This window comes from Crocuta crocuta, unplaced genomic scaffold, assembly GCF_008692635.1.
Source record: "Crocuta crocuta isolate KB4526 unplaced genomic scaffold, BGI_CrCroc_1.0 scaffold31, whole genome shotgun sequence".
In the NCBI taxonomy this organism is placed as follows: domain Eukaryota; kingdom Metazoa; phylum Chordata; class Mammalia; order Carnivora; family Hyaenidae; genus Crocuta; species Crocuta crocuta.
The window spans coordinates 8,615,796-8,687,884 of record NW_027528362.1 but is presented as its reverse complement, the minus strand read 5'-3'; positions in this window follow the sequence as shown (position 1 = coordinate 8,687,884).

Here is a 72,089-nt window from a genome sequence, read left to right as displayed (position 1 = left end):
ATCTCGTACAGGGTGCAGAACTCAGATGCTCTTATAAAAACAATAGAACAAATCATATCATCCCCCCGTCCTCACTGAAATATTTTTACACAAATTACATCAGGTTAAAAGACACACAGACAGACAAACAAGCAAGATAAGCTTAATAAGAACAACGACAACAGAAGTCCCAAGGAGAGAAGAAGTGTGATGTGAGCATAGATACAAAGATACTGAGATCACGGAAGCCGGGAGTGCAGTCATACAGATGGTAGGGCCTCCAAAGGAGATTTTGCACTACATCTTATTCATTGTACAAATTAAATTAGTAAGCACATTGGGAATGGAAGGCAATTAAATACACAGTTTTGTTACCTGTTGCCTCAGAGAGATTTCTCTGAGGAAGGGGCATCTCTGTAAAGCCGTCAAGAACATGTCCAAGTTCACCAGGGAAAAAGAGTGTTGCAAACAGAAGGGATGACATTTGTGACAGCTCAGAAGCGAGAAGAGCATGACTTGAAAAGGAAAAGAAAAGGCTCAAAGTAGAGAAGAGAGCATTTCCAGAAATAAGGCTGGAAAGGTGACTTTGAGGTACATTTACACCATATTGTAAATCCCCAACTGTAGTGGCTCAGTCAGTTAAGCAACCCAGTTTGACTCAGTCCATGATCTCGCAGCTCATGAGTTCAAGCCCCATGTCATGCTCTAGGCTGACAGCTCAAAACTTGGAGCCTTCTTTGGATTCTGTGTCTCCCTCTCTCTCGGCCCTCCCTTGCTCACACTCTGTCTCTCTGTCTCTCAAAAATAAATGAATGTTAAAAAAAAGTTAAAAAAAAAAATCTCCAACTGTGTTCTTAAAGTAATAAGAAGACACTGCAAGTTTTTCTTTAAATGTTTATTTAATTTGAGAGAGAGAGAGAGAGAATGAGGCAGAGAGAAAGGGAGAGAGAGAATCCCAAGCAGGCTCCAACATGTCCCAAGCACGCCACAGGGCTCGATCTTCCGACTGCGAGATCAGAACCTGAGAGGATATCAAGAGTTGGATGCTCAACTGACTGAGGTACCCAGGTGCCCCGAAGCTTCTGTAAGAATTAAGAAGAACAATGATGTGATCACATTTGCCTTTTTAAAAGCCCATTCTGGCTTCTGTGTGGAGACTAGCATTTATTAAGGTTAAGAATGATTATGGGTGACACATAAGGAGACTTAAGTGGCCTTTGTTGAAATGATGTGCTGGAGAGTTTATTAGTTTCCTTGGGATGCCATTACAAGGTGCTGCAAACTGGGTGGCTTAAACAACATGATGTTGTTCAGGAGTCTAGAAATCTGAAATCAAGATGTCAGCAGGGTGGTGCTCTCTCAGGAGTTTCTAGAGGTGAACCTATTCTGTGACTTCCTCTTCACTTGGAGGGTTGCTGGCCATCCTTGGCATTCTGTGGCTTAGAGGTGTATCACTCCTACCTGTCTCCATCATCACATAGTGTTTTACTCATGTGTCTTCACATTATCTTCCTCATGCATGGCTGCCTCTGCATCTCTTCTCTTCCTATAAGGACACCAGTCATATTGGTTTGGGGCCCGTCCAAATGACCTCATCTTAACTAGTTACATCTGCAGAATTCCTCTTCCAAATAAGGCCGCATTCACAGGTATCAGGGTTTAGGATTTGAACATATCTTGGGGGGGGATCATTTACCCATAATAGAGGGCTTTGCAAGGAAATGAGATGATAGGTAGTTGAAAGGAACCATGAACAGATTTTCAAATATATGTTTGGAGGTAGACTCAACAGGACTTGGTGATTGAGTGGGATTTGAAAGATTGGGTAGAGTTACGGTTGACTTCCAAGTTTCTGACATGCGTAATAGATGATGATGCCGTTTGTTGAGACAGGAAATTCAATGGATCAAATGAGTATTGGGGTGAGCACGGGTTCATTTTTGACATGCCACGTTTGACCCATCTGTGAAATTTTCTTATGAAACTGTATGTAGACTTGGTGACTAAAAAAATGCCTTTTGTTATTTAAAATGAGAGATCTGGGCCGGAGATATAAACATGAGAGTCATGTGTATATAAATGCTAATTAAAGCTTTGAAAGTAGATAACATTCTCCATCAAGACAATAATTTAGTCAGAAGGAAAGAAATCCTAATATCAACATTAAACATTTAAAAGGCCAAAACAAACTAGTATTTCTGGTCAAGACGGACAAATGAGAACCAGTTAACCCTGACATATGAAATAATGAACAAACAGAAAATAGAATATTTGAAACGATGGTTTGTAAGACATGGAACACCAGGTAGTCAAGGACAATAAGGTCCAGACGGAGCAGTAAGGCAAGAAAAATAATGAAAAGCCTTACAGGTTAGACAGAAAGATGTAAATTGAGACGAGCTTCAGACAATATAATGATCTCCGTGAACAGCTTAATGGCATGGAGTCCTAAAGAGCTACTAGAGCTAATAGGTGATTTTAGCAAGGTTGCACGATAAAAACTTAGTATACAAAAATCCATTATATTTTTAAACAAATGTTATGAATCACCTGAGATTCTGAAAAAGGATACTATATATAATAGCATAAAATATGAAATACTTAGGAATAAATCTGACAAAATATGTGATAGATGTGTACAGTTTAAATTATAAAACACAACAGAAAAACTAAAAGTAGTAAAAAACTTGCAGAGAGATACAACCTTTTGGGTCAGAAGACTCTCTCTCTCAAAATGAATTAATAAACTTAAAAACATACATATATGTTTATCTATATCTATCTATATATATAGAGAGAGAGAGAGAGAAGAGAAGGAGGAGGGGCAGAGAGGGAGGGAATGAGAGAGAATTCCAAGCAGGCTCTGGGCCCTGGGCTCTCAGCACAAAGCCTGACCCAGAGCTCAGACTTACTCACTGAGCCATAAAACCATGACCTGAGCCAAAACCAAGAGTCAGCCCTCAATCAACTGAGCCCTCAGGCACCCCAGAAGACTCAATATTTTTAAGATAAAAACTACTGCCAGAGCGCCTGTGTGGCTCCGTCAGTTAACTATCTATCTGACTTTGGCTCAGGTCATGATCTCACAGTTTGTGAATACGGGACCCACACAGGGCTCTGTGCTGACAGCTCAGAGCCTGGAGCCTGCTTCAGATTCTATGTCTCCCTCTCTCTCTCTCTCCCTCCCCAGCTTGTACTCTGTCTCTCTGTGTCTCTCAAAAATGAGTAAATGTTAAAAAATATTTTTAAAAAGATAGAAAAATAGATCCATGGACCAAAATAAAGAGTTGAAAAACAGACCCATGCATATACGCACAACTGATTTTAGATAAAGAGGTCAAGAGAATTTGGTTGGAAAGTGTCATCCTTTCAACGAATGGTGCTGGAACAATTTGAGTATTTGTCACAAAATAATTGAGTATGGAGCCATATCTACGCCTATCCATACCGATAACTATCAATGAACTCAAGGTAGATCATAAACCTAAATGAAAGATCACAAACTAAAATATTTAGAAGAAATAAGAAACCATATTAAAAATCTCCGACTTTATCCATAAAATAATAAGGAGCCACTAAATGTTTTAAGAAGAGCAATAATGGGCCATCCGGGTGGCTCAGTCAGTTAAGCATTTGACTTCGGCTCAGGTCATGATCTCACATTTCATGGGTTTGAGGCCTTCATCAGGCTCTGTGCTGACAGCACAGAGTCTGGAGCCAGCTTCAGATTCTGTGTCTCTCTCTCTCTGCCCCTCCTCTGCTCACAGTCTCTCTGTCTCTCTCAAAAATAAATAAAAACATTAACAGTATTTAAAAAAAAAAAAGAAAGAAGAGTAATAATGTGATCAGTTTTGCCTACTCTGCTGGAAAGATACTTAACTCCAGTACCTCAGTTTCCTTATCAGAAAAATAAATTTTAATAATTGATTTTAATTTTTTCAAAACACTCAGCATTCACCTGAGGCTTAAATCAGGTCTGCCTGTCTTTTTTTTTTTTTGCTGGGTGATTTTTCAATAATTGTTTTGGGAGAGAATCTTTAATATCTGTAATTCCTTTAAAAATGCTTCTTCAGTTGTGGTAACATAGGATATAGCACTCAGTGCCAATTTATTATTGAACATTTACAAAAGGAATGTAGCAGGGTTCTTGCACAGAGGGTCATGACACCGAGGATTTTCTTTCCAGGAAGCAACTTTATTCCAGCTGGCATCGCTTAGTAGGGTTCGTACTCAAAGAACTGAGCCCCAAACACCATGTGGCATGGTTTTTTTATATAATTTTTTACTTCTTTGTCTCCCGTATATGGTAACACACAAACATGTAGTCTGATTAATATGGTCTCATGTTATAGGGTTGTGAGGGATGTCATCACATACAAGAACAGCAAGGTTGCCTTGAGACGTTCTTTTTTTCTTTCTTTCATAGGGAGGGGACCCTACCACAGTAAAGCCTCCATAGAGAGGATGAAGCTACAAAACAATGAAACCCTGTAGAAATTCTGTAATGGAGGCTGCCCACTGTGATCTACTGAATCTGAAGGAAAGATCTATTTGAAAAATGCATTTGTATAAGATACATTTGTGTCAAAAATAAGTCCTAAGTCCTTACAAATAGAAGTGTGACTGTATGGTTAGATGTTATTCTGAGATAGTTCAACTTAGAGCTGAACTTTTTTTATAAAGCTTATTGATTTTTGAAAGACAGAGAAAGAGCGAGTGTGAGTTGGGGAGGGGCAGAGAGAGAGAGGGAGACACAGAATCCGAAGCAGGCTCTGGATTCTGAGCTGTCAGCACAGAGCCCAATGTAGGGCTTAAACCCATGAACTGTGAGATCATGACCTGAGCTGAAGTTGGATGTTTATCCGACTGAGCCACCCAGGCGCCCTGAGAGCTGAACTTTCAATCAGCTGCATTTGGCTTAATTGGTCAGAAGTGGCCACAAAACCAAATATGTAATGTGGTATGAACTAACATTACAGACTATTAAGTAATACCGAACAGTAGGGTTCTTGTGAAAATTATTGTGAATTATAGATTTTATTTCAGTTTGGGGCAAAGGCTGAAATAGAAGCAGTTGCATCGATTTTTAGTGAAATTTGACAGATAAAGGAACTAATATCCAAGGCACAGAATGATTAATTCTGGAAATGATTTTCATAGTTCTCTATTGCTTTAAGATCCACCTGCCTATTTTAGAAATTAAAACTTTTCTGGTATTGCCATGTATTTATTCAAAAACTGGTACTCTGTCAAATTTCATTTGTTACTAAAATATTTATGGCACTTCTTTTAAAAACAGTTTCTTTCCTTTAAAAAATTGTTATTTATTTTTGAGAGAGAGAGAGAGACAGAGTGTGAGTAGGGGAGGGTCAGAGAGAGAGGGAGACACAGAATCCGAAGCAGGATCCAGGCTCTGAGCTGTCAGCACAGAGCCCGAAGAGGGGCTTGAACTCACAAACCATGAGATCATGCATGACCTGAGCCAAAGTCGGACACTTAACTGACTGAGCCACTCAGTGCCCCAGTCTATTTTCTTTCAAATGCTCAATGAGTCGATTTTATAATTTTTATAGTTACATTAGTTCATTTTTATGTGAACCTTTTAAACATTTTTATTTTTATCTTCATTTGAGTAGAATTATTTGTATAACCAAAATATTTTAAGTATGCAACCCTGAAGTAAATTGTTTATCTGGACTGGAGGAATTATAGTTGAGGAAAATAGTAGAAATCATACTTGATGGAGTATCTCAGTTTTGATGGGACACCATGACCTTGGAGGAATAACAGACACAAGAGGAACACTTGCTAGATCCCAGGTCTGGGAGGAAGGTGGTTTTAAAGTCCCACCAGTTGGAAGTCTGAGCTTCTAATGTAAATGGCTGCTTTGTACAAAATACGCCTGACCGGGTGGAGCGAAGGGCTGAGGTGCGAAAGGAGAATCAGGTCAGGTAGAAAACAGTAAGGAAGGTCAGTGGAGCTGTGGGGCTATCTTGAAAGCACGAATGAATTTCAACAGAAAGTTGCTGATGGCTTCTCAGGGGAATTTGTAGATAAAATCATAAGCCATGGAGAGATAGGAAAACATTCAGAGTGCTTACCTGGCAGTTTGGAATTTTGGAAGAGTGCCATGAGATCAGAGCATTGGGTACCTAGAGGTACGGAGGCCGTGATGGCTAAAAATGTGCTAAGGCTCTGATGTCTTTGGGCCCACCAGATGGTATAGATGAATAAAAAGAGTGAGCAAATTGGGAATAACTGAGATTCAAGCCGGCAGGTAAAATTCATGCTCTCTCTACAGCCATTCACCAGATTCAGAAGGAAGAAAAAAAAAAGGAAAAAAAAATCTGTGATTTTGGGACAAGTGAATTTTTGATGTGAGGGGAAGGCATCATTTTTACTTTTGTTAAAATACTGTGATGAAAATTATTATGAGTTTGAAAAGATAGGTAGCATTGGAATCATTAAGCAAACTAATTATGATACTCTCCCATAGTGTTAAATCTGGTCTGCAAGTTCAGAACACAGACATTTGGAAATGGCTTTATCCTTTCAGCATTTAACACTGGGAATGGGGAAGAAAGTGAGAAATTCCAGTGCCTGGGTATTCCCAGGCTAATTTCTAGACAAGTGAGTTTTGATAAGTTCAAGTTTCAGATAAGAACATTTTTCCTTGTCTAGTTGGTTTCTTTAAATGGGCCTGAAATGGAAGGGCCTGAACAAATTAATACTAGCTTGCTTCCATGTGGAGAATTACAGAGATAAGATTTTAGCAAATTGGCATTAAGATTGAGGATGTCCAAGGATTGTTACTTAGAGTTGACTTAAAATATGTGTGTATATGTGTGTGTATTTCTAAAAGATTAGTTCAGAGTTCTTAGTTTTTCTTTATGGCAAATACACAAAATAAATACGAGTAATTGAAGGCATTATATCGACACTTTTCCACTCAAATTTTGTTAAGTAGATATTCCAATAGAAACAAGCTGACATCCTCCCTTCTGCCTTAAACTTAATAGATAGTATCTACATATTTAACGTTTTAAAAGGGAAAACATTTGGATTTCATGTCTTAAAGGTACATGAAGTAATATTTCTCAGCCTAAATCACCCAGATAATTTCTAAACCAATCCCTCCCTTTACTTTGCTTCCACAAGTGCAGCTTTTGATTAATATAATTTAGTTGCCAGTCTCTGAGAACTTTAACCTTCCCGCATTAGAGCGTGCCATGGAATGAAAATTTACTTTTTCATTCTCAAATGTTCTAAACATGGTTTCTGTGGTCAATTTCCTCTCTTCTTCTAAATTTGTTTGGAAGACCTCCTAGGACATAAGTCCTTTGACAAGGGGACCATTTTACCACCAACATTACAAAAGCCCTACTGTTCATAAGGGAAATATCTCCCCCTGAATTCAATCTAACCTCCTTAGTACTCCCATTTAGCCACCTGATAAACCCACTTGAGATATCTTTTGGGGAGAGAGAGGTGCATGGGAACAATAACACTTCCTTTTTGAACAGTTTAATAAAGCTTTGTGAGATTTCAAGATGAAAGATAATGTGTAATGCTGATAGCGCCCTTCCAAAGCTCTGTATTCATGGATCCAATTACTTTTTTGTCATGGTAAAAGCCACAGTGGATATATTAAATGGGAGTGTGGCTTAAGAAGTAAGGCCCAAGAGTCTGGGTATCTGGTTTCTGAGGTTGACTCAACCTCTGCTTTCTTATCTAGCGATGGGTATGCAGCTTAACTTCTTTGCCTCAGTGTCTCCTTCCATAAAATGCCTCACTAATATCCCAGAAACCCTTTTAAAATGACACTGCAAATTGCCACTTAGAATCACATTGTAATTGTCCAGGAAAAAAAAAAAAAATGAGGTGAGTGTTAGCGAAGGGAAATACTATCTTCTGCTTAATTTTAGACTTATCCGGAGTTTTACCTTTTAAAAGTCATGAGATTTCCAGAAGAAGGATGACATTTTCAAAGCCTTGAAGACACTTGTAAAAGGACGCTCTTTCAACTGCTCTGTGTTTCTCAGAAAAGTTTTGACTCTGGCATTCCTCCAGCTTCACTGCCTCCCCCTCCCTCCCCCCTACACTTCCGATTCCAAGTTGAAAAGAATAATTGCAATGTTGGCTTTTCAGATTTTGGAATACTGTCTTGGAGCTGATTTGTTGCATATCATCATTATCAATTGATGCAGATCAGATTTCATTACATCGTATTTGCTTATGTGGTTACTGACTGGAGGTATTCGATCCCCAAACACTCAAAATGAGTCATGCAACTGTGAAATAATTGATTAGGAATCTGTGGAAGTATTCCATTTTATTTGACAGAATTCTAAGGGATAGAACACTGTCATTTATTTATTGATTCCCAGTGTCCTGAGAAAATGTCGATGCCTGAAAGGTGACCTGTGATTGATACCATACTTATAAACTGTTAAAAGAGGAACTGAGTCATATTTAAACATTTTACGAGTCTATTTGAGCAAAGATTAATTCAAATCAAGCAGAACTAACCCGGAAGTGGTTGGGAACACTCCACGGAAAAGAGCTAGGAGAGACGTTTAGAAAGAAGGGGCAGAAGTAAAGCAAGGAAATTATTCGATTGGTTATAGCTTAGGTGGCTGCCTATTTGGGAAAGCCCAGTTGGCTTTCAGGATTGACTGTCCTTAGGTTTCAATTTCATAATCCAGAGGCATTTTAGGCTAAGATTTGAGTTGGCTGACATAGCTACTCAAGCATTTGAGTCACCCCAGTCTAATAACTCTTTGTTTAATTAATTTAAGAGCAATGAATGGTCATAGTCCTAAGATATGCATCCCCGTATTTGTATTTTTCTAGTAATGAGCAGTGTTCTGAGGATACATGTCTTGAAAGATTCTAGCAAACCAAAACACGTTCTTCCTTCCACAGGAGGCTTTGACTGTATTTTGGGAGGCGCTGTTATGAAACATCATAACCTCACTGATATCTTTGTGACCAAATCAAAGATACAGACGTCAAGTGTTTGGCTATGACACATGCATTCAGTCTGATAAATAATTTTTATTACTTATAATAAATTAAAGAAGTTTGAGAACTACTCAGTAAAGGTAAATTAAATATAGATATTTTAAAGTTAGACTATCTGTTCCCAAACTGAGAATCCTAAATTGAATTCTCTCAACAAATACATTTCTAGCATATCAATGATTTTCACAGGATTGTACCTGCAGTGTGCCCTTACCTAACTTCATATTCCAAGGGAAACTTTGGTAAGAAAATTAAAGACTTTAGCTTCCTTTTGGAGATATGAGAATTTATTTAAGTAGCTTTCCTGTAGTCCGAAGATTAGGTAGCTCTGATTAGAACTCTAGATTGAAAATTAGTGGCAATAACCTCTTAACAGAACTCGTCTAAATTTAACTTGGCTTCAAACCAGTAAACTATAGCCTCTACAACTTTGTAGACAGATTATAGCTCATCAGTATGACGGAAAAATCACTGTGGAATTGCTCTGTAATAGTTCTGTTGCTATGCCTATAAATATCATTTTACTGAGAGACTTCCATTTTCTAGCTGCTCAGTTATACTTTCCTGTGTCAAACGAAAGGGCCTCAGGAATATTTGAAATGACAAATTAAAAGAGTCCCAGAAAAACACAGTAAGTCAACACTAAATTATCAGTGGTTCACAAAAGAAAAAAGATATCATTGGATTTCAGGAATATTTTTAAAAATCATGTCTTGCAATTGATTTTAGCTTAATCTCTTTTTATACAAGTCTAAACAGATGAAATGAAATACTTTGAATTCCACTATGCCTAACCTATAGGAAATTAAATATGGATATAATTTATATATTTACATTTACTTATATTATATTACTTATATAAAATATACATATATGTACAATATACTTATATATATTATTTATTTATACATATAATAAAAATAAAAACATTATTTAGGCAAAATAGATACTGTTACCTAAGTAAAAAATTAAAAGGTTGCTAAAAGGGCAGGAAAAGAATGGAATCAGATGTTGTAGCTGGGCAGAGTTTGAGTTTTAGGGGAAAAAGAACAGAAAAGAAAGGAATCTGGAAAACTGTCTTAATTATTTCATATCAAAATGAAGCAAACAGGACTAGATCAGGCAGTGTGACCTCTGCACGTTTCCTTCTGCTTAGTGTCTGTGTAAATACAGCTCATTTCCTATTTACTTTCCTCTTTCTCTGTGGCTTTGTTGTTCTTCAGGTGTGGCCCCGCGTCAGAATATTCAGGTGCTTGATGAAGACAGATATTTTACAGATGATCTGGGTGTACTGCAGGTGTAGGGCCTGGCAGTCTACACATTTAATAAAGTTTCCAAGTGATTCGTGGAAAAAATGCAATGTAAGAACAACTACTAGGAAGCATGTGAGGAGAAACTGTAAGGAACCCAATGACCACCTTCATCCTGTGTCTATTAAGACTTTACTCTTTTTGTTATTTTTAAATGTTTATTCATTTTTGAGAGAGAGAGAAAGAGAGAGAGCATGAGCGGGGGAGGAGCAGAGAAAGAAGGAGACTCAGAACCAAAGCAGGCTCCAAGCTCTGAGCTGAGAGCACAGAGCTGATGCAGGGCTTGAACCCATGACTGCAAGTTCGACACCTAGCTGACTGAGCCACCAAGGTGCCCCACCTGAAAAATTATCTGTCAATCTGTGCCTTATCTCTCATTTTCTTGACATTGTCTTTCACTGAGCAGACTTTTTTTTTTTAATTTTAATAGAATCTAGATGATCAATTATTTATTTCATGGATCCTGCTTTTGGTGTTGTGTCTAAAAAAATCCATCAACATACTCAAGGTGATCTGGGTTTATATCTGTGTTGTCTTCTAGGAGTTTTATAATTTTGTATTTTATGTTCAGGTGTGTGATATTTTAGAGTTAATTTTTCTGGAGGGTGTAAGGTGTATGTCTAGATGATGATGAGTGTTATTTGGCATATGGATGTCCAGTGGTTCGAACACCTTTGCTGAGAGACTGACTTTTCTTCATTATATGGCCTTTACTCCTTTAGCAACGATCAGCTGACTATATCTATGTGGCTCTATTTCTGGGCTTTGTATTCTGTTCCATTGATTTATTTGTCTTATTTCATCAATATCACACTGTCTTGATTACTGTAGTTTTATATCAGCCCTCCAACTTTATCCTTTATCTTCAGTATTATATTGTTTATTCTGAGTCTTTTGCCTCCTCATATAAAATTTAGGATCAAATTTTTTCAATATTCACAAAATAAGTTACTGAGATTTTGATTGGGATTGAATCTATAGATTCAATGTCAAGTTAGGAGAACTGATATCTTAATAAGATGCAATCTTCGTATCCATGGTTATGAGACACCTCTCCACATACTTTGTTCTTTTATTTTATTCATAATAGTTTTCTAAATACTTAATTTAAAAGCATTTTCAGATGTTTTTTATTTATTTCTGAAAGAGAGAGAGAGAGAGACAGCGCGAGCAGGGGAGGGTCAGAGAGAGAGGGAGACACAGAATCTTAAGCAGGCTCCAGGCTCTGGGCTGTCAGCACAGAGCCTGACACGGGGCTCAAACCCGAACCGTGAGATCGTGACCTGAGCCGAACTCGGACACTTAACCAACTAAGCCACCTAGGCACCCCTTTTTAAAGCATTTTAAAAATAGATGGTGTATTATAGGGTAATAAAGTTTCTTTTTATCTAGAATAAAATTAAAAGTAGGATTTTGTCTGATATAAAAATCCTGAAAGGTTGTTTCCTTAAGTTCAGCATAAGCACTTAGGTTTCTTATGCTTCAAAGTTTAAAATGAAATAGATTTATTTCCTGGTTAAATAAATGGGCTGGTGTGAGGAGTAAGTGATTCAAATACCTAATCATCTCTATAAATGTCTCTGTGGCAGTAGACAATAAACATCTCAATATGTTTCCTTCCTTCCTTCATCCCTTCCTCCCCTCCTTCCTCCCTCCCCTCCTTCCTTCCTCCCTCCCTCCCCCCTCCCCTCCTTCCTTTCTTCTTTCATTTTCCTTTCTCTTTCCTCCCTGTCTCCTTTCCAGAAGCCGCACTTAACTTGACATCTATGAAGATTGACTATATCACATCTTGTAATGTACATGCTATTTTAATGGTTGTGCAAAGATTATAAGGATTCTCCAGTTTACCTAATTTTATGTAAGTTGTTGGTTGGGACCAAATTTCTGTTTTAAAAGACTATAATAACTACAGTGTGTTGCTTGAAATTCATACAGAACGCTTTGAGATCTACACCAAATTAAGAGTGACTCCTTTGTCTGGATAAGACTACACTTGGAATCATTTAATTACAGCAATACAAAATATTAAGATGCCAAGAAACAAAAATTAATGTGTCACCTCACCCTTTGTTTTACAGGAAGTGCATAGCACCCCCCAAATACTTAAGTAACACATGCATAGCCTTTTTAAAATTCAATATCTTAGGCTTGAATGGTCCATCGTCCCTTCCCTGTGTGAGTCCTATAAGGTTATTCTTCCCTATGACATGACTGTAAGGCCGTTTTTGGAAAAGATCTTAGGTTATCTGGGCATAAACTGTTCCTTTAATTTTGATGTATAAAGGAAATGGACTGTGAAGGTGGGTGTCAGGGAAATATGAAAGAATTGAAATAGATTAAATGATTAGTAAGTGAACTGTCCAGCATAACCACCCAGGATGGCTCTGCCTTTCATTGTTTTTGAGCTATTTTACAACTTAAAGAATTGTAAGACAATGATATTAATGCAAATGAGTTTCTTTAAAAATTATGCAATTGTGTGCAGTGAAATGCAAGTTACCCTGTTAAAAGACATATTTTGCCTGTATGTGGCTTTAAATCTTCCTTTGAAATGGTTGTAACATCTTTCTGTTTCTCTCATGAATTAATGATTTAGGTATAATGTTTGAAATGCATTCATTTTATATCTATATGAACATAATGAAACAGTTTTAATACATTATTATTTATCATTACTATTTAACACCATTTAATTTACCTTCTAGTTCATAAGTATTCCCTTCTTTACTTTCTCATAAGTCATAAAAACTTTGAAATTCTTAGCGCATTGACTTAGATTAAGTACTAAAGCATGGACTCTTCCTAAAAGTCCCCTTGAAAATATCATATTCTAGGTAATTTTTGTCACCTCAAATCTATACTAGTAGTTTTTGTTCTGGAACTGGCATCTACTTCAGATTCTGTACCATTTTCTAGTCTCCTATTCTTCATCTTGGTAGATATGAAATACATTTGCTGCATATTTGATATGACCACTATTATTTTGCTATAATTGCTCTAATTCCCATATCACACAGTATTTTTGTAGCACAAGGGTTTCTGGCTGAACTTACAGGTATGTGCTGCTATATATATCCATATCAGTAGGATTTCTTATAACAAATCTAGCCTCTGTAACCCATAAATATCGAGTATATAATAGACAGTCCATATTAATGAAGGTGTCAGCTGTTATTTTGCTGTGGTTGAGTTAAAAATGAGGAAAGGGTGCCTGGGTGGCTCAGTTAGTTAAACATTCAGCTTCAGCTCAGGTCATGATCTCACAGTTCATGGGTTCGAGCCCCACGTCGGGCTCTCTGCTGACAGCTCAGAGCCTGGAGCTGCTTCTGATTCTGTGTCTCCTTGTCTCTCTGACCCTCCCCCATTTGTGCTCTATCTCTCTCTCAAAAATAAATATAAACATTTAAAAAATGAGGGAAAAAACCAGGCATAAAATCAAAAACATAATTTACTTATTAATCATGGTGATAAATAAAAAAAGGAAGGGAGTTAAAAATGATTCCAGAAATGTTACATGTAGAAATGTTAAATCCCTAAAAACTGGGAAGTAAAAGCATTATACTCTTTTTATTAGATAACAAAGATACCTTCTTTGTATGAAAAATCATTTTTGGTAATCCTTAAGAGATTATTTTTCCTGTCGATAGTTTGTTGCAATTATAGACAAACCCAGCCTCTCTCCCCCCACAGAAAATTATAAATGAGCAAGAGGATTAATTCAGTAAAGAAAGATGTCAAGCCTACAGACATGAAGAAAGATCGAATTATGGTCAGGCAGATGAACCAAGTAAAAATCTAGCAGTTGGAATTTATTATAAAAGCAAATAATAAGAGATCATTCAAGAAACAGAAAACTTAAAAATGTTTTGCAGTACGGGATAAAAAGGTTATGGAGAGATACTCTTTGCATCAATAGGAATTGGGAAAACAACTGTCAGAAGATTAAATGTTACTTGTGAGTGTTTAGAAATATGATGGAAATAAATTAGGTAATTCCAGAAAATGTCCCTCACGTGCTTCCCCTGTAAACCACAAAAATCAGTTTGATCCCCCCCCCCTTTTTTTTTTTTCCAAATTTTACAAATTCAGGGCCTTCTTTTATCAGAGCTATGGTGGCCAAAGAAGGGATGCTACCCAAAAGTCAACGTGAATCTACTTTAATTACTTTGGGGTAGTGAAAGCTTAATTGGAAAGCGATGTATAACCTTGAGTTTGTAAATCTGTTACTTTTTACTCATTGTCATCATCAGAACATAAGGCCCTCACAAACCTAAAAGAATTCATTTTAAAGCAGGAAGTTTTGTAAGATGAAGCAGAGAGAGGTAGCCAGGGCCCAACACAATGCATCTAGGAGGTTAAGACTGGAGGAATCATAAGGTAATTTCAGAGAAAATTCTGCCCTTCAGCTATTTTGCCTTTACAATTCTGTCCAGCACGAACATTATTGAGCCATTTGGTATCGTCCTTATGCACCTGAACAGAATGATAAATATCCGTTCCGTATAGGAAAATTTAGATACCTTACCAACTTCTTTCTATATATGCTGAAGCCTGTTGCCTTTTGGTGCCTTTACTCATTTTACACTTGTTTTTAGATTGAGGCTTGATCTGACGGAAATATACACTTGGAAAAACTTTCTCTGCTGTCTCAACATTCCTCATTCATGTATTTGTACAGCTATCAGGATTAGCATGAAAGAGATATTTATTCCAAGATCCCTCTCCTTTTGATGTTGTTTCACTCTGTTTATCCACAATTATTTTCATAACACTTTATTGTGTAGCCACAAACTAGGAACAAGTCTCTGGAAGAAATACTATTCCAAGGCATGGCCATCATTAGGAGACAATAAACTTGTTTTCATTCCAGCATTCTTAGCTTTGTTAAAGGCTAAGTGGAAGAAATTAACATACTGCACGCCTTACAAAGAAAATTGTTTCTAATTATTTTGCTTCTCGAATTATTCTGTGAGGCACTGATTGGACTTTAAATCTGTTTCATATCAGTAACCCTCAGCTAACATAATTTTTCAGTGTTTTGAAAGATAGTCTATTAATTGATATAAGATTATTCTACTAAACAAAAGTAAATAAAATTACTCAAGTAGCCAGAATATTCAAGTAACCATTAATTTTGGTCAGAAATTAAAAGTAGGATGAGCCAAATATCCAAACATCTACCACTTAGCATTCGAATTCTGATTGTCTGCGCCTTTTGGGCAACATACAATTCAGTTTAGAAAAATGTTAAGAAAAGTGAGTGTTTATTATGCTATCATGGGCTGTGGAGGGCACAGTGATAACATCCCAAAGATGTCTAAGTCTTAATACCTGTGCATATTTCACCTTATGTGGCAAAAGGGAATTGGCACATGTGTTGAATGTTAAGGATCCTGAAATGGGAAGAGTAAGCTGGATTATTATTCTGGTGGGGCCCATCTAATCACATGAGTCCTTAAAAGCAGAGGATTTTCCCAGCTGTTGTCAGAGGAGGCATAAAGATGGAATGCTGGTTAGAGAGAGAAAACGTTACCGGCTTTCAAGACAAGACAGAGGAAGGAACTCAAAATTCCAAGGAGCGTGAGCGGCTTCTAGAAGCTGTGCTCTCTCCTGGAGCCTCCACCAGGAATACCTCCCTGTTGACACCTTCATTTTAATTAGGTGAGACCTGTGTTGAACTTGTGATGTACAGAATTATAAGATAATGAATAAGTGTGCTTTTTAACCACTAATTTGCTGTGGCAGCGATAGTAAATTAACACAAGGCCGTATCTTGGCGTGTGATATTTTAAGTTAATTATGATAGTTTAGGAAAGCTCTATGAAATAGCTATAATTAACTTATTCCTTTTTTTAAAAAAAAAAAACCACAACTCTCTAGAGATTTAACAAAATCAACATTGACAGACAATTAAGTCAGGAGCGATAGACCCAGATTGGGTTGTGCATGTAGGTATTGACAAGGTGCCATTTTCCAGATTTTCATGTGAAAGCACAAACACGACCTCAAATTCTTGCTTCACACAAATAGAGCATGAAATTGAAGGAAGGGATTTAATTTTTGGCTTCTCATGGAAAGATATCTCTGTTTATAAACTTTAAAAAATCTATATGTTTCACATGGTTGCATTTTCTGAACTATAAGTGTGACTGTTTATTGGCACTCCAGCAACCAAAAGTTATATTTTAATTGGAAAACTCGGCGTCCTATATCTTGCAAATTAATTGAAGTCTCTCTACTCTTGAAAACGTGTCCAAAGCATTATGTGGTTCTACCACAGTTTAATCTAGCTTCCGGAAGAATCTAAAGTAGTAGAAAAATTAAAAGTCCCATAGCAATAGAGACTAAAGAGTTTCTAGACTTTCTCAGAGGAGGATGGCATTGGACACCTATGAAGTATTTAACCCAATTTCCATTTGAATTGAAGACGAAAGAAATGATTGGTAGTGTTCGGATTACTAGATGGCCCCCGTATGCTCAATCTGATATTCATTCAAATGTCTATCGTCTCAATAAGTAGAATCTGTTGAGCCAAACGTGGGTCACTTAGGAATTGCCCAGCATTAATTGTTTTCATTTTCATCCCAGTGACTTGCAGTCTGTGACACTGGTTTTAGGATGAATGCAGGCAGACCAGCTGTCACTTTGGCAGGCACGATGCTGGGTCCGATATATCCCAAATCCTTTGAAATTGTGAAACTGAGTCAGGCTCCATGCTGCTGCGGTTAATCCATTTGCACATGCTAAGCTATTAAATAAATGCCCATGATTCTCATTTGAAGTAGTCGGGTTATTTTGCCGAGGCCCTGCATGTAGCCCTTCGAGACAATTGTGATTCACCTTGCCCAGAATCCCCTATTTTTTAAATGAGAGTTTGCCACACCTGATGCCAATTTGTAGAGTGTGATTGTGAGAAATACGGAAGACATCAGGGATGAATAAGGCTATAGACTTGGGTGGGAGAGGTTGTTTGGTTAGGGGACTGTTTGTATTGTTCACACGTTAAGAGTTTGCGGTTCCCAAGTGAACGGTGACAGGCCGAGCCCGTGGGTATCTGTGTGGAGTTCCGTTTCCGGTGTGGTCTGATGACAAACCTCTGACTTAAGTGCCTTGCCAGACTCAACAGGGCAGAGGTAGCATCAGTTAGCAAGTGGCTCTTATTTCTGAATAAGAGCAACTGTGTTCTCCTAGAAGGCCCGCTACCTGGACACTCAGAAGGATGAGGGTGATTTGGGGCTCCCAGGTCTTGGCATGCACTTCCTTAGTTGCAGCTCGTTCCAGCTCTAGAGACTTCCCACATTTGGCTTCATGCACAAGGCTCTGTGCAAACGTCACGGCGCTGGCAGGCAGAAGAGGCCTAGGGAGAGCACTGTGGGGAGACAGACTTTAAACTAAGGGAGGGGGGTTCGCGAAAAACCCAGAGAACCTCATGGACTGGAACCTTATTCTGTGAAAGGAGGATTTTGCTCTAAGTTTCATAAAATGGGGGAAATGAGTCATAGAATATCTTTTATAGGATATGGCTGTCATATTCATAGTAGGAGCCATGACCAGATCTGAGGAGAAAGAGAAACTCTAGAACAACACTGTCCAATATGGTAGCCCCTAGCAGTATGTGGCTATTTAATATTAAAAATATTAGTGCCTGAGTGGCACTAGCCATATCTCGGTGGCCAAATACACCTGCTCCCATATTGGATGGTATGACTATACACCACTTCCATTGCTGCAGAAGGTTGTTTCACAGGCTCCTCAAGAGCCAACCCAGGCTCTTTTGTGAGCTTGGGGGGCTGAAATGCTGACTCTCAGTGGGACACTCTGCTTGCTGCTCTTAGTTACAAGGCTTGCCAATCGTTGCAGTGGAGCCGGAGAAGTCCATAAGCCGTGAGTTCCTAGAGATGTTGCCGGACCTTCAGACTGGATGGCAGAAACTTTGAAAGCATTCTTGCGATACTCGCTTATTCATCCACTTTGTTCACACTACTTCTAGGATTCATTTAAGCATTCAGCAAATATTTTCTGAGACCCTACTCTTTACCAAGTGCTACTGCAGATACCAAGACTCTGCTGAAAAATAAAAACAAGGGTTCTGCATTTATGCACCTTATATTCTATGTTGTTGATATGAGGGTTAGAAAAAAAAAGTCAAACATGTCAGACAATTTCACACTGTATTAAGTTCTGTGAAGAATATTATAAAAGGTGGTGGAGTAGGGGAGGTTGATGTATCAGTGATCAAAAAAGGCTTCCTTGGGAATAAGCTAGTCGTACAACGAATCAATAATCCATTTGTTCCATAAATATATATTTAACACCTATGGTTACCCAGCTATTGGTTTATGTGACCAGAGTGGTATTATACCACTAAAGTTCCATAAATTGTGAGAGCAATTCAAGATCTATGTTCATTCCCAGTATAGTGAATTTGAATCTCATGCATGTGATCCTGAGATTAGTATCTTTAAAAATAACTAAAAGTCACTTTTAGGGATAGCCAGGCTAATCATAAGGACCCCTGAATGCTCCATTGAACTTGATTCACTAGAAAATGAGAAACAATTAAAAGGAAGCAAATTTTATGACCAAGGTTGACCTGATATCAAAATGAATGCTAGATGGGAAAGAAAAAGGGAATTGTGAAAAACAATTAGAAACCCTTACATTGATTTAGGTTAAAGGCTACAGAGGGACAATATTGAGTTGCATCTATAAGAGTAGAAATATAAAAAGAGGCAAAATGCCTCGAAGAGTCAAAAGTAACCCTGAGATTTTAAATTTCTTGTCTGAGAGAAGGGTGATGGTATTTTGAGGTAAAACCAAACCAAAAATATTAGGAGAAAGAGTTGGCTTCCATTCTACACACTATAAATGTGTTATTACTTGTTCTTTGGTTGTGGATGCATACTTTTCCCTTTTCTCAAGTTCTGAGACAAGCAAAAATCATAAAGGAAAACATGATTTCATGCCAGATACTGAGCTAGAAACAATTTATCATGCCCAACATAATTTTAAGCCTCCCACATTATCCAAAATATATATGCTGCAAATGAGAATTTCCAAATTAGATCCACCTTCTTATTACAGTTAAGTATGGAAAAAACAACAGCAAGGCTTTATCTTCTCTAGAATCATTTTGAGAACGTACAACATGGATAATATTTTTCCAAAATAAGTCCGTTAACATCAAAGTCTAATAAAAAAGTAAACTGGACTACATGTATTCATATATTATCTTGACCTATGTCTGGAATCTGGGCCAAAATTTTCAAATTATGCTATCATTATTTACTGAAAAAAAGGAAATGTTAACTAACAGTATTAAACGAGAGCACGTATACTTATGCATAACAGGAACTAAAATAAATGCTAATGTTAATGAATGCTGAAGATGTGTATTTATACACACAGTGAAGATAAAATATCCTCTTGAGTAGTGTTAGAAATGGTGGCAGTGCCAGGGGAAAATTTACACGGTCTCCTTGGCTGTAGGATATACATTTATTGTGTTAGAGAAATATCCACAAAAGCCACTTTCGCAGTTGCCTAAAGCAAAATCGAAATTGAACATTTTGCATTTCAAGTACTTTCCACCGCTTCGTTTCTTGATGAATGGCAGATAATGAGACGTAGGTGTCTGCAAAATAAATGCAGTATATGAGGTGCCTTGATCTTCTATGAAGTACATGTCTTATGTATTTAAAGAAAGAAATTGTATCTGTTCAGAGAGTTCTCTTTCGCATTCATGACGGACCCCGTTTTGAGTCATATTTCATTTGCTACATTCCATTTGGTTCAGGGCGGATACTTTCATATTTTGTTAGGATTCCTTATCAAGGAAGGTTGTATTTTGTGCTTAAAAGAGTGTCCCTAATCACACTAGACACGTAGGCCACCTATGGAGACAAACATCCCAGTTTTCTATCCGAAATATTTAATCTCTCGGCCCGTGCCGTTTTGTGTGTTTGGGAGATGATCATCTTGGTGTGGGGTCCTGATTTTCCCAATGATTTTGCAGCACAGAAACTTGGCTGAAATGTTGGTGATCCCAGACAAGAAGAAGGTGATGATGACAGGAAAGGATAATTGGGAAATTGTGCCCTGGGGAAGAAATAGTTTGGCAGGGAGAGAAGTGCTTGACCACTTTTTCTCAAAGGGCATTTATTTTTGAAAGACAGAGTTAAGAGTGTGCAATTTCAGGGGTGACTTGATTGAAATACACACCCCGGCAGGCTTAAACTCGTTTGCTTTAAAGGTTAAAAAAAAAAAGAAAAGCAGAAAAATGTGCATCTCTTTTCAGTGATTTCCAAACTGTCTTTGTGAAGAGTAATCCAATATTTCAGTTTAGGAATTGAGAGGGTTTTAAATAAGAAGCAAATATCAATGCCAGCAGTCAAAACTCCTGTGAAAAGATAGGATTCAAACTGAGATTTTAAATATTTAATTGCAATTCTTAACTTTTAAAGTCCATAGACACGTTCCCTCAAGAAAATAAAAAATATGAAAATATTAAAGAAAGGCATAAGAAATACTCTTAAAAGAAACAAATTAAGACAGTGTTAGTATTCTTACGAACTCTAAACCTGAACAGAAAATACTTTTCAATATGATAGGATATTAGTTTGAGGCAGAAGAAAGCTATTATGAAAGTAATTTTTTACTAGTATCAACTATTTTTATTCTTTCTTTGGCACTGTTACTTGCCAATCAATTATTATGGTAGTAGACGTTGCCTTTTACTTATTCCATAAGAAAGGTTTTATGCTCTCACTTTAGGGAAAAGTTTTAACTAAATTGTCTAATTGAACATCATAAATGCTTTGGGACCAGTTCAGCCCAGGCTTCATTGAAAACATCTCTCTATTATTCCAGGATCTTTTGCTTCCTGTCTGCTACTCTGATTTTTCAGACTCTGTCCTCCTGGCCTCTGCTCAGAGCTTTTTCCTGATAGTTGAGAAATATTTAAAACAAACAAAGAAACAAATTCACACGTTGCTGATCCAAATATCACCTGACTCTCTGACATAGTGGTACATATTTTGTTAAACTTTTTTTCTTTTTCTACTTATGGGTACAATGTCTCCATGCCTACATGGTTTTATATCATATCAGTATGCACAGATTTGCTCACTCCTTTTCATGGCCATATAGTATTTCCGTGTGTTAGTCAGTCACTATGCATGGTTATCTGATTTGTGTATATTTCCTCCCAAGAGGAGCAATGCCTTCGAGAGCATCTTGCCTTTTTTTTTTTTTTTCTGTCCGTTGGTCCATGCATCTATTGCCTCTATTCTCCAACCAGGATATACCACACACTACTGAAGATTAGAGTTTTAAAAATCAGACCACTGAATCACATGCCGTATATAAAAAAATAAGATAGCATTGCCAAAGGGCTGTCAAAGGCTTTGTATCAATTTGTATTCTTACCGCTTCTTTATTGCAGCTTTTTCCACAAGAACTCAACAGCACTGGATGCTACAATTCCTTTATTTTTCAATCAAGTGTATTGTCAAAAATAGCGTCTTAACTGCTTTTTAAAAAATTTTTACATCGCTAGTGTGTTTTGGGGTATATAGTTAGTACTTAAATATTTTAATAAACATTGGCTATTCCTTTAGTTTTTACGAGAAGAAAAACACATTGATAAAAAATATTTGGGTATTTGTGCAGTATAAACAGACATTTTAATGGGGATTGTTCTTGGTAAGTATTTGTGATGTTTTTAATTTTTATAATCACTATTTAAAAGGACTGTATTGAAATGGACAAATTGATTCCTCCAAATTATACTGTTCAAATTTTTCTCAGTGTAATTATAGATGTTCTTTATAATAAGAGGATTTGGACTGAACTATGGAAAGTTCTAAAGAGATTAGATAGTAACCGTCACATTCATATATAAAATGTATCCCATCTTAAATTAATGTAATACATAGTCTAAGATTATATCAGCCAACAGTTCATTAAATTTACTCTGTTTGCTGCCAACTTCTTTTAATAATGAAGGCTCCCTAAATATCATTGGCTCTTTTCCATATGCTAATTTGTATACTAATCACCAATAGTTGATCATTTGATCTTAAAATTTCAAATATCCTTTAATTTAAGTAAGCTTACAATGTCTTTTTTAGTAATCTCTTCATGAACAGCCATTCGAACGGGAACGGTGTCTAGAGTTAGAGGTCAATATGATTGGTTAATACCATTCTCTTCATGAGTGTCTATAGGAAAATTTTATAAATAGCCTTTTTAATGCAAGAGTTCTCTTGAACTCACACCCATAATAATTCTGCACAGAAATACGTCGGCCAAACGTGTGGAAATAAATTCCATTTGTGTATTAAATATCTAAGAAAGGAAAAAGTATGCATATAAAATTTAAAGCTAGCTAAGGATTCATTGAAAAATTTTTTTTGTATACCTTCTCTCCAAATCTGGTTTTAAAGAGACTGTAACGTAATTCTAGGACTAAAGACCTTCTGGAATTGGGATTTATGGAAAAGAGATTATAGCTCCATACGGTTCTAGAAATGCAAAGGATCTGAATGATCCTCTAGGCAGAAGGCACTTTTTTTTTTCCATGCTAAAGATTAAATGTGGGTTCTAAAAATACTGCTTTAAGCAAGCACGCAGTTCTTCCACTGGCATTAAATTTTGTATTGATTAATAGTTACCATTTCTTCCCCCTTTGGAAAGAAAACTTGTAGGGGCAGAAAGCACTGTTCTGCTTACATTAAAATCCCTACTGACGATGAGAGGTAAGCATTGATCTTGGATAGGAGGGTGCCCCTTAGTGAAGAAATAATTTGGACCCTGGATGAGGTAATGCATCTGTGATATCATTATCCAAACTGGATGCCTCTAATGTCAGTCCAAAGAATTGTATTCCTTTAAATTTCCATATTGATCATTTCCAAACATTTTGAGATGGAGACTTTTCTTTCAACTTTGGAAAAGTAACTCCTTTTTTTAAACATGACTCTTTATGATAACTCTTTTGAAAACTTATCTGAGTACAGGGAAAATAACTGAACAGCAAGGAGTGGTAACCACAGGGGGTTGACCACTTTAGAATATCAAATAGTGTCTCAAAATGTATCAGGCTCTGGAAAATCTATCGATGGTAGAAAGTAATCAAGTAATGGTTGGGGCTGCATAAACCTGAATCCTCTAATGTGGTGTTCAATCGCTTTTGTAGAGGCGAAGTCATAGCTGAAGGTGACAGGGACTTTGTGGTCTGGACTTTTAATGCTCTCAACACTTTCCAACTCATGTCAGGCCAAAATCGTAATAAGAAAGCGCACAGCAGCTGCCTACACTGTATTTGGTTCTAACTCAGATGAGGACATTTATCATTTCCTTGCCCTTCATGAATGCACATGCATGCGCATTTTCAAATGAAAAGCCAAAAGATATTTCAAGGTTTGGATAGAATCCTCATACTTAACCCAAAAGAGCAATAGCTTTGAAACTTTACTAAGTGTTAAGCGGATAGCAAAGAGTATGTCTTCAGATCTGTCAGATCTTTGGAAATTGTACTTCTGATATGAAAACAACAGGTTAAATTTAACCGACACAAGGCCATGCAGACCCTGACTGTTTTACTTAATTCTCCTAAACTGTAAAGTGAGATTAATTTTGAAATCACACTGATAATATTTCAATAATAAAAAACCAGTGTTTCTTTCTGTTTTTTCTACAGACCTTTGTACATATTCAATATCTAATTTAATATTTATAACAATATTGTTAATTGTTATTTTTATGGTTTTGGTGATTTGTTTAGGGATCCATTAAGGATTCAGAGAGAGAAAAACCCATTCTTTCATAATATCATTACACTATCCAATATCCAATATCCATTACACTATTCCAATAACATTTAATAGATGGTTGACACTCTCTAACATTAAGTTTGTAGTATAGGACCTTGGAAAACATTACATACACCTGGATTGAGGAGTAGTACTTTAGAATGCTCATTGCTATAATTTAAAATTAGTTTTGAAAAAAACTTGTAGGGGAACCTGGGAGGCTCAGTTGGTTAAGCATTTGACCCTTGATGTTGGCTCAGATAGTGATCTTATGGTTCGTAGGTTCAAGCCCCACATGGGGCTATGTGCTGACAGGGTGGAGCCTGCTTGGGATTCCCTCTACCGCTCTCTGCCCCTCCCCTACTTGCTCTCTCTCTCTCTCTCTCTCTCTCAAAATAAAAGAAAAAGAAAAAAAACTTTTTAATTCTAGAAAATTTTCTTTCTTTTTTTTTTGCGGGAGGGATATTTTTTTGGTATGTTCTGGTAATCTTTATGACTCACTTGTTATTTATCAATCCATTCACTCTATTGCTGAATTTAAATAAATTTCAGAGTTAATATGCTTATTTTTTAATTTTTTTAACATTTATTTCTTTTTGAGAGACAAAGAGAGATAAAGCACAAGCAGGGCAGAGGCAAAGAGGGAGACACAGAATCCAAAGCAGGCTCCAGGCTCGGAGCTGTCAGCACAGAGCCCACCACGGGGCTCAAATCCATGAGCCATGAGATCATGACCTGAGCTGAAGTCGGATGCTTAACCCACTAAGCCACGAGGAGCCCCCAGAGTTAATATATTTAAATGGAACAAATAAACCAGCAGTGTCACAACAGAAATTTGTTTGTTAAGGTAGTTCCTATGTGGAAAAATATAATTAATGAAGATGCTACAAAACTCTGCTTCCCCATAAGGCAAATATGTGTTCTTTGATACACCGTATCATTATTGAATATCCATTCCAAACAGTCACATTGTTCCAGGCTCTGAGTTTATAGTGATGATCAAAACAGTGCATAGGTGTAGAGCTCTCTGGCTCAGTTTACAGTCCTGTTTGGGAAAACAGTATTAATGAGATAAGCAATTAATCATTGATTCTAATTTAGATGACTATTCCGAAGGAGCGAGATTAAGGCATCAAAACAGCCTCAAAGTGGGCGATCAGGGAAGCCTTCCAGAAGAATTCCTGACTGAGCTGCACGATTACTATAGTTCAGGTGACACAGGAGGCTTGATTGGGGTGGGGTGGGGGGTATTTCAGAATGTGGGCTGAGGGTGGGAAAGGCCAGGCCAGCGGGGAGCTTAAACTATTGAAGGAAGGGGAAAAAAGTTCCCAGTTGACAGAAAGCAGAAGGCTGTGACGCCAGAGAACCCAGGGGCTCAAGTAGGCAAGAAGCCTGAAATTGATCCAAAAAACTGAGAAGCCGTCAGAGGGATTTGGTGCGGACCAGATCAGATTTGCACTTGAAGCTGTTTCTCAGCTTGCAACATGAGGGTTGACGGGACGGGTGCCGAGTGGGTGGGGGAGGGGAGGCAAGCTAGGCGAGCAGGGGAAGACAGTGACAGGAATCCGGGCAAGAGTGGACAGTGACCTCTTGGTAGTTGTGTTTGTACAAGGAGACACACATTTCAAAGCATTTTCTCTCTCATAGAGGGATGAGCGCGTGCCCCCGCCCCCCTCCCCCAGACAGCAGGGGAGACCTCCCCAATCAGAACCCTGCTCCCTTACCTGGAGGCTGAACATAACCTCTGCATGGTGATGTGATTTTAAACCGTTCTCTCAAATCTGTATAAATAAGGTAAAAATGTTGAAAGATCCTTTTATGCTTTTGCTTGTCAGAGATTTAGACTTCTAGTAGCCTACGTTTACTGCAATTTGATGAGATCTGCTTTTAAGTGTAGCTCCCTACCCCAGCTCCCCAAAAACATGACAAATGATACTTGTCTTTGTTAAGAAGCAAGGCGGGGTTAGGGTTACCACAGAGTCCATACTTATGCCAAAGAGAATATCGCAACCAAACCCAGAAAATACCGCACGTTTCGCTAAGTGAAAGGCATCTCACTGAGTATCTGGAAACCTCATTGTCTTCCCATTCTGGCTCTTTTATGGGTTACCATAACTCAGCTATAGCCGTAATATAACTGACCAGCACTGATGATGAAATCCATAGCCACTAAAACAAAAATAAATGATGTTTGGGGTGCAAGAAACACTTAGCAGTTTTATCTTCAGGGAAACACTCCTGACTTAAATAGATTTTGCCTCCTGATATTTCATATATATTAATACAACTTCAATTTTACTAAAATTTCTGAGATGTCAAATCAATATACATAATGGTGTACTCTCTTTGTGCTCACGTAGAGCCAGTGCATGTTTTAGATGGGAAATACAATGTTGTTTAATTTCCCTAGAAATCATTTACTGGTGGGAATTTGTTTTAAGTTCAGCCTACTATTGAGTTTAAAAGCCTACAGACAAGTCACTTCAGGAGAATAGAATTGGAAAGCTTAGTTTCAAGTCCCCAAATGTGGGAGATAAAGGGGCATCCCTTAACACATATGTGATTCTGCACATATTAGTTTTAAATATATATATATATATATAAACTTTTAACATTTTTTTATTTTTGAAAGACAGAGAGAGGCAGAGAATGAGCAGGGGAGGGGCAAAGAGAGGGAGACACAGAATCTTAAGCAGGCTCCAGGCTCTGAACTGTTTGTCAGCACACAGCCTGAAGCTGGGCTCAAACTCACAAACCATGAGATCATGACCTGAGCTGAAGTTGGACGCTCAACCAACTGAGCCACCTAGGCACCCTAATATTAGTTTTATGGGTGCAAATATTTTACTGTGACATTCAAATGAAGAATGAGGTCACCTGGCTTTTAGAGCGTTAATGTTGTCAATTCATTGTTTTCTAAAGGTTGCTGATTCAGAAAAGTTTGAACGTATTGACCGACTGACTCACCTGTTACAGTGAGTACATTAGTTGGGGCTGTCATGATATGCAAAAGTTGCCCCTTTGAGAGGGACACAGTGAGCCCTCCTGTTGCCTTTTTTTTCTCTATGTCTTGAACATAGCTGACTATATAAATTGCAGTGAGGTTTGTGTCTGAGCTAGAAACGATGTTAGAATGGGCCAAAATGTAAGGAAGAGGAATGACAGAGTCCCCAGTCACAGAGGGCACAAGGCACCAAGGAACTTTCCGAGGAGAAGCCTCGCGACCTTGATACAGGCCAGAGTAAGTTTCTGATAATGGATGAAAAGGAAAACAAAGAAACATAAGTCCTGGGCACTGGGTGTGTGTGTCTATAGTTTATATTATCTATATACATATGTACAGATTGTTCTATCAGCGTCTGTTTAGCTTAATCTCTGTATGTTATTTGCTTAAAATATAGAGAGTTGACAGACAGTAGGCTACATCTCACATTGTCTATTCTGGCTAAAATGTAGAAGTGTGAAGAGATTGTGATTATCACCATTTATGATTCAATCAAGCAGTAAGTACTGTCAAGATGATATACCCAATCAGATATTATGAGGAGCATGTGATTGTCGTAGATTATTCTATCTTAAGAGAGAGGCTGTGGGTATGTAGGTTGTGATTTTTGAGTTTATGAGGACAAAGCAAATTGCCTGCTGAACTCACAGTCAAATGTGGAAGGAACTAACAGACAAAAGTAAAAATGCTCTATCGTCTACAAGTGACTTGATTGGATCTGATGGAGCCACGGCAGGAGACAGCTGAGTCTCATACCTGGAAATAGGTTCACTGACTCACTGGGCACACAAGCTTTCAGGGACATATGCTGTGAATTTGGAAAGGAGATGAATATGTAAAGTCATATGAATATTTATAACTCCCTCATGCTTCTCGTAGCCTATTTATTAACACAAAACAATTTTAGAGAGGCTATCAACAAAAATACTTTAAAATAAACTGCAGTCTATTTAGTTAACACACATTGATTTTCCTGCCCCAGGTGATGGGCTATGATAACACAAGTTACGCATCCATCAAAGAATCCGTAGTTTAATAGGTTTTACTGCACTGATTATTAACAAACAAGTTTGAAATGCTATATCAACAGTTTCAAATACAAATGCTCAGTGACCAAGCTCTAATACAAATGGATGGATTTGACCTTCCGGAAGACAGTAGATAGACCATGGGGATACTGAGCAGACCACAATGAACTGAGGAGTCCGCCCTGTGTAAATGGTTGCCATGACTCCGCTTTCCTTGACCAATGCCTACTGAATACACTATTCCTATTTACAGATTTTTTTAGAACTCTCCACATCAAATTTCCAACATTATAAAATCAGCAGCTGATTCTGATATTCAACACTCAACTGCCAGACAAAAATGAATGGAAATGGCCAGGGGGTTCCCCAGCATGTGAACTTGCCTGTCCCGGCATTGAAAAAATTTACTCCAGTATAAAAAGTCCATGTAAATGTTGCCAGCTCTACATATAGAAGGGAACCCTACCAGAGGAGTGTTTCAGAATCTCTGCTTATAGAATGACCCAAAGCAAAAAAAAACAGACTTTGTATTTTTATGAATGTGAAATGTAAACGTAAACACACGCAGTGTACACTCTAAACACCGAGGAAATGTCCTTGTCAATGACAGCTTGACCAGATTGTTCATTTGAAGCTTACACTTCCCTTCAGAAGTAAAAGACTCATTTCTGTTGCTTCCGTTCCTCATTTTATTTTGTTTGTTTCTTGTTTGAGTGTGCAACTCTGCTTCAGGCCACGCGGGACTTTCCTGTTCCTGGCTGTTTCCCTGTGGAGACCATGGTGAAGGAGGGAAGGAGAGTGTGGGTAGGAATCATTTGTAGTGTGGTGTGCCCTGAGACAAAAAGGCCACAAAGCAGAGCCGGTGAAAACAATAGAGCCTTCGGAACCATTTCCTGGATTCAAAATTCTCTTCCTTCCTTAAGAATATTATTGAAATGGATTCAGTCACCTTGATTTTAGCTTCTTGCTCTCTGACTCCATCTGATTTACAGAGGAATTAAGTTCTCACACAAGATGTAAGTAAGTAGGGTCCTCTTCCCTCACCTTCCTAATGCAGAGTAAGACCATCGATCATATAGAGATGGAATAAGCAAAGTGGGCTTTTTTTTTTTTTTTTACTTTAAACACAAGCATCTCTGCCATCTTGGCTGCTAACTTCGATTGGAGATGATATCCAACTCCTGCAGTTTACAATCCAAAGGACTGGGCCCATTCTGTACAATTTATTTGAGGGCACATGTTTCCTTTGTTGTATTTGTATTCTTTGTTGTTTATCCATTTTGCCAAATTCTCTGCAGGTGGAAGTATCAAAATAGCAACTTTAACAACTTCCTTTGGATGCTAGTTTTCTTTTGAAGGGCAATTCCTAAACCCTAGGACTGCTCATTTTCTTTTCTTTTCTTTTCTTTTTTTAACTTTTTCTCCTAAAGCAATGTCATCACTTTTTCCCAGTATTCTCTTTCTCCTCAATAATTGATATGTAAAATTGAAGGAACACAAAATGGTCTTAATTATGCAATAATGATCAAGGCAAAGAGTATTTCCTGGAACTGATAGTTTCCCCGAGAGGACGAGATGGCTTGAGGTCCAGCTGGTTAATAAGCCGCAGGAAACGCTGCAGGCCAAGATTTGTATTATTTCCCTGAGATGAAAATGAACCCCCCAAAAAAGGCAAAATGGATTTTTTACCCACTAATGGGCAAAATGGCCTCATTTTGGATGCAAAAGACATTTGAGTAGAAGAGATGTGTTCCATAACAGCTAAATCAAAATTTTCAGTGATCTCTGCTTTTGTTTTTAGTAGAGCACAGGGCAAACCATAATCACAGGGACGGCCTGAGCTTGCCTTTTGAACTTCCCTGCTCTTAAACATTTCTTCTTCTTCATTAAAAGAAGTAGAAAAGGAAGAGAGACATCCAAATACAATTTTGCTGCAAGCCAGTGACCTTATCGGCCTTTTCTTAGAAAAGCACCCTTCAACCTCATTCATTTTGGTCATTTATTTCTCTGTCATCCGTTTAGATTTAGCCAGAGATAGGTTTTAACAGCTTGCACTGTACACATATTTTCATAAAATATTGGAGTTACTGTTAACTTATTGGTATAGTAATTAGATGGATTCCATCCTTGTTAATTAACATATATTTGTGGATCATCCATGTGAACTAGGGAGAAGGTGGTAGAGAGGGGTTAAGCTGTGTCTGTCATATTTCAAGCTTTCAAAGACCTTTCATTCCAGCATAGGATCAAGGCAAGGATATATAGTCATAATACAGTATAGTACCTAAAATTTGTACAGTAGCCTTCCATATTTCAAAGGAAGAGCGACCAGGTCTGGCTCAGGCCGTCTGTGGGGATTTTGTCAGAAGAGGTGACATTTGAACAACTTGCTCACAGATTGTCCCGCCCTCAGGAGCTGACCTGGGTATTCCAGTTGTCAGAAGCAGTGCGTGCAGAAATGCAGATTTCCTTAAGGGTTCTAAGAGCTTTATATTTTTCGGAAGAATGAAACCTAGTTTGAATAAATAGAACAAGTTTAGAGTGGACACACATACCTGTAAATGGGGTAGGGTGTGCCTTCAAGGCCACACTCACTGGGGACCAAGCTGCTCCCTGGCACAGGACAGAGTCCAAAAATCCAGACATCTCCACTGTACAGTGGAAACATTTTCTTCTGCCTCCCTGAGGAAATTCTTCCAGGTACAAATGCATTGGGGTCTACAGGTGTTCTCTTTAAAGTGAAACCAAACCCCTTGGCATGTTTTGAGCCTTATAGAAAAGTCACCTTCATGTTAGCATGAGATGGCTTAAAAAATCAGATGAATTTTCTCCAAATACCAGGTATCATTTCCATTAAAGAGATAGACATTTTGATAGCAGCTGGTGGGGGGAAGTTATCTTGAAGAGAAGTGTGCCTGGGTGGTATTCAGAGCAGAAGGCTGTGAGTAGTCAGAAAAGCACTGGGGACGTAGAGGAGGGGGTTCTCAAAAGCCAGGAGAGGGACGCTGTGTGGCCAGTGTAGGGCAAGGACATTTCAACCTTTTCTGAATTACACTAACTGCTCGCTGGTCCTAAAGAGTTACTACAAGAAGATGAATCTTAATAATAGGTTTTGACCTACTTTGAGTTTTTAGTATATCTTAGCTTGTATTTTTCGCCCTCAATCACATAGCTATATAGATTGAGTGCACTGTCTGTCAAATCAAGTGCTCCTATTCAAGTAGGCTTTAAAAATGCCACTGAAGAATGTTTGAAGCTCCGTCTGCATGTAGATACTGCCCTCAGTGTGCTCGAGATGGTGTCTGAGAGCTTATATTATCTACGGAAGACTTAGAACATGGTAGGGTAAAAGATGGCTGTGTCTCCCTTGATATGGAATATCTCAGATGGAGATGGCAAGCCCCACACGTAGAATCCAGACTGTGTCCAGTACCCCTGTGCTTGGATCAGTGACCCACGTATTCACTCCTGGGTGAATTGCAACACTTTTGAGGCATACACCTTCATTCTTTACTATCTCTCTCCACTGGTGGCTGACATAAACAATATGGAATGCCTAAATGAACGCATTCTTCGTACATCATGACTAGCCTATATGTTATTTTTGCACTGCCTTTAGATACCATTTTGTCACAGGAATCGCAAATTTTCAAAACAATCTTGTGGTTTTGTTGTGCTTTCTTTTTCATCTATAGGGAAGTAGGGCTTTGAACAGGCACACTAAGCTATCACTTGTACATCTGAACATTCTTGAACGTGTGTGGATACATAAAGGTAGAGAGTGTGACCTGAGAGTAATGGTGGATTGGAGATTAAATACATTGGAAATTAAATAGAATACCTAATACTTACTGACATTTTTCAGAGTTTCTGTAGACTCTAGCCAGTCTTTATTCCCTAAGACCTGATCCTTCAAAGATAAATGAAAGATACAATCTTGTTCTGTCTGTGGGGAGAACTAGCTCGGGTTTTTGCATGGAATTAGGTGAAAGCCTACTGCATGCCTATCATTCTTCTGTAGTGACCTAAAAGTAATATATTCTATATACTGGTCATAATTAAAAATTATTTATGATCAGCTCTTGGTAGGAGTTCAGGATATTCAACATGACTCAATGTTTCTTTCTTAAACCTGTGCAACTAAATTACATACCGCTAAGACTTGTGATTCCTATTTCTACCCAACACATGCATATCCATTAAGATATCATTGGGAAAAGGGCTAATTAACAACATTTTCTGGAGTGAGCATAGATGGAGAGTGATGTGGTGTGACAGGTTTTTTTTTTTCTTCGCAACATCCATTTCCTGTGTCCTCTACCATGTGGCATCATAACTCCATGGTTTCTGTGATGGATACAGAAAGCCTTACACACTATTTTTCTACAAAGAAGTCCGATCAATAGTGAGAGGGGAAAGTCAACACGTGCAAAAGATTTCGAGAGGAATGTGAACACATGGGAGAGTGTTGAATTGAGTGAAACAAGAAAAAGAGTGCTTTCTGCCTTTTAAGAAATTAGAGGCAGTGATTTTGGAAAGCACCACAGCATCAGGACTTAAAAGAGAAACTCCATGAATGGATACAATTTGTACCCACAGTGAGGAGAGAGCGGAGTTTCCACACATTGGGTATTTTCATTTAATTTGGTATTCTTTCTTTGCTAGTTAAGATGACCTTAAGCTTTCTATTCAAGAGTAAGCCAGATGAGGCCACTTCTTATAGTTGTTAAATTCTTTCTGTCATTAATTTTGTTCATTGGAGTCATTAGTTGGTAGATCCCAACTCAGGTGTTTGTCTTCCTTAATTTCATGCTAAGGTTCCCTGGGCTAACGATGCTATATTCCTTAAATGAATCTATAAGTTTCATTTATGCCAGAATTTCTATCATAAAAGCGTAGTTGAGAGTGTTGATGGAAAATTAAGATGATATAAATATGTAAGAGCTGGGAAATATATAATCTTAAACATTCCACATTATTTTTATTATCTCTTTCCCACAGCCTTACGAGGCCTTGGATAGTAACATAAAATCCAAAATTAGAAACCTCTCCTCTGTGGCTGTTTATTGCTCAGTCTACAGTGCATACCGTCTTGATTTTAAAGCACTAACACGCACACACACACACACACACGTACACACACACACAAATGATACTGTTTTACCTTCTGACATGTCAACACCAGTGCCTAATGGTTGCCATGGTTGAGAATTATGAGCAAAGCTGACTTTTCTAAGAAGAAGTATTTTTCTTGTAATTTTCATTCCTAGCCTCGCAACATACACGTGTGTAGAGGTGGCTTGTGATTGTAATGGGCTCACACCCTCACATGTACACACACTTTCAAACATAAACACACAAATATGCAAACATATATATGAGGATTTGCCATGACACAGCTTACTCCCATCTCTCTCTCTCTTTCTCTCTCTCTCTCGTTTCGCTGACTTCTGGAGCTATGTAACTTGTCAGGGTTGCTTTCTTCTCCTCCACCCCAACCCCCAACACAAGATTGAGCTGAGCTAACATTGTTACTAAAATAAGAAGTTTCTCAAAAGGTTTCAGGATTTGATGCCTTATACTAAAAATGTCCCCTATTGAAATTATAAATATAAATAAAGAAGCCATTAATTAGGTCAAGGTAGAAATAGTTGTTAGCTTTCAAAATGACTTCTCACTAGATATATATTCGGAGCCGGGTTACTTTCTGGATGCATGCATGCTAGAAAATATTATCCACACATCCTAGATGATGGAACCATTACACAGGAAAAGTGATTTCTCACAGATTGTCATGGGTAAGTGAGTGGGAGAGCAGGGCTCGGTTCTCTATCACCTTTTTCTTTCTTTCTTTCTTTCTTTCTTTCTTTCTTTCTTTCTTTCTTTCTTCTTTCTTTCTTATTTAAATGTTTATTATTGACAGAGAAAGACAGAGTGCAAGCAAGGGAGGGGCAGAGAGAGAGGGAGACACAGAATCTGAAGACAAGCTCCAGGCTCCGAGCTGTCAGCACAGAGCCCCATGTGGGGCTCGAACTTGTGAACCTCGAGATCATGACCTGACCCAAAGCCGGACACTTTACTGACTGAGCCACCCAAGCACCCCTCAATAGCTTTTTCCCCCAAGCCAAAACATCTTCCATATAAGCAGAAATAGCCCCACTTTCTTCACCTGCTAACTCCTGCTCATTTAATGTTATACATACTTTGTATGGATTCATCCTTGACATCAAACTCGCAGAATTTTACAACTAGAATGCACCTTATCATCATATTTCAGTAGCTGGCTGTGGAGCTGTACTTTTCTATTTTTGAATTCTCTTCACTCTGAACAAATCTATAAAAATCAGGAGAACCATCAGTTGACTTTCAGGCGGGTTTTGGCTTTCATAAGCCTTTAACATGTAGCCTCCCCCCATTCACTTTCCAGTTCTGATTTAAGGAGCAGCGGCTACCATATAAAGACTCGGGTGAGTTAAAACACACGGGAAAGTGGGTTTTGCTGCTCTCACAATGAAAGTCCTTCATCTGATATGCAGGCACCTGATATGAAGAGGCAAGTTTTTATCTGTGTCCACTTCCACTTTGTTATGGGCTGATATAAACAATGTTTCGTCTCGTACATGTGATACAGTGCAGTTTGCAACCCACATAATTTTCCGGGTTTAACCAAAACCTTGACTAGTCTCTCTCTAGCTCCATGATGAATCCACTAACAGATGGGTGTCATAGCAATGCCAAATTTCTATGAAAGATTCCAAAATCTTTTTTTTAATGCTTATTTATTTTTGAGAGAGACAGAGAGAGATACAGAGAGAGAGAGGGGAGAGGCAGAGTAAGCAGGAGACACAGAATCAAAACCAGGCTCCAGACCCTGAGCTGTCAGCACAGAGCTCAACAAGGGGCTCGAACTCAAACCGTGAGATCATGACCTGAGCTGAAGTCAGAAGCTTAACTTACTGAGCCACCCAGGTGCCCCAAAGATTCCAAAATCTTAATTGCAATTTCTGAATGCATGTCATCACTGTCTGATAATTTTTTGGGCTTTGATTGGCTCTAAGACCACACTTTGAGAGAAACTAAGGGAAACTACTCAGTAAAGTATAACATCTAAGCTACCAAGCCAATGAGAAAACTTTCTGTTTGGCTGGGAATTTATATTATGATCTGTATACACTGTGCTAATCTGTGTTAAGCACTTAGAGAATAGAATTACATGGTATTTGGAAAAAAATGTCTTACTTCCCCTGCCCTTGAAAGGACTTACAGTACAGTGACCAGAACACATCAGAGAAGTAGACACCACTGGTTACCTGGCCCAGTGAGTGGTGTCCTATTCTGCCCGTCAGCTCTGACACTCAAATAAACTGAGAAGTGAAAAGATTCATCAGCAGTGGCCAGAGAGGGGGCTGAGCACACACCCAATCAGTCAAGGTGATTGACAGCCTGTGAAAATATTACAATGAAACATGATGTTTTGCTCTGGAGGTCACCAGAAGTGGCCAAGTCTGGATGTTGCCAGGTCAAGTTTCACAGCTGTGGGGCATCAGTCTTTAAGTCTTGATAGTGTACTTGCTTCAAGGAAACCACACGCAGTCCGGAAGCCAGGCAGATTTTGAGATGCCGCAAGGAGTTGAGAAGTGGTCTGCATCCATCTCTGGCAGCCTAGCGGGACTTTTGATGGAATGTAGTACCGTTCAGTTGAAACACTAAGTATGTGCGGATCTAACTGCTTTATCGTACTCCTCTGAGCCATGCCCTTGTAATCCCTTTCCACTTCTGCTGAAATACCTAGGATCCCCGCGTCTCCATGGCCACAGTCCAGGCTAAGATGACCAGTTTAATACAGTTCTTTTTTTTTTTTTTTAATTAATGTTTATTTATTCTTGAGAGAGAGAGAGAGAGAGAAAGCATGAGCGGGGCAGTGCAGAGAAAGAGGGAGACACAGAATCTGAAGCAAGCTCCAGGCTCTGAACTGTCAGCACAGAGCCCAACGCGGGGCTCCAACTCAGAAACTGCAAAATCATTGACCTAACCCAAAGTCAGGTGTGTAACCGACTGAGCCACCCAGGCTCCCCTAAGAGGACCAGTTTAGAAGAAACTTCACTACCCTCTGGTGCCTTCACTGCCTATGAATGAATGATATGACTGCTCATTTGTAAAGATTCCGCATGGAATTGGGGGTCACTCTCTTATTTCTGATAGTTAAATAACGTATTGGACTATATCTATATCAGACAAACATATAATACCATGTATATTATTATTATTAACTGCTAGGAAGGCTGATAGCATTTAAATACAAGATAGAACAGTTTTAGTTTGGTAAACACACTTTATGATGCAAAAGAGAATAAATCATACAAACAAGTGCCTTTGCAATCAGTATAAAGAGGAGTCAGTCTGCATTTGAGCTTGTGGCAAGGTTTTTAAATACCTTGCTTTGTTTTTAGCCCTCTGGCTGGACAACTCCTAGCACATCAAGCAGAGGAAGGAAGCACTGGGAAGTCCTACTGAAACATACACCTGGGGTTCAGCTCCCTTCAGAGTTGCTGACCCCGTAGGCCTGGGGTAGGCTCAGACTCGTGTTACTAACTTTCCAGGTAATGTTCGCTTGGTTCTCAGGTTGATCTTCTGATGAAAAATGAGTGTAACGCTCTACTATTAACACGACAAAGCCAAAAACTCCATTGCAGAGTAGGGTAGGAATGTGAACATCTGGCCCAATCACCTTGTCCCTTCTCAGATCCCCACATGACTCTAGCTTGGTTGTGCACTGGCCGTTGTCACATGCAATATTGGCCATTGTCTGAATATATCATTCTCTTTGAGACTTTGGTATTCGATTTCATCACACCTCTGCCCCAGGTGTCCCTCTACCTGTAGAGCCTGAAAAATGGTCACCTACACTTCAAGGCCAAGTTCCAGTCAAATCTCTTCTAAGGAGAATCTTGCCTACTAAATTTAAGTACATAGAGGGTGCCTGGGTGGCTCAGTGGGTTAAGTGTCAGACTCTTGGTTTTGGCCCAGATGGTGATCTCATGGTTCATGAGTTCAAGCCCTGCGTCGGGCTCTGTGCTGACAGAGCAGAGCTGCTTGGGATTCTCTCTCTCCCTGTCTCCCTGCCCCTCCCGGGTTCATGCTCTCTCTCTCTCTCTCAAAATAAATAATTAAACCTCATGAAAATATATTTTTAAAATTTTTTTACATTTATTTATTTTTGAGAGACAGAGTAAGACAGAGCATGAGGGAGGGAGGGGCAGAGAGAGAAGGAGACACAGAATCCGAAGCAGCTCCAGGCTCTGAGCAAGCATTCAGCACAGAGCCTGACGCAGGGCTCAAACCCACGAACCATGAGATCATGACCTGAGCCGAAGTCGAATGCTCAACCAACTGAGCCACTCAGGCGCCCCAAAAATATTTTTTTAAAAAACTGAATTTAGTTACTAGAGGACCTCTCAAAATTTGATTATAGTGGATAGTTTCATCACGTAAGCTGCAGATAGCCTCATGATCCTATAATGTGCTTTAGTCCATTCCACCAGGTGGTACAAGATACAGTTTGAATGTTGGATCATGGAACTGTTTTCATTGTTCACTCAATAGCTTTTTATTTTATACCATGATTTTTATCAAAATGTTTGTGTCTCTAAGAATATTTGACATGAATTTTAATGATGCGCCAAACCACACACACACAAAAGAAACATTGATCGTAACACTTTAAGACATCATTCATTCATATATACTTAAAATTCATATAGCCTAAGCATGAGGAAAAGTCATTATAAAAGATACATTTATTTTTAAAACTTGGCTTTTCTTAGAGATTTACTTATGCATTTCAGGTACAGGTCTTAGAAAGACATAATCGATTTAAGCTGACGTAAATGTATCAGATACTGATTTTGTGTCTGTGAGATATACACTTACAAGTATACTAAAGTTTGCAGGATTCAGATCTTTGCATATATACATAGATAGTTCTGCAGAGCCTGGCGTTATTATTAGGTTTTACTAAAGCTTGAAACCTAAGTTTCTGCCAGAAAGTTTCCTGGTTAATCTGCTTCGAATAGTGGTGAATGCTTTATCATTAGCCAAATGGGGAAGGCATGGCTGATTGTAGTCCTTTCTTAAAGGTTAAGGAATGATATATAGGTGCTAAGTAAAGGCTTATCAGGTTACTGTACATCAGAACACTGATAAAACTTCCTTAGGAAAGCACCAAATGGAACGAAGACCTTTTCAGAAAATGTTGGTTTGTAGATATGACATTACAATGGAACTCATCTAAATGACAGCATGGCTTAAGTATGGAATTTTTACTCCCAGGTCAGGAAATTCTACAGCAGGAACCCAAGTCTGGCTTAGCTCTTGAGATGTGGCCAGAATCCAGGTTGTTTTTTCTGCCATGTGCTAGTTTTCTGAGACATGTGAGTTGTGGAAGATAAGAACAGAATAGCATGTTAGCTCCAACATGTGGCACTTGTCGGGTTCACAAAAGAGCATAGGCCTCACGCAAGTCTCCATTTTCCCTGAAGTTATTAGAGTTGAGCGTGGCGTTCATACTTTCAATCCTGATGGGAAAACGGGAGACCGAGAAGCGATAGAAGCCATAGAAGCAGAGTCTCAGGGCTCACATCAAGATCGTAAGACTCTGCTTTTCCATTTTGTTTTCCATTTCATCTTGTGCTTTTAAAAAACATATTTTGTGCCATCATTTATTGGCAGGCCTTCTTTAAGATGTAGCTGGGGCCTTTTGTGGAAGTAAAACTAAGGCACATGCTTTTCTGAGAATAATCCCAGAGAAGGGACCCTCTTAAGTTAATTGTGCCTTACTCCGTTCCCATCAAGGGCATGAAAGCCACCACTTAAGTGATCTTTCAGTTGATTAGCTTAAGCATCCAGGAAGTCCTTTTTGTTATCTAATCGAAGTCACTTTAGCTAAAATTCTCCCTGTTTTGTTTTTGATAGAGAAAGGGAGCCTATGTCCACATTATACACAGCGGAAGTGGAGCTGCAGTATGTTCTATAAACACCTAGAGCCTGTGTGTGGATACAGAGAGCAAGAAAGTAATTTATTGTAACACACTTGGTAAGTTGTGATCGGTAGGGATGGATAAATGGTGGAATTGAGAGTCAGATGCAGGTCTGACTAGTCCTAAAGTTCATTTTTTCTATATTAAATTTTTTTCTAAATTAAATTTTCTATACTTTCTATATTAAAAAATTCATTTTTTCTATATTATATCATTTTCGAAGAAGCATGAAGAAAGAAAACCATGGTTCATATAACCCAAGAAGGTATTATGATATTTACATGATACTCAAGGAGAGAACATTTAAAGCCTGTTTAGAAAAAAAAAAAAAAGAAAACAGTCTTCACAAATTCACTGCTCATATTTGTACTGGGAAACAGTACAGGTTTGTTTATTTGGAAGGGTCAAGAACTGCTGGGTTAGCCGAAGAGACCAGTTCAATATATCGTATCATTGTGGTCACCTTGAGGTATATTAGCACGCTAATTAGGTTTGTCACAATTTTGTACGTAATTGCAGTTATCACAAAAGTTATATTAGAACCCGAGCTGAATAGTGCAATCTGTATCAACAAATCCACATTTAACCTATGAAAGGGTTAGTTACCCAGATGACACAGCCACGACAGCTGTGTACAGTGTTAGGTGGTAGATCAATCCGATGTTAGCCACTCGAGTGAAATCATCACAGCCGCCCAGGGCGACGATGGCCTCTGTCAAGGTGGTTCTTCCAGTTGTGGAGCCAGCATTTATGGGTTTCAGCAAGAGAAAAGTGGCACCCCATTCAGCTGCACATGAGGTGGGAGGGAGGTACGAAGTTAGCGCCAGACCAAACGGAGGTGGGGGTCAGAACCCAGTGTGCACTCCCACAGATCATGGATATGTGAACCCTCTTATGGAAACAGATTCATTCTCTGTCTCTGACCAAGTGTCAGTGCTGCTTCAGTTTGGGGCAAAGTCATAAGAATCTTTCAGCTTTTTAAAGTTTAGAAAACATTTTTTAGCTCCTTGCATTTGGTATTGTCATAAAATGGCTAGGAGAAGCCTAAAGTATGCTTCCTGTCTTTCTGGAGTTTTAAATATTGTTGACAAGGAATGATGAATGGAAGAAATAATTATAAGCAGGATTTGAGTTTTTCTTTATCTTCAACTTGTGTTAGATAAGTCAGTTCTTGCGTCTGGACCACTAGCCAGTGAAAGGGCCAGGCTACGTGGTATCCAAGTTCTGACTTAATTTACTACTTCTATCATTCCATTAAATGTCAAATGAATATGATACAAAAAGTAAAGCCAAAGGAATTCCAAGAAGGGAGAGAGAAAGAGAGAATCAGATGTGGTCAGAGAATCCTGAATTAGCCAAGCTTTTGGCTGATATCAAAATCAACTGTAAGAATTAGCTGAATGGAGGGGTCAGAGGGCAGAGGGTTATTATGGGGAAAATGGAAAGAAGAAGGAAACCAGAAGTGAAAAATGTATGAGGTAGTCGTCTGGCATCGAGAAGGTTGTCTCAATTGCTGGAAACGGAAGATGGCTTTGTCTCAGACAGCATCGGGCTGCCTACAGAAATCCATGCACATCAGACCAGCAGAGCTGGGTTGGAGCCCAGAGACCAAGAAGAAGCATCAATCAGGGATCCTTTTCTATCAGACAAAGAGAAAGGAGGAAATGTTCATCTTGAGCAGTTTGAGCAAGATTAAACTGGTAGCCATCACTTCCAGATATGACGTGGCCCATAAAATGTTAAAGGGGGAAAAAAAAGAATCAAATGCCAAGACTTACTTAAAAATACCTGGAGATTCACAACAAACAAGTTTGCAAAGACCCTCAGAGAACAGACTCTTCCTTCTGTTCCACATCATAACAGTTAGCAGGAGCTGAGTCTCTGCCACACCTTCACCAAGGCCTGTGAGCTCCCAGAAGTCACATGTGAGGCTGGCCCTTCTTCTTACCCTCTTCCTGAGATGGAAGGGTTTTTGGATCTGAGACCATTGGTGAAGGGACGGACCTAGATGGATCTTTAGAAAACTCCAGCAGAACTCTCATGCTCAGTGGAGAAGGCCCTCGTTCAGAAAGGACATAGAAGAGAAGAATTATAGAGGAGTTTGGTTTTGAAAGCGCCATCAACTTTGTGACTGAGTGAATTACCATGGGAAGGAGACACTGCTCATGCAAGGAAGATTATAAGTGCCTAGTGTGCATGTTAGTAATCGCTAATACTTTTGAAAATCCTTATATAACAGACACTTAATTGTATAACTTTAGCATTCTGTTATGTATCACATTGAAAACCTTACGTTTATTCAAATGTTCACTTGGAGCTGCTTCCAAATTTGGGCGTACCAGAATAGGTATGAACGCTGAAGAAAAGGATGTTGTCCTACTTCGTGCCTAAATTATTTTTGAGTTGCCAGATTTCTTGTCTAGCACCTTGTGAGTTTTTAAAATATGATATATGTTCTTAATAACCTGTATTGAACATCTTGATGGGAAAGATGAGTAAGTTATTATAATGTATTCACTGTGGGCTGGTCAAGTGTTTCCTTTTTCATAAAGTAGGTTGCAATTCTCACGCCAGCGTTGCCAAATTGAAAATAAATATGCCTGGCTGGAAGGGAAAACGAATGAGATTTTATAAATGAAATAATATGCCTTGAGGCCAGGTACCAAAGATGGATAAGGAACACCATATTTGGGCATGAATTGCTGCTAAATACAACTACACTTAGGCCAGGAGAGCAGTGATCTACCAGTGATCCAACTAGGTCCTGATTTATGTATGTTTGTGACCCAGCTATTCAGTCAGGAGAGAGAAGTGATGCTAGCTAAAAGATGAATCACATGCTGTTTACTGTAGTTATACTTTGTGTTCATTTGGACTCATTTTTTTTTCTTTTAAAGTTTATTTGTTTATTTTGAAAAAGGAGACAGAGCGTGAGCCGGGGAGGGACACAGAGAAGGGGAGACCCAGAATCCCAAGCAGGCTCCATGCTGTCAGCACAGAGCCTAACGTAGGGCTTGAACACACAAACCATTAGATCATGACCTGAGCCGAAATCAAGAGTTGGATGCTTAACATAGTGGGCTACCCAGGTGCCCTCCATTTTGACTCTTAAGTGAATTCTAAGGCCTGTGATGTCAGAAAAATATTTACTAACTTTTGTTTGTACCACTCTCCTTAATCTGAAACTAAGTGCATGGTGAGCACTTATTGAAATCAGTCCAATTAATACACTATTGATAGTTGTCGTTTTCTTTTTATCTGCTTGCATTTTTTTCTTATTTAGTTTTTTATCTATAGTCCCCAAATCTGAAGATAGTTTGGAAAACTAGAATAGATTTCTGCAACTGAGTAATTTTGAGTCTGTCGGCTATTCAAAGCCTTGAAGGCAACATCGAAATAGGTAAAGTGGGGCTCAGAATCACATTGCTTCTCAGGTTCCCATAAATTTTGTGTTTGCAGTAAATTTATGTAGACAAAACAAGCCAACGATAGTTTCCCCAGACATTCACAGCATGTGATTCCAAGACCAGAGCAGGATTTGGTTTGAGTTTATTTTCTGTATTGTCTTGGATGCTCTCCTTGTGGGTATGTCTTCTCTTCTTGTCTCATGTGTCATGTCTTATTTCAGCTCTTCTGACAGCAGACCAAGCATTAGAGCAGAATAATCTGCATGCACAGTGGGAGAAAGAGGCAGGCCAAATACACACTGACTAGGGAACAAGAAGTTTCCAGCAGTGGATACATTATTCTCCCTGGTAAAGAAGTAGATACGCTAAGCATATGGAGACACGCTCATAGATCAATAAGGAGAACTTCTAAATATATGGCTATCCTGTGAAAATTTATATCTTGACTGCGGATATGTTTTGATAGCATAAGTAATATTCTCATAAAATTTTTGGAGTGACACATGAGGAATGAGTGAAACCATAATATAAAAAGCACATGTTATGTCCTTGCCAATGATTGCACCATTCTTCTACCTTAAAAAGACATTGGTTTTTATCCTATCCTGGTCTTTTATGGTAGCTCGGTTCTATATATCTTGAGGATTCCTATGAGAATAAGACACAACTGAAATTAGTGTAATGAGCTTAAGTTAGGGGAAAGCAAGATTCCCTGGATCTTGGATAAATACACCTAGTTTAACAAATTTGTCAAAATGTATCCACTGAGGATATCATTTTCCTTCCAAAAATACGATGCATACCTTTATTTATTTGATATTTTTTCTGAACCTCAGAGCCTTTAGGATAAACTTGGAAAGGAAATTCTGCTAGACTTCTGTTTTTAATATGGTGCCTTAAATTCTAACATTTCTTGCAGATAGTCGCCCCTGCGACTCCTTTTAGATCTATCTGCTATGGGAGAAGAATCAGAAAGAGACTGTATGATGAAGTTTCTTCTTCCTTTTCTGAATTTCTTAAAAATAGGAGACATGGATTCCGAATTAGCAAACATTGCACTTGGAACTCAGCAGGTGACTCCAGATTAAGTTCACGGACTTCTAGGATGACATTTTCCTTAGAAAATCCCAGGATATAGTTTTACCAGCTACATGGGATTCAACGCAAGTCTTTTTGCTAAGCGATAAAATGTAAATCACTGAACTCTGAAATCAAGAATGATACTGTCAATTACAAGTTAATGGTTAGGAGTGAGTAAATAAGTACCAACATGCGTTGGAGTAGAGAGAAATTAAAAGTCATACACAGCTGAAAAAAAAATTCCTTACAGATCCAAGTTCTACAGCATCAGAAGCTCAGTCTTGTTATACCTTTTGCTAAATCTTAGTTAAAAAAAATAGCTTGTTATTATATTTGGTTGTCCGTACGTTCATACCGATCTTTGGATACATCCTGTACATTCATAGCTATGTTTAGAACCAGTGGAACTGGTTAAAATATCTGCAATATAGACTAGACAATAAAATTTTCCAGTTAGCATATTATGTTGATTTAAAAGTCATTTTGTCCCATGAATTTTAGTTTTGATCAATTTATAAAGGCGACTTTTAGATGGGGCTCTGTGTGGCTCAGTCAGTTAAGCGTCAGACTCTCGGTTTTGGCTTGGGTCATGATTTCATGGTGTTGGGGTTTGGCCCTGCATGGGGCTCTGTACTAGCAGCAGGGGCCTACTTGGGATTCTCTCTCTCTCCTCCCGCTCTCTCTGCGCCTCCCCTACTCGCACTCTCTCTCAAAATAATAATAATAATAACAATAGTAATAATAAAACACTTTTAGAAACAAAGATGATTAATTTTTCAGCAAGTATTATTTAAAGAAATGAGTTTCTCACAAATCTGTTTTCTAAAACCAAATTCTAGGGGCAGCTGGGGGGCTCAGTCGGTTAAGCGTCTGACTTCGGCTCAGGTCATGATCTCATGGTTCATGGGTTTGAGCCCCGTGATGGGCTCTGTGCTGACAGCTCAGAGCCTGGAGCCTGTTTCAGATTCTGTATCTTCCTCTCTCTCTGACCCTCCCCTGTTCACGCTGTGTGTCTCTCTCTCTCAGAAATAAATAAAATATTAAAAAGTTTTTTTTAAATAAAAATTAAAAAGAAACAAATTCTGTTGTGAAACCATAATCTTATCATTGATCTAAAAATGAATGTAATAACTTTAATCTCATAAGTTACTTACTCTAGTATGTTTATTATACAGGCATGTGAATAATATGAAATAATTTATTGGATATATTGAAAAAATAGAGATAGGGTATGTTCGGAGGATGGAGTGAATGTACTTCATTCATTAGATTTCATGGATAACATTTCTGACATTTATGTTTCCTTGAATTGAACCTGGCCCGCTATAAACAACAATAAACAAGAGTTAACAATCTTTGTTGTAGCTTCAAAATATTTGAAATAATCTGATGGCTTCTGGATTACACAGTAAAAATTATACAACATGACACCAAAAGTTAATATTATGTAATCTTAATATGACAAAACCTTAACAATTATAGTACAGTGTTATTTTGCATTTGCTTTCTTATGCAGACACGAGAACAACCATGGACGCTGCTGACAGGGCTGACTTTCCAACACTACCAGTATCTTTCACAGAACATTCTTCGGGAAAGTCCCAATGGCAGAGCTCAAAATTCTAAACATTCTCAAATTCCTGGGTCTAGAAAATAAGATATTAAACCTTCTGGTTGTGATATGCCATGTTTCTATGCTGTAGTATTGTGGTATTTTTCCTTCCCTCTACTTTTATTAAGCACCAACTGCATGCTAGTTATTGGGCTAAGAAAACTTCGTGTTGACAATGACATTGAATTTTCAAAATACACTGTACTCATTTAAGGTAGGTGATGAAAAAGAATGACATAGAAATGGGTACTTTCTTCAAGATCACAGAGTCGTTCCAATGACTCTGCTTTTTCGTACCAGCTCAGAAGGTCTCCGACAAATCACTTAGTTCAAACCTCACTTTTCATTACAAGCTTACAGAACTGCCTCAGGTGATTCACAAACTTTCTAATCTTTCTGGGGCAAACCTTTTCTGAAAGGGCCAGATGTAGACATTTTAGCTTTGTGGGCCATAAGGGTTCTTGCTCGTACTCAGCTCTCTGTTGTAGCATGAAAGAGTACATGGACAATAAAAAACCAAAGGGTGGGCTTTGTTTTAGTAAAAGTTTATTTATGGGTCCTGTATTTCGTTATCATGTACTTATTTGTAGATATATATTTATTTATAGATATTATGTGAAATTAAAATTTCATATAGTGTTCACCTTTCATGATAGTTTCTTTTGTGAGTTTTACCTGTTTTTTTCTCACGTATTTAAAAATGTAAGGGGCACCTGAGTGGCTCAGTTGGTTGAGTGTCTGTCTCTTGATTTTGGCTCAGGTCATGATGTCACAATTTATGGGATTGAGATCCATGTCACACTCTGCGCTGACAGCATGGAGCCTACTTAGGTTCCCTCTCCCTCTGCCCCTCCCCCACTCTCTCTCTCTCTCTCTTTATCCCAAAATAAATAAACTTTAATTTTTTCTTTTAATATAAAACCATTCTTACTCACAGGCCTTACAAGAGCAAGGTCCGTGGCATCCACGGACCATAGTGTGCCAGCTTCTATTCCAGAGCAGGGTCTTTTGAAACCTAAATGTCTCCTGCCACATAGATGTTCTCTCATAACTAAGAAGTAATGAGAGAAAACTCAAACCAAAATAATCTTGTAACACTGATGACACATTATTTACCAGACACTGTGCAAAATGTTTTATACATATCATTTAAGGCAATGTCGGGGCACCTGGGTGTCTCAGTCGGTTGAGCGTCTGACTTCAGCTCAGGTCATGATCTCACGGCTCATGAGTTCGAGCCTCGCATCGGGCTCTGTGCTGACAGCTCAGAGCCTGGAGCTGCTTCAGATTCTGAGTCTCCCTCTCTCTCTGCCCCTCTCTCACGCATGCTCTGTCTCTCTGTCTCCCTAAAAAATAAATAAACATTAAAACAAAACAAGATGAAAACAATGTCATCACAGCCCCATGGAAGGGATATGTTCTACTTACATAGAGAAGGAAAGGGCTTCTGACTGCTGTCATGATATCTCTGGCTGCACACCTTAATGTAGCAGAACCTAAATATTTATCTCTAAACTTTGAAAATCATAATTCTTCTATGTTGAATGGCCATGGAAAACTTTTCACATTGCAGGAGGAAGAGATAATCTAGACAAAACGATGCAATACTGATATTTGGGAGCCTCCGTGTTCTAGAGACTGTTGGAGACCATCTGATATCTTAGTAATGAGCTAAAAATAATTGTGCAAATGCTACCCATGTTCTAATTATATTATTTCTTGTTCTGCCTTCCAAGTGTTGATTTAATGGGTCCATACATAAAACACAAACAATAGCAAAGGAGTAAATATACACAGCCACTGTGTTTGGATTACTGCAGTGATTTTTTTTTTCTAACTATAATGCATGTCTTAGACCTAACCTTAGAGCTCCTTAGTTAACTCTTTGTCAAGAGAATGAAGACAGATGGTATGATGAGCCTCATATGCACATACTATATATTTAACTGCATTGGACTAAACAGATACTCTTTTGGGTGGAAATTGTCTGACCTTCCTTGATTGAACAGTTAGGTTTTACAAGAAACTAAGGCTTGCTCCTTGCTTTTACAGCCTTCCCTTTTGGGCTAAATGGTGACATTATAGCTATCTGCCACCGACTTGACAAAACTCTAACTGTGTTTATTGCTTTATCTGTGTTTTATTTAACGCTTGACCTCAAAAACCTTTGTAAAGTGTCTTTCATTACTACAGAATCGAGAAACATTGAACAAATATATCGTTCTTTGTCCATACTTCGGTGAGGGGAGACTATTTTTCCCTGTCAAAATTTTCAACCTTTGGGGCTTCAAATAATTGAAGCGAAGGAGTATTTGTATTTTTAATATTTCTCTCATCAGTTTTCTAAAAAATTCAATTTAATACATACTTACATCTGCCAATGTCATTAAACCACAAAGCATATATACTACGTGTTATTATAGATTTAGTAGCAGAGGGAGAGAGTAATGAAAAATATTATAAATATACTTAATTTACAACTCTTTCAACATGTTACATACCTCTTAAAAGGGATATATGTATACATACATACACACACACACCATCTCTACCAACATATGACGTGATGAAAATATAGAGATTGCTTTGCTAAGTAATTTATTCATAAAGTCAATACATTGTTTAACGTGCCAAAGCTTTGGGTGTTTACATTTTTTTAATGTCTATTTATTTTTTAGAAGGGAGAGAGACAGGCAATGAGTAGGGGCAGAGAAAGAGGGAGACACAGAATCTGAAGCAGGCATCAGGCTCTGAGCTTTCAGCACAGAGAGCCCAGTACAGGGCTGAAATCCATGAACCATGAGATCATGACCTGAGCTGAAGTCAAATGCTTAACGAACTGAGCCACCCGGGTGCCCCATTTAGTGTCTCTTCCGTAAAACATGTTGTGCTAGGAAATTTTCATTCTTTATTCTTTTCCATACCAGTAGGTTTGTGATAGTACTACGTAGTAAGCTACATGTAATCATGATTCATCTATTTTGTACTAATGCTTATTACAAAAGTGTGAAATATGTTACTCTATGGCAATGGTATTTTGAAATTGAAATTACCAATATTTTATTCTTATATAAAAATATGAAATACTTCACCATGTTAGTAGTACAATTCTTTCCTATTTTTAAGCTGTCCATAATCTACTTTTTTTCAGATTCATTATCTCATGTAAATTACGTGTCATTAAATTTTTGTGACTGAGTACACTATTGAATTTAATTGATGGATAGGAAATTACAATCTGGTCCTTACAGATTCTCAGTAATCCACTATCAACACTTTTAGGCAGAATTGTAATATTTGTTGACTGTCAAGGATGAAAAATTCTGCCCTGTCTTAAGTGTCAAGTCCTAATTTTACAAAGAGCAGAACCATTTCTGGGGGCGGTCGAGAGAAAATGGCTGAAGAATGAGACATTGTTGACTCATACCCTGGATTCTTTTAGGTGTGATTTCAAGTCTTCTTACATTTCTTTACAATGACTCTTAAAAATTTCAGAAGGGGGCGCCTGGGTGACTTAGTCGGTTAAGCGTCCGACTTTCGCTTAGGTCATGATCTCGCGGTCATGATCTCGCGGTTCGTGGGTTCGAGCCCCGCGTCGGGCTCTGTGCTGACTGCCAGCTCAGAGCCTGGAGCCTGTTTCAGAGTCTGTATCTCCCCCTCTCTCTCTGACCCTCCCCTGCTCACACTGTCTCTCTCTCTCTCTCTCCTAGAAATAAATAAAAATATTTTTAAAAAAAATTTCAGAAGAGACTTCAAGCTTATTTTTCATGATGTTTTTCAAAGTTTCTTCTGCAAAGTGGTCAAATACAGTGCTTTCTTCTGTGGTGTGATTATCTAGTCATGGAGACATAATGCTTTCACTCCCAACATAGACTACAGATACATAACTTTTTCTCATGTGACCCCATCTTTCAAGAATCACTTGATATATTTATTATGCTCACATGGAACTTCTACAACCTTTCTATGTTTCCTTATTTTCCAATTTTATCTTAACATTACAATCGTGTTTAGATAAAATAGTATAATGCAGTATTTGGGGCCAGCCTCTGCCGCATCACATGCTGCCGTAAAGACAAGTTTGTCTTCCGACAATTACATAGTCACAAAAATATTCATTAAAACTCAAAGGATTAAACATAGAAATATGACTTTGCTGTCTAAGCTGATGGCTATTCTCTTTTAAAAATTTGTTAACTCCATAGGGTAGGGTGTAATTTACAATCATGATTTCTATAAGTGCATAACTGATGAAAGGCCATGATTCAACAATGCCTGCCAAGTTCTGAGGCTCGGCTTTTCCTTAGAGAAGTACTGTTTATTTGTGTAGCGTGCAGCATGCCTTAACTAAAGTGTGTCTGCTGATGGTTTTATTTTCAAGCACTTACATTCATAAATTCCTGGCATATGATTGCATTTTACAGTATAATATGAGTGTATTCATAATGATTTCATTTGAATCTATTCATAGCTTATAGAAATGCTCAATGAAACTGCTGTAATTTTAATATCAATTACATGAAAATCTCAAAATACCATTGATTATTCTGGTCAGTTGTTGAGAGATATTCTCACTTTCAGATATCAATTTTCATGTTCTGTCCATAGTAACAATGGATATTTAGAGAACAACCCATTGTATTATTATGCATATTATCTTATTTAAGTCATGTAACAAACCTATGGTTTAATTATTATTACCCATATTTTATAAATGAGAGCTGTGAGGCTCTGAGAGGTTAAGTCATTTATTTAAGATTTCTTAACTACTAAGTGACCAGGACAGGAATTAAATCTTCTGTTTAACATCCACTGTAATTTTCTTATGTATTTAATGTCAGCCAAGATGAAGTTTTATTTTATGGAATAGGATAGCGGTAAGATGTTAACTTTAAGGAATCTGATCTGTTCTTACTTATTTCAATTCCAGAGTTATTAATTAACTTTGAGTTAATTATTTAATTCCAAAGATGAAATAAACGAATGCCTTTCTCATATTATTTCACAACTGATGTCACTTTTTACTTCGGGATATTATAACAAGAAGATGTGGGCCTTGGCTAACGTGGAAAGGCTCTGTATTACCTGTAAAACTGTGCTGTGACTGTCAGATAGTATCCAAGGGGTCCCCTCCTTTAAAGTCTCACAGGATGACCTTCCCAGTGATTAGGAAAGATTCATCTTCTGTACTTGATGATGGAAAATTAACTGAATGATTTTCAGCACAGAGGCCATCAGCTTCTCTAAGGCACTGGAGAGTGAGTGTGCAAACACACAACTTGACTACAAAGACTAATCTTTGATGGCCTCCTAATCAGTTTGAATTTAGAAACATATTCATAAACATCATTTCTATTTTACATAAAGCGGAGGAGAAGCAGATGGAAAGTTTCCCGTTCAACCAAGCTTTGGATCCCAGTCATTTTATCCACTCACAGGAATCAGCTAAAAGGAACACTTGGAGGTTTCCTTCCCTGACTCAGATAGGCTTTTGATGAAAATCATATGGTTATTAGTTTTTATTTTCCAGATGGAAAAAATGAAGACCAAAGAGTGTTTATGTGGAAACTGGTTTTCCGATCCTCAGGAGTGTTTTTTTTTTCACTTCTGAAATTTTAGATATACTACTATTACAGACTAACACATTCTTTATTCATCCACCTAATCTACCTGCTTTTATTCCTTTGAAGATTTTCTGCATTTTATTTAAAAGCATACCAGAAAGAACAGAAGCATTAAAGAAAAAAAAAAAAAAGAATGTTTCACAGGTAACTTCTTTCTCTATTCATCAGTGAAGAGCATAGGTCTGTAAAGGGATTTCTCGTCAGCACACCCACTTTCTCCACACAAAGTATGTTGGCCCGTGCAAAGCATGGCTTAATGGGACTGTATTTCACACTGGCACATCCTGAGAACACTATTGAAGCCATTACAACCATTCCCCCAATAAAGAACATAATAAGACTCATGCTAATGATAGATAGCAAGTCAAAAAATATAAACACAAGTGAAGAACATTAGCTTTCATGAAACTAAATTTTGGGAAGGCTCAGTGAATTGTCCAGCATTCCACAACAAAATTGTGCAAAGACTACCTGGAACTCAGTTGTGCGTAAGTTGGTTGCTAGGAAACTGTGTGTATTTCTGCCATGTTGCCCCCATGCTCCATGAAATACACTATTTATGTAGTGTTATATAATGTTATATAGTGTTATATTTATGTAACATTATGTAATGTTAAATAGTGTTATGTAAATATAACAAAGCAAAATGAAGCTCTTGGTACATTAATTATTACACTAGTTTGTGTCCTTTAGCTACTAATACAAGTACCTGCCTGATATAAGCAAAAAGAGTTAATGTGTCAAGGATGAGGGGTGACTCAGAGAATCTAAGAAACAGCTACAGACTCAATATCAGAAAGGACAGAAGAAAGATTAACCCACACATCTGTTTCAGCTACCTTCACTTTTAAGCCCCTCCCCACAGATGAACCGGGTAAGGTTGTTTTCCTTCCTTGTATCTTTCCATTTAGGGGTCAGATCCTGGGAAGGAGACCCCTAATGACCCTGCTTGTCCAGGACAGGGTGAGTGTCCTGCTTAGCCGTCTCCCCAAACCATCCCAGGATAGAAGAGTGATTTCCCAAGGAAATTGAGGGTCTTTGCCAGAAAAGAAGAGAGCGGTTACTAGTCACCAAAGCAAGACCTTCTATTATGTCAAAGCCCAATTTAAATGTCACTCCCTCCAGCAGGCCATTTTCTCATTCCCCTAAACCTTCCTGGGTAAATTCACTGACTCTAGACAAACATGTGACAGGTACTCAAGAAAATGAGATGTACTGGAAGGTGAGAGAGACCAGTGCTTGCCTTTAGGGAGCATACATTCTAGCAGAAAATAGCGTTTCCAAGCCGGTTTATAGACAGTAAGATTTTGGGGAAGAAGAATTACTCAGTTGTAGATCTCTTTGACTTCTAATGGGGTGATATGCACAGAGTAAGAATTGAATGATTGTTAACTAAATTAAGGAAGATGTGGTTTTGTTCACATAAAATGTGTTTCTCCGTATTATATGCCAAATTATGTTAGCCCTGTAGAAAGAGTTATATGCAATGTATTTGTCGCTCTTAAGGATATCAAGGCATAAAGTAATTGGAATCAACCATTAGGACAGAAACCTAGAGATATAATAGAGACACAAAGAAGAGAATGACTAGTTTTACATAGGTAGACAAACAAGATATTATAAAATAGATGAATTGAATTTCAAAGGATAAATGGCGGTAGAACCCTTGCAGAGAAGAGGTTAGGCATTTTCCAGGACAAAGAGTCCAGAGCAAAAAGACCAAATACTCAAAGAAGGAAGGATGAGGGACATCCAATTCCATGAGCAAAATTAACTGATATGGAAGAAAGATTATATTTCTTCACATCTACATTTATTTAAAATAATTTTTAAAGTCTTTTTGTGGTGGTTGACAATGGAGACACATTGGAAGATTTTGAGATGAACTATGTGTTTGAATATACATTTTAGTCGGCTCACTTTGACATCCTATGGGGAATGCATTGCTGAGGAAAGTAGGAAGGCAAAGCAGCAGTGAATTAAAAAAGAAAATTAATGTTTATTATTTTGAGAGAGAGAGAGAGCACAAATGGGGAGGGGGCTGAGAGAGAGGGAAGAGAGAATCCCAAGCAGGTTCCCCACTGCCAGCGCAGAGCCCAGTGTGGGTCTTGAACTCACAAACCATGAGATGATGACCTGAGCCGAAACCAAGAATCAGACACTTAACCAACTGAGCCACCCAGGCGCCCCAGCAGTGAATTTTTTAAAAAAGGAATGAGTACAAGAGATGGCAATGTGCCTGTTAAACGGACTCCAAAGCATGTAGTAACTGACGACAGGCTAAAGTGTTGGGGGTGGGAAAGTCATCAGATTGACTCTGAGGTTTCACAAGAGAGGGAAGTAACCAACAGGTACTCCCTCACTGAGACTGAGGACAGAGGGGAAAGAAGCAGTGTTAGAGAATATGAAGAGCAGGCAAGGAAGAAAGGAAGGTACTAGAACACACAACAGGATAAGGGCACAGGCTGTGGTGAGAAGACAGCCTTTGGGACTTTCACATTTTAAGTGTGGAGAGAAGACCATAATCCGTGAAAAGATTTGCACAGAAGGAAAGAGGAAGGTAGACAATTTTGGAAACTGATGGCGGGATTTTGAGGGAAACATGTTTGACATCAGGATACTAACATTACTGAGAAGATCAAGTCTGATGAATAGAGCTGAAACACTCTAACAAGCACTCAAACGGAACTTAAGAACAGGAAAAATGTATGTAATGGCGGCAGGGGGAATGGGAATGGGTGTGGTTGTGGAGTAATGACCCCAAAAGAAGCATAAGGAAGCCTGGGGTGCCAGACTCTGTCCATTTCTCAGTCTGTGTACCTATCACATGGCTGCATTTATGTGCTTTGTAATAAGTATGTAATGCTCCAATTTAAAACAGATGTTAGGGGTGCCTGGGTGGCTCAGTCAGTTAAGCGTCCAACTTCAGCTCAGGTTATGATCTCATGGTTCGTGGGTTTGAGCCCCGTGTTGGGCTCTGTGCTGACAGCTAGCTCAGAGCCTGGAGCCTGTTTTGGATTCTGTGTCTCCCTCTCTCTCTGACCCTCCCCTGTTCATGCTGTCTCTCTCTCTCAGAAATAAATAAAAACATTATTTTTTTTAAAACAGATGTTAAAAAAAATAAAATATGTGAAAGATAACACCTATAATATAAAGAATATGTGAAGTGGCTTTTGCAAGTCACCAGGGTACTACGAAGTCAGACCAGGATTCAAATCCAGATCTGTTGGACTTCCATGCATTTGCTGTTCATCACTGTGTTAACTCTGCCCCCAGATCGGACCTGGAATTCCCCCTTGCCTTCCGCTGGCAGCAAAATGGGCTTCCTCCACTACCCCCTTTTAATCTTACCTTATATAGGTACTTGCTATTCTAACCAATAGATTGAATTATTTTCACTTGCGGTTCTTGCCTCAATGATCCTATAAGGTTGGTTAAAATATTTTTCCTGAATCATCCATCAAGGGATATACAGATACTACATGTGGATTTGCTAAAACCCAAAGGTATCATAGATCTGAAAAAAAAAAGTTTAATCTAGTGTCCATAATGATATGTGATAATGAAACTGATACTATTTCATCTTAATATCTTGAACTGAAAAAAACTCAAGATTAAAAACACTTGAATATCATGGAATAGAGGGAGATACTCAAAGAAAGGAGACATCTTTTTAAGAGGGACAGATAAGCCTCTTTTCCTTTGTAAAATTTCTTTAAGTTTTTACTTACAATATAGAGCCCTTTACTTTTTTTCTTTTTAGTTGATAACTTTTTTTGAAAGACAGCACATATTTCAATATTTCAATACAATTAATCTTATTTTACCTTTACGGAAATATCATGAGTTAGACAGGCAGGCATTTTGACATCTGTTTGACATGTGAATTAATTGTAGACTGCCAAATAATAAATGATGTTTTGCTAGCCCGTAGATCTAGTGGCTCAAATAGATATTTAAATGTGGAGCAGCTGAGCTGACCAGCTGATGCAGACACTTTGCCTGCTTGGCAGACTCACTCCTCATTGTAACCAAACATGTTTGCATTATTGTGTAAACACCATTCTCCTGTGAGCTGTGTTGATGTGTATCCACCAAGACACCAGTATCTCGGTTTTCCAAAATAAGTAGAATTTTCAACCTGAGAAGCGGGAAGGCATCGCCTGGAAAAGAAGCCACGACACTCACATGTTTCTAAGGGGCCACATCCGAGTTGGTGACCTGTGCGCCAGTCCTCTCAGGCTTCTGCTTTGTGTCAGTGAGGACATGGCTTCTCCCACGGAGCATAGCTAAAGTGCTAGTGTCGATTTAAGGTGCGTTCACAGTTCATATGTATGTATCATGTATGTATTTATTTATTTTTTACTTATTTATTCTGAAAGAGAGAGAGAGAGAGATTGAGAGACAGCTCATGCGTGTAAACAGGAAAGGGGCAGAGAGAGAGACAGAAAGAGAGAAAGAATCCTAAGCAAGAGCCCCACGCAAGGCTCGATCCCACAAACCATGAGATCATGACCTGAGCTGAGATCAAGAGTCAGACTCTTAACCAACTGAGCCACCCAGGCGCCCCTCATACGTATTTAAATATACAAAATGATATGTCAAAAATTAATAGATGTTTCAGTCTATTTGCAATCTATAGAAATGCAATTCTCTCAAATTAAAAATGTGTCAGGATGTGTGTAATTTCATAGCTTGTGGACCAGGTGAACTACAAAATGGGTGTACTCTTGACAATCTATTACATCATTTCAGCAGTTAAATGGTTGTGTTGGCCATCCTTTGTCAGAATTAGTCTTGGCTTATAAATTTAGAATAATTCTGAGGGCGCCTGGGTGGCTCAGCTGATTAAGCGTCCAACTCTTGATTTTGGCTCAGGTCATGATCCCACAGTTTGTGAGGTCGAGCCCTGCATCAGGCTCTACCCTGAAAGCATGGAACCTTCTTGGGATTCTCTCTCTCCTTCTCCCTCTACCCCTCCCTGCTCACATGCATGGGCACACACTCAAAATAAACAAACAAACAAACAAACTTTTTTTAAAGAAGAATTATGGATATGCAGACTTCATGTAAAATGTGACCATTCTATATACCACTAATTTTAGAAAGATACTCTACATATCTGGAAATGTGAGTTAATATCACCCTAAGCTCTATGTTCTAAGCTCTGTTGCTTCTTTAAGCAAAATTATGTAAACTATTTAAAAAATATACTGATTGGGTGTTTTCATTAACAACAGAAAGCAATGTCATGAGTAAAAAAGGATATCTATTTTATTATGCGTTATCTTTAAAATGTTATTTTTTATAGTTTTTTAAATTAACCATAAGTTAATGATCCAAAAAAACCTATTCAATATGTGTGTCATATATCTTATACTCATGACAATCGACAATACCCTCACTGGTTTCTGCTTCGCTTTACTAAACTGAAATGCCTGTTCCTCTCATTATAAAATATTATAAAAATATAAATATGCTCAGATATTAAGCTTCTCCTAAATATTTTTTAATGAATAAATGAGCCCAACTGCTTTTGTAAAAGCTAAGGAGTTTGGGTATAGAGATTTGATTCCATTCCCTTTAATTTTTTGAAATATTACATGATACAAAAATCATATGCACAATTTAGACTCGTAGCCATTTTTAGAAACTATAATTTTTGATTCAAAAGAAATCTGCAATCTTGCAAAAATGAGACTCAGTTTAACAGTGTGTTTCCAAAGAAATTGTAGCTGCTTTTCCTGCCTTTCTTCTTAGACAAGAGACTTGTGATAAGGAGAAAAATAATCTGAAAACCCTACAGGGACTATAAATATGGCAGTTTTATATTGGACAGCATTTCATCGGGAGATGAGAACAAAACAGATGCTCCATCTTCCCAACTCAGTATTGACATGTCAGTGTCACTCACAAGCCATGCGTCCTTGGACAAGTCACGAGGTGTCCCTGGTCTTCACTTTCTTCATGGGGACTTCAATAAGCTCAAAGACTACTTCACCACTTAGAATTCACTTGCTCTTTCCGGATAAAAATTTCAGCAGATGTGATTTCCCATCTTTTTTTTTTTTTCTTTTCAAATCATGAAAGTGAAAAGACTTGTTAACAACCAAATTGTAGCTGTTTTTTTTTTCCATATGATGTTCTTAATGCACACTGGATTTTTCTGTACACCTCAAGTGTAAAGCTAAATGTAAGACAATACAGTTCAACAGGACGCATCTGTTGCTTTACTCTGGCACTTTTACTTTTTTAAAAAAATATAATATGAGCCATTTTTAAGAGGTCTGGTTCTTCAAGTTTTTACAAGTTCCATGAATACCCTACATATTTCTTTGGATCTCATTATTGGTCTGGTTGGCTGTAGGGGCCAGGCAGCAGAATTGTTATAGCTGAAGCCTGGGCCGGATGGATACCCTTCTTCTGATTGCCTGAAAGCCAGAAGATGTTCAGGTCACACTCATCACAACCAGACACTATAAAATGTCATGTTATTCCTCTAAAATCCAGTGTCTTAACAAATGCTATGCTTCATTTTTAATGATGGAAAAGAGAAGTTTTAACAACCTGTCAATCTTTTGTATAGGCTGTCCCAGTAGAGCCCGACCATAGGAATCCAACAGAGCTTCCTGGGTGACAGACTGGGAAAGAGAGACAGAGTCAATTAGAGGGGAAAAGAAGAAGGTAAGTATGCCTCACAGAGATACAGAGAGCTTTACTGAGATCCTGGGCATCCCATAACAAGATAACAATGATAATTAATCATTAAAATTAAAACACCACAGAAGAAACTGGATATACACATATAAAATAATCATTCAGGATCCTTATCTCAAGTCATGCCATATGGACCAAAGACTTGAATGGGAGAGAGGAAACATAAAAGTCTTAGAAGAAAACATAAGTGAAAATCTGTGTGTCTTTCCGATCAGGGCATGGTTTCTTATATACTACCCCAAAAGCACACGGCACAAAAGGAAACTAGATGAATTAGTTTCTATCATAATAATAATAATAATAATAAATAATAATAATAATAAAACTTGGTGCATCAAATAATACTAAGTGAAAGGCACCGAAATGGAGACACGATCTGTAAATATATATTTTGTAAGGATCTAGTACCCAGAATATATAACGTAAAGAACTCTTAGAACTCAGCAATAGGAAGATAATCCAATTAAAAACTGGGCAAAGTATTTGAGTAGACAGTTCTCCAGAGAAGACATACAAATGGCCACAAGCACATGAAAAGGTGTTCAACATCATTAGTCATTAGGGAATACAAATTAAAACCACAATGACAAACCACTTTGGACCTAGTAGGATGGCTGTAAGAGAACAAACATAACAAAGTTTGGTGGAGATATGGAGAAATGGGAACCCTCATACTTGGCTAGCGGGAATGTAACATGGCGCAGTAACTATGGAAAATAGTTTGTGACTTCCTCAAAAGGCTACACATATGTGACCCGGCAATTCCAGTCCTACATACATGTCTGAGAGAAGTGAAAACAGATTCAAACAAAAACGTGTACATGAATATTCATAGCGGTGTACTCATAATAGTCAAAAGGTAAAAAAAAAATAAGATGTCTACCAGTTGATGAATGGATAAACAAATGTAGCCTATGCATGCAATGAGATATTACTCAGTAATAAAAAGGAATGAACCACTGGTATATATTACAATATGAACTTTGAAAAAATTATGCTAAGTGAAAGAAATCAAACACAAAAGGTCACAAGGTGTCCTGTTTCCTTCATATGGAATGTCTGCAATAGGCCAGTCCACAGGAACAGATTAGCCATTGTCAGACGCTGGAGGAAGAGAGGCATTTGGCCTAATTGCTAATGAGCTGTTTTTTTGGGGGGTGGGGTGGGGGTGGGGTGGTGATGAAAATGTTCTAGATTTTGTTAGTAGGAATGGCTGCACAACGCAATGACTGTCCTAAAATAACATTCCAGAGTACACTAGAAAATGATGAATTTTATGTTGTGTGACATATGTCTCCATGAGTGTTAAAAATGGAGCAGCCAACTATATTTACAGGTATATGCAAGTGTACAATTAGTTATTATCAACCATCTATTGTTAGAAGATTACTAACAGTTGTCTAGTAAGATGAAACTGAACGTGTGTTTGATTCCTTAGTTTCTTAAGTATTAATTAATTAATTAGTTAACTTAATTAATTTATTATTAATTCTTTTTAATGCTTTTATTTGAGAGAAGGGAGAGAGAGGGAGGCATAAAATCTGAAGCAGGCTCCAGGCTCTGAGCTGTCGGCACAGAACCTGGCATGGGGCTCGAATTCCTGAGCCATGAGATCATGACCTGAGCTGAAGTCAGATGCTTAACCAACTGAGCCACCCTGGCACCCCAAGCTTATTAAATATTTATTGAGTGCCTACTATGTGCTACGCACTGTCCTGGGTTCAAATAAAGATAGATCCTAGATTACATCAGTTGTTCACATTTTTATTTCAGGATCCTTTATGCTCCTAAACATTATTGAAGACCTTAATAGGGTCTTATGTAAGTCATACATAAGACCAATAAAGTTCTATATCAGCAAAAGCAATTGTCTCTTGGATTTTTAACATTATAGTTTCTGTTAGGGCTTCAGTAGGTATGCACACCCCTAGTTACATATTTTCTTTCTAGAATCTTCTCTAGCACACCATACACCCTCTGTACATCATGACAGTACGCTCCTCAAATGTTCCTCTTAGCTCTTGCTACTGTTGCTCTGGGGAGCTTTCTCTCCCTGGAGTACAGACCTTGTGAGCCTGGGAGTTCACACTGGAGGAACCCACCTCCGAGCTCACATCTGCATTCATTGTCTTGATGAACTACCTTCAGCTTGCACAGTCATTTCCTCTAAAAGCTCTTCCCTGCTATGTGGAGGAGGTCTGGTGGCCTCTTAGGTTGTCTTCTTAAGTAACTGAATGGTGGGAGGGATAATTTATTTGCTCATAAGAACATACTACCTTTTAAATAGGAAGGACTTGGCTTCCTGACAAAGTGCCATTAGAGTCCTCCCCGTCCTCCAGCGAGTGTATAATGCTTATCAGTTTCTCACCTTTACAGTCCTTAGTGCCTCCTGCCAACATTAGGACCCAATCCCAGGAGTGCTGTGTCCTTCCCAGAAATTTTAAAAGAAATTATGCTTGAAAGTAAAAGCCTGCAATTGAATTGTAGGAGATAAACCACTGGTGTCAGTTGGGATTGTTGGCTCATGTGCTCCACTCTGGTGACAGTTAATATAAAAAATGGAAAGATAACTATATCTTAATATATAGTATCTCAATTTGGATGAATTGGACTAGAACTCTAATGATATCATGTCTCTCAAAATGAAAGTGGTTGTTGCTAACTTGTGGTTCCTGCTGGCCTGGAAGATAAACTCCCTGACAATGTGTGCAAGACCTTGTGTGGAATTTGTTTTCCAACTATCTGTGACTTTCTGGACGAAGATGTCATAACTTCTTCAAGACGACAGTGGTCCAAATGGTGGTAAGAACCACTCAGTACTGACTTTAAGCATCAAAATAATATATAGCTGGGTAGATAGGGAGAGATGGTATCATAGTTTTTTAATGTGTTCCACATTGCTTTGGTACAATGTAGAATTTGAGGTTAATCTGTCTCACTCTTTTCCTTTTCTTTTCTTTTAAAAGTACATGAAAACTACAACCAAAAGACTGTATTTCCTCAATAGATACTCATCGATTGAGTTATTTGAAACCCAAAAAAGAATTTACTCACTTAATATACATTCTGCAGGTCAAAACTGACCCTAGGAATTATTTTTTAGAGCTATTCTTCTATGTTATTCTACTTAACAAACTTACCCTCCTATTGACAATGGTTTTGGTTTTAACTTAAAAACTATGATTAGAAGCATTTTAGGACTTAAAAATAAAATATAAATGTATTTTTAAACACATACTTTCATGCCATAGGGGATCCCCAAATACCATAGGTACTAGGGAAAAGTAAGCTCTTGTTGCCTTAAAATATATTCCCTTGTTGAGTTCACACTGCTAACCTTTAGGATATTGACAGCCTATTATTTTTTTATATGTGCCATCTTTATCCAGGAAAAAGATAGAACAACTAATTATATCCTTTTGTGAGTGAATGCAGCAGAAGGGCTTTTGTTCAACACAATTTTAACTCTGTTAACCAGGACGGCTGAATGACTTAAGGATTTACCAGGGAGCGTGCATATGCACGTGTTAATGTACAACCACTGCAGTGTAAGGATATACGGTTGCACACGAGACTTTGTTAAGAGACTGAGCCAGTTTCTTGAGACCTTTGTAGAGGGTGTGTCCCTCCATATCTTACCTTGGATATTTTTGGTGTGACAGGACAAGGTGATTACTCTTTCTAAAATTTGTGCCGGGAAAGGGCAAAGGAGAGAAAAAGTAAAGTGAAGCTCATGAAGGTAAACCCATTAACAAAAGCATAATGATTTCTGGAATAATCCCTTCAACTCTCCCTTACATCATGATACTTTCTTTTTAAATCATTGTATAAGCAAGTCCAGATATGGGGCAGTTTCGTGGACTTGCACCGCAAAATGCATTGAGCTGCCGTCAGTATCAACAGGGGTCTTAAGTTCCCAAAACTTCTTAAAGTGAAATTCCCAGGAAGAGAAGCAAGCTAATGTGCATCTTCACTGTTAGCAAACTTAAGGAAGCCCGTGCGAGAAGGCTGCGGTGATTGGGATGGGGGAGGTGTCCGGTAAAGAGTGTGAAGATAGATGTTAGAGGAAAGCAGTCTTCTTGCGTAATCCTGTTCTTCTCACTGCTTCAATCCTTTTTAAGCCCAAATACTACGTTGTATTTGTAGCCACTTCAGGAAGACATGATGTACAAACAAGCATCATCTTTCTCCTCCATTTTTATAACAACTGAAGTCTCTAAAATTAGCGCCATTATCCACAAAAGCTTCCTGATGGACAGAGGGGTTCTTAGACTTTGTCAGAGCCAAGAGTGGGGGACTTTACAGGGCAACTGATGAGGCAGCTACATATTCAACTTGTGTCCTTTGTCGTACCTCAAGGCGGAACTGATATTACAACTCAGTGTAATACCATTGGGCTAAAGAAAACATTCGATGGTACAGTTACTATTTGTTCTCTTTACCCTACGGGGATTTTATTGCTCATGACGCTATTAAACATAGCTGTTTTCCCCTGGCCAAGGTGTGCATCAATATTCTATTAACAGTAATGTTTATATTTTAATAACAATAATGTTCAAGCTATTTTATGGTCTTACAGTTCACTAGAATTCTAGGAGTTTAGATCTCTAGGTTATATAATTGGATTTACACTAATAATATTTAGATCTGTTTCAGTCGTGAGCCACGAATATTATGTTTAATTAGGAATATGCTTCCTGCTGTGAAATAAAGGGACTGTTTTGGTGCTGATGTCATTTTTCCACTCAGCATTTCAGGGGTTATATTGATTCACATCCTGAATTACCCTTTTCCACCCCAAACCCCTTGAAGGCAGGGGCTAAGCTGTTGTTTTTATTTTTTTCTTTTTAATGAATTTGTACCTTAGTCACAACTTATTGTTTTTATCTGTATTATAGCAGTTGATCAAAAACTCTTTGTTGAATGAATACATAATATATGATACCTAGTCAGTTTTGATGTCAGATATGAATGATCATTTTTAGTGAAAAAATGCATTCCGGCATTTTAATTTTCAAAATATGGCCTTGTGTAAAATGGTAGGTAAGATTTTTCTAGAGTAGAATATGAAGTTTGTCTTTAAAACCTTCCACATCCAGTAGCTACTGCAGGCTGCTTTTTATCACATGGATAATTTTGGAAACATTATGAAATAAACTATTCATCAGATTTTTAAATAAATATAATATAGGGGCACCTGGGTGAATCAGTCAGTTAAGCATCCGACTTCGGCTCAGGTCATGATCTCACAGTTCATGGGTTCAAGCCCTGTGTTGGGCTCTTTGCTGACAGCCCAGAGCCTGGAGCTGCTTCGGATTCTGTGTCTCCCTCTCTCTCTGCTCCTCCCCCATTCGTGTGAGCATGCATGCCCACGTTCTCTCTCAAATATAAATGAAAGCATTAAAACTTAAAATAAATATAATACGTACTATATAAAATTTATAGAAAATGTTTATATAGGTGAATGGAGTTACACAAAGTATGAATGATGAAGGTAGTATTTTAAAAATACTCATAAAACTAACATTTATTTATTGACTCTTACCTGCGCCAATCATTATATAATTGTGTAAGGCAGGTAATGAATCACCCATTCGTATAGAACCCTGAAGCCTCAAGACAGAAATATCAGATTCTTAAAAGTTGTATAACTAATAAGTGTAAAAGTGGGGATTTTAACAAAAGCAATCTTGAATCAGAATGATTTTACTTCTTTTTAGAAAGGAACAATACTTGCACATGACAAGAATTTAAACAGTATAGAATTATAAAAATCACAGAATAAAAAGCCCCCTTCTCCAACCCTCCAATTCCTTTTACCAAGACAACGAATATTTACAGCTTTTTATCTGTTTTCTTTAATAGAAAAACGATCACAGTATTGTATCCATTGTGTGTTGTGTGTGTGTGTATATACATATGTATGTATATATTATATATAATGTGTGTATTATATAATTATAATATAATGNTATATTATATATAAAATATTGATATTTTATTTATGTGTATTTTATATTTTATTATATATATTTTATATTTATATTTATTTAGTAATATGGCTGCATGCACACACCTGTCACATTTAATTAACAGCTATGTAGAATTCTATCTATGGTTGGACCCGAATTACCTCATTTCTCTCTTATTAATTACTTTCTAGTTTGTTTCTATTACTGTTTTTACATTTTGCTATCCCTGAAAATAGTGGAGTAAACAAGAATTAACTTCATGTTTTCCATGAAATGTGTCACTATTACTGAAGTACAAGGGTCGAGATTACATAAAGGTAGATGAAGGTGGTATGCAAAATGCAGATAATTGGCTTCCCTGGGTGATGAGTATATGGAGGCTTACTGTTACCACTTTTCATGTGTTTCTGAGTGCTTAAAACTTTTACAATGACTTAATGTAAGTTCCTTTATTATACATATATTCTGTATATGGAACTGTATTTGTTTTATCCATTTGTATCTATATTTATAACCACATCTATAACCATATATTTCTATATCTGTATCTATACCTATACCTGTATCTATATCATCTATATCTATATATCTATATCTCCATGCATGTCTATATCTATATACATATCTATATATATCAATATACATACCTATGCCTATATGCTGGTTTTAGCCTACTTGTGGTAACGTGTATCTTATTTATGTAAAGCTGCCATCAGCTCATAAAGCTTAACACGGATTTTTGCTCTGCCATCATGAGTAAGGGAGTGGTGTACCCTTGGACTTTGAGAACTGAGCTCGGTGGGGACCGCTAGTTTTGAGTCTAGGGGTTGTGATAACAATGGCACCATCATCGCATCCAAACTCCTACGGCAATCCCACGTGTGTGGTTGAACAGATTATTAGTGCTGCAGAGGGAGTTTCACACTCAGTGGCCAAGAGAAACGCGCAACTGTGAACAGAGAGCATTCACCCTTCTGATTGCATTTACTCAAACATTTTAGCCCTGAAATGTGATTGAAATGTACCTGCCGTACTCTACTGCCTGTTGTGTGTGTGTGTCTGCGCGTGTTTCTGTGTTTGTAATTACACAAAAATGGTAACATATAAAATATCCGTGGATAACAAATTACTGATAAAATACAGTCCCATGTGGGAAAATAACTATGAATGCCGCTAATGCATAGCTAACCCCCACTAGTTTCAATTCAATTTGGATTTTCTTCTTTTTCCAATGAGACATTATATTATCCTCACCTTTCCAGATTCCCTCCCCACAGCCTTCAGGATAGAAGTTCACTCTGTATGGCCTTGATCTGCACTTTATGTTTTAAATGAAGTCTTAGGGAAGTGTCCCTTTTGGTGTAAAGTCAATGAGCTGAGATGCTGACTTTGGTCATTCAACTGTGAGGGCTGGTAGCACATATTAATTTCATAATAGAATTCATCATACATGAGGGCCCAAGTTTCTGTACTTTAATTACTTTTCCCCACTGAAAAAGGAACTGATGGAGTACACAATCCCCCAGGAACCTGGGGCTGCCTAGAGTCTGAGGCTGAAGTGGGCTTCAAGTGCCTAAGGATTATCTCCATTCGAATGTTTTTCTGGCTAGAATGTTAGCAGCTGAGTGTATTTTGAGAAAAATACTAAAGGAAATGGCTGATAAAAATATCAATGTCAAATATCTGCTTAACGGAGATACAGATCTGCTCTTTCTCAGAACACGATTAAGCTGCCATCCATATGCTTATCATAGAAACAATTATCTCCCAGTGGCTTTATCTCCAGACGTTTTCCTGACCAGACAGAAAGAATCTGTGGAAGGAGTCATGCCCTGCGTTTGTTTTAATGGGGACCGTGTTAGTTCTCATATGAGGAATCCACTTACACACGACGTTAAGATCTACAAACACAATCACTGAATGTACTTGCTGTGTAGACTCCAGCCTCTACGCACAGTGAGTTATAGTTCCAGATTGCTGAAGCCAAATAAACAAAATGGTAAGGAAGTGATGATAAACTTTCCCTTGAATATTGGCTCTTTTTCTTGTTTATGAAACTGTCAACTGACAAACTTCTGGTAAAGTAGTTTTTAAAAAAATATCTTCTAATTACTCAGAGATTCCCTGAAGGTGGTCGGGGATGAGGGAAGAATGTGTTAAGGGAGCAGAGTGTTGAAAAAGACAGGCCTGAATGGGGTGTAGAAAAGCAATTGTAAGATAAGGAAGCAAATGCGGTGTCAATGGGTGGGGGAGGGGGAGGAATTGTTATATAAAGTAAAAGATGTGCAGATCGTGTTATGTGAATTGCACATTTTGTGTGTGTGTGTATTGAGCTTCCTAGGCCGAGTGAATAATGTCAATCTCTTCTTTTTTGCATATCATCTGGCTACAAAATTTTAGATATTTTATGGAAATCAAATGAATATTTAAAGTCACAGAGAGGCTTAGGAATTTTTAATATCCTGCTGACTTTTTTTCCTGTTACATTATGGCTTAAATCACGATTCAATTAATTTTCCTTCTTGTTAAGAGGGGAAAAAGAGAATTCAGAAGAAATACAATTATAAATAAAGTAAGGCACTTGCATTTTTATAAAGAATCTGTATGAAAGATCCTAGATATTTATGAAATGTATGTGTACTTTATTGCATGTAATTTCCTTCATATAATACAATGAGATGTAATTAAGGATTCAAAGTAATCCCTTTAGACACTTGGTTTTCCATAAATACAATTGTATCCCATAAATACAAGGTGAGATGCCACTTTATTTAATCTAAATGTCCATTCTCTGACCCAACAGGAAGACTTTCATAGAACATTTTACCTTGATTTAACTCCATCACCAAAATTAGCAATTTAGAATATTCGCACACAGAAAAATATTGATGTGTGTGTATCATTATCAAGAAGACCAAGTTAAGATCCATGTGATGGAGAATCTCTTTGCTAGCAAGGTGAAACACTTCCACACCCTGTCTTATAAGAAACTCATGTTCATATATCACTAAAAGGACATATCCTAACACATACTGAACTGATAGGGTTGGGTATTGGGCAGGTAAAGCATTGAATGCTGCATCCGATAGTGTCGGCTCTCTATTCTACATGTGCTTGAAACAGCTAAGGTAGAGTCTTGCTCTTCAGTGTAATGGTGAGTTTTCCACTTTTCCTACCTCTGCTAACTAAAATTCCCAAATGGGTATGTCCGTTTCATATCCAGTGCTGCCCAAGGAAAGATGTGTTTATCAGCTTGAGATCCTCTTTCTGAAGACTAGGATTTATCTTGCTTCCAGAAACAGAAGGCACAGAGGAACCAGTCCTGAGCTCCTGCATCGTCATTAAGGAGTAAATGAAGTGTTCTCTTTGTCAGTTATTCCCCTCACTCGCTGATAGCATAGCTCTTTCCAGAATCAGTGCCTTGTTGGTTCTCTTCCAAACCTCAGAGCAGCTCTTCTCCAAACTTTGAGAGGTGGTGCCTTGACCACATGAAAAGGTGCTAATGCTCCAAACCAATCCATGCCACTATGATTTGCATAATGCAATTCTCGTGGATTCCCACTGTCCTCCGTATCTTCCAGATGGGACTTCTAAAGACATTATCCCTGGAGAGTTCATGCCACGTCTAGCACAATTCTTTATACGAGTGCTACTCAAAGGGTGGTTAATTAACTGCTCGCATCGTTCGTTATTATCTAAGATTAGAAAGAAAAAAGTTCAGAGAATGAAGCAGTAGTAGCGTATCTCTACTCATGTAGAATTCCTGGCACTATACTGTCCGTGTCTGCTTTTTGCTCACCATCGTTACCTCAGAACTGAACACAGTGTGTGGCAATAAATATTCCTTCATTAAATAAACTGTTGTTCCACCTCACACCACATCACACCCCAAGTACCATCAGACCCCAAAGAAAACTAGACAAAGAAAGACAAGAAGAGAAAGGTACATAAGAAGGGCATCAAAATATCTCAGGAATTCTTTTTCAGAGGAAAAGTGGCTTGATCATATTTGTATTCATTGAGAATACACTAAATTTGCTGAGATACTTCCTGTGGTTCTAGAAATTCCATTGAGGCATTTATATATAAAATAAGTTAGAAGATCTTTATAGCAGAGGTGAATCAGATAATAATATATAACAACAATATTAAGACAACTATCTTAATGTTCTAGGTGTATTTGATAAGAACCTTATTCTGAGTATGTAAAATTGAAGTTGCAAAGCATGTAGTAGATACAAAGATATATTTTTGATATGCTATCTTAATTGAAAGAGGATACAGATTTTGGGGGAAAAATCTCTTAGTCCACTAAAAAGAAAAATCATTATATTTAGAAATATCTATGAATCTCAAGATTTAAAATTAAAAAATAAGCCATGGTTATTGTATACTGGTATCATCCACTCATAAAATATATTGCAAAATGTAGCAGCTTAGCATAACACATTTTGTTTTTTCTTCCCCCATGAAAAAAAACTATTTCTTTGTGGAACTAAGTAATGGGCATATTAAGCCAAAACTTTAGAAATGGGCTGACAGATGTAACATTATCATGGGTTTTCCTAACTGTGTCCAAGAAGCAAAGTGCGTTTCAGTTGAGATTGCCTGGATGCAACCTTGACATTTCACTGCGACTTTGCTGTAGGGAGCTCAAGAAACTGTACAAGACTATTCTATTTAATTTGGCTTTAACAATCTCATTGTGTCTGGCAATTTAAGACACAGCATAGTAACTTTTCTCCAGTTAAAAGAAACTTTTGGTGTTTGGTTAGCAAGGTAATGAATACCCAGACAGTCAGTGTGCTATCCTGGGTAGCACACGAGCTTTGGAATTAATAGACCTTGGCTTAGATTTCAGATCTTCCAATTATTAGCTATGTCAGCTAGGGAAAATTACCTTAATTCCCTCAGCTCAATTTATTGATCTGGAAAAAGGGGTCAATAAATCCTATCGTTCATGGTTGTAATGAGTGGGAAAGTATCTAATATGAGTGAAAATGACTAGGCTAGTTCCTGACGATGGGACATGCCATTTATGTCTTGTGCACTTTGAGCTAGAGAATGTACCAGGCATTTTATAGACTAGCCATTGCAAATATAAATATGTACACAACTATACATATTTGCCATTTATAGAGTACATATCCATGTGTGCGCACACACACACACACACACACCTCTGTATAAAGTGGTCATGGGATTCACTTTTAATGAAATGGGATTACAACAGTGGGAGGCAATATAGCATAATAAGAACCAAGACTTTACAGACAGACACAAATGAGAGACTTCTGGTTCTACTATTTCCTGCATGAGTTGGGGCAAGCGATTCAACTTTTTCCATCTCATTTTCTTCCTAGGAGAGTCCATACCTACATCATAGAATTATTGTGTAGAATAAAGACGATAGTACATGAAAGCACCGTCACAATGATCAATACAAAGAAAGTATTCAATAAGTGGACATGATTATTTTACAGATCTCCCGAAAAAGATACTTAGGCTTAGGAAATCGGCTCAGAGCCCCTTATTTGATGAAATGATAGTAACTGGACACAGTGGGAAAGATCAGTGAGGGACTTTCAGCTTCAATTCCTTGACCTTGAGGTTGAAATTTAAACTTCCTCCCCAAGTTTTTTCAAAAAAAAAAAAAAAAAGAATAATCCTCTGAGTATCAGGATTCCTCCATCCCAATCCAACCTATCTCAAACTTTATCTGTGTCAACTCTGGGAAGAATAGGCTTTAAATGAAGTTTAAAGTCTGTGAATAAATAGAAGATATTACTGTTTAATTTACCTTACTGGCTTATATCTTGGTTTTTAAGATAACAAAAATCTTTTCAAATTTTTGTATTGGATAATGTTGTCCAAATAAATGAAGTCACCAAAAGTGACTTGAGCGGAGGAGAATTTTAATAATTAAGCAGATAGGATGACCCATTCTGTAATTACCAGTCAGCCTCTTTACCCGGCCACCTTAATCATAGCCCAGTGGGTTCATAAGCAGAGTGGTTACGGCAGCAGGGAAGGAGGTTGGGCCCGGGTTCAGTAACAGACTTCCGCTTATCAAGGCTGACCTGGCTCTTCCAGTGCCACGTGCCCAATCTGTCCATGGCAGACATGGACACTGAATGCTCAATATGGCACAGTTCCCTGGGGTGATCAGTCAGCTACCTGATGGCAGGTGAATCACATTGGACCTCTTCTGTCATGGAAGAGGCAGCATTTTGATCTTACTGGTATTGACACTTAACTCTGGATATGGATTTGCCTTCCCTCCAAATATATTTCTGCCAAAACGGCAACCCATTAACTTATACGATTCTTGTGCACTGTCATGATAGTCCACCGAGCATTGCTTCTAATCAAGGAACTTACCCTAGCGGAAGACGTGTGACAATGGACACTTGCTGATGGAATGCACTGGTCTTTCCATGGCACCCCTCCCCTGAAGCAGCTGGCTTGGTAGAATGGTCGAATGACCTTTCCACAGTACAGGTTCTGTGGAAATACCTTGCACGCGTGGGACAAGGTTATCAAGAACTCTGTGTATGCTCTCAACAGCATCCAATAGATACTAATTATTTTGTCAAAATTGATCTTATTCACATATGTATTGGTTTTTTTTTTTTTAGTGTTTTATTTATTTCTGAGAGAGAGAGAGAGAGAGAGAGACAGTGTGAGCAGGGGAGGATCAGAGAGAGAGGGCGTCACAGATCTGAAGGAGGCTCCAGGCTCTAAGCTAGCTGTCAGCACAGAGCCTGACACAGGGCTTGAACCCACCAACTGTGAGATCATGACCTGAGCCAAAGTCGAACACTTTACCGACTGAACCACCCAGACGCCCTTCACGTATGTATTGTTAATAGAAACTAGTAAACCTGTCCATTTTTCCTCACTCAGAATTGAACAGCAAACCCTTTTTTTAAGGGGATAATCACTTACTAATATACACACACGTATGTATAAGTGACATATAAGTAACGTGGTGCTATATTAATTACAGGTGTATAATATAATGATTCAACAAGTTTATACACTATCAGTACTCATCACAGCAAGCGTACTCTTAATCCCCTTTACCTATCTCTCCCATCCCCCCCATCCACCTCCCCTCTGGCTTTTTGTCTTTTGTTTGTTTGTTTTGTTCTTAACTTCCGCGATTATATGGCATTTGCCTCTCTCTGTCTGACTTACTTCACTTAGCACTACATGCTCTAGGTTTATCTATGTTACTGCAAATGGCAAGGTCTCACTCGTTTTTATGGCTGAGTAGTATTTCCTTGTATGTATACACCACATCTGATTAGGTCACTCAACTGTGGATGGATACTTGGATTGCTACCATAGTTTGCTTATTGTAAATAATGCTCCAGTAAACATGGGGATGCATATCTTTTTGAGTTGGTGTTTTTGTTTTCAGTAGTAGAGTTACTGGATTGTATAATAATTCTATCTTTTAATTTTCTTAAGCAAACTCCATGTTCTTTTCCAAAGTGGCTGAACCAGTTATCTTCCCCACCAACAGTACATGGGGGGCGGGGGGGTTCTCTTTCTTCACATACTCCAACACTTGCTATTTCTTGTCTTTTTTATTCTAACCATTCTGACACATTTAAGGTGATACTTCACTGTGGTTTTGATTTGCATTTCCCTGATGTTTAGTGATGCTAGGCATCTTTTCATTGTCTGTTAACCATTTGTCTGTCTTCTTTGGGAAAAAAAAAAACTCTATTCAGGTCCTCTGCCTATGTTTATTGGATTATTTGTTCTTTATTTGGTTTTGGTATTGAATTATATAACTTCTTTATACAATTTGGATATTAACTGCTTACTGGATATTTTCCAATAAGGTTTTTCAATAGGTTTCCTTGTCATTTTTGGTGATAGTTTATCAAACCCTTTTTTTATTAATTTTAGTTTCATACATATATATATATGAATTCACATGTATATGAATACATAAATATATTCATATACGTATATATGAAACATATAGTGAGGAATATCTTAAACAGATGGCTGTTTGGTACAGTGTCACAAAAATTAAATCATGCAATAAATTCCAGAAACTGCAGTACTGTCAATATTTTAGTTTCTTTGAGGCTGATTCTTCTGGTTTCCAAATGTCCCTTCAGTTAAAACAATTTAATAGAAAAAAATTTAAGTGGTCATATAGAATGACTGAATTAATGTTATTCAAATTCTGTTCCTTCCTCTTTATAATTATTGTGTTATAATTGTTTATTTCAAATCAGCTGTTCAAATACTTGGAGATAGAGACTGTGCTGAAAGCAAATCTAAACGATACCTAATCTCTATAAACTTTTCTCAAAATGAATGAGTTAGTCAAGTGTTTTTCAAGTACACTTCTAAAACTGAAAGTTTCTAATGTAGCCTCTATGAAGAATATAGTATTTACTAAATAACAAGTATGCTAATTTGATATTTAAACATACATTATTAAATTGAAGAGAAA